We start from the raw sequence: 72,089 nt of genomic DNA, 5'->3' as shown, positions 1-72,089 counted from the left end.
CCAGGGTCACACAGCTAGTGTCTGAGGTCAAATTTGAATTCAGATCTTTATGACTCCAGGCCTGGCAGGCTATCTACTATCACAGCAATTAGTTCTGGATGAAATAAAAGGATATTTGTTTGGGCTTAAAAAAAAGTATTTGGTTGTATCTATATACATGCCTCTTTAGCCTCCCTAGGACCTACCTCACACAAGATCTAACTTTATAGTAGATTAATCTGTTCTTTCAACTCAGGTTCAGCCCAGGTGCTCTGGGACCCCTACTTTAGTTATTTCTATCCTTTCCCACACTAGGCCCAGTCTATGATTTTACTGGGTTGACTATACCAGCACCCCTAAAGTGGTTCCATATGTCAACCCTGGCAGGACCATCTCCTACCACTGATCCTTTTACTGAGGGTTCCAAGTCTTTTCTGAATTTTAATTTGGGTTCCTGCGGCTTTCCCCCCTTGGCTGCTTGTGGCCTAATAGCCTTTCTTCCCCCGCAGTTTTGTTTCATAGCCCTGCTTTCAAGCAGATGCTCTGGCTTCCTACACGATGAATACTGCCAGCTCCATGGTATTTTCTTGCTGCTTTTGGCTGTAACTCTCAACTTTCCAAGGCCCAATTGTAAGGCACAATGTGAGACAGACCCAAGAGCGGGGGATAGAAAGGGAAGAAGAAAAATGAGTAAAGAACATTTGAAATGGGGTTGGATCCATTCTCTAAGCATAAGTGATGTTTTCTATCAATGTGTTTTTCATGATCACTCAAATTTGTTGGGAATTGTAAAAAAAAAAAATTCTTAATTTTTCTTTCACAGTGCCTAAAATAGAGCCTAGGAGAGAGGATATGTTTAAGTTCAATGAAGGTTTGTTCCTTTAATGAAGGAGAGTGGAAACGTATAGTTTGGTAAGCATTTTGTCCTGTTTGCTGATCTATGTCCTCTCCTTACTGTCCAGCTACTATTTCTCTCTGTACCCCTCTTCTAGAAGGTCCAGCTGCCATTTGCAACGCTACAGTATTGTATACTTTGTTTTATAGATTAGAACATGGGGCATTTTATGACTTGTGGATGATGTCTATTTAACATGCTCCCTACCTTTGGTGAGAGGCCATATGGCTGATGTTATGGGTAGGAAGCCTTTGAAAAGTGGCCTGCCAAGTGGCCATGCCAGCTCTGAGGGGTGATTGTGACTGCCTGCTGACTCTTGCAATGGGGGTGCCAGTAGGCAGCAATAGAAATAATAATCTGCTTTCATGCCATGGGGAATCAGTCCACCTGTCACATTTACCACATGTGCTGTGATTTGCTAACTCCTGACCTAAGTAATAATCAATTCTAGGATCCAAAAACTCATGTGCTAATTTTATCCCTATCATCTTGCCCATTCAATTAGTCAGAGAAGCTATAAATATTACTGAGATAATACCTTTAAAAATACTTTGAATTATGGAGAAGAATACTGTACAAAACCAAGATATTTCACAAATAATCCTTATCACAACTTCTACAATCACTGGGAGTTTTTTTTTTTTTTTCTAAATATTTCGTACCAATGGTAATGACTGTTAACTAAGATGGCGATATACTGGAAAGAACACTGGATTCAGACCCAGAAGATCTTGGTTCCAGTCCTGACTGATATTGACTAGTCATTGGTCAAGTCACATCATCTAGTTTGGGGTTCAGTTTCTCTTTTGAAAAATGAGGAGGTTGGGCTAGATGACCTGTAAGATTCCTTCCCATTCCAATATTCTGTGTTTTTGTGGACAATCAAAATGCCTAATAATCTACCTCACTGGCTGAGAGAGCTAATTGAAAAGTTGGCAGCTTGAGCAGGGATGCACACTTACACATTTGTTCACTGGTTAATAAATATTTATTAAGCACCTGGGTGCTGTCCATTTTGGGAGCCTTTAGACTAGTGCTGGGCAGAACACCACTCCCAGTGGAAGAGTGGCAAATTTCACTATTATGGAAACAGCTGTAGCTAAACCTTTTTGCCCATATTTTATGCATATTCTTCTATTCAGAAAGAGATAATTTCGAAGAATCCTATATGACATAAACTGATGAAAAATGAAGCGATTAGAACTATAAGAATGATTTACACTAGGACAGCGACATTGTAGAGAAAAGCAACCTTCAAAGACTTAAGAACTCTGATCAATTCAATGGCCAACTATGTCTCCTGAGGACCTATGATAAACCATATTACCTATGTGCCAAAGGAAAGATGATGGATTCAAGATAGAGACTGAATATTTTTGAACATGACTACTGTGGGGAATTTGTTTTGCTTGATTATACTTATTTGCTACAAAGGGTTTTCCCCCTTTTCTTTTTCTTCTTTAATTGAGGGAAGTGCACCAGGGAGAGGGAGATTAGCAATAATGATGCCAAAAAAGGACTATTGAAACATTTTTGGGCAGCTATGTGGTTGTGGATAGAGTGCTGGGCTTGGAGTCAGGAAGACTCCTCTTCTTGAGTTCAAATCCAGCCTCAGACATTTAACTAGCTGTGTGAGACTCTGGGCAAGTTACTTAATCTTGTTTGCCTCCTTTTTCATCTGTAAAATGAGCTGGATAAGAAAATGATAAAATACTCCAGTATCTTTGCCAACAAAATCCCAAAAGGGGTCATGAAGAATCAGACACGATTGAAGAACAAATAAACAACAAACAACATCGAAACATTTAAAAATATATATGGCAGAGAACACAAGGAAGTTCAGAAGGAATCAAGATAAGCAAGTCATTTTTGAAAGTAATGAGTGGAATTTATTGTATTTTTTTTTTAAAAAAAGGAATTAGAAATGGAGATTCATAGTTTCATATAGAACCATCTTTCTGCGTTCTATTATATATGTAGGGAAATGTTCTTTTTTGGGGGGATTTAGTTAAGAATATAAAAAGGAAAAAATAGCTCCACCCAGGGGTATGTATCCATTATTATATAATTATCAATGATGATGATCACACACACACATCACATATGTGCCTTATTCCTATATAAAATTTTTTAATGAAAGACTTGGAGAAGCAAATATAGGGAAATGGGGAAGGACTAATCTAATAGAAAGGGGGTGTTTTAGGGAAGTCTGTTCATTGGGGCAATTTCCCTATTCCTCAGCTACTGAATTCCCATTTGAGCTTGGCTAACACCTTATTCCATGTAGTCACATAGACTTATGAAATATGAATGATACATCATATGTATATATGTATATATGCGTGCGTGCGTGCGTGCGTGCGTGCGTGTGTGTGTGTGTGTGTGTGTGTGTATGTTCCATGTGTGGGTAACTGGGGCTTATCTTTATTGCTTAAGTTAAACTCAGCTCTATTGACCAAAAAAAAATCTTCTGGTAGTATGAAAAGATAGAGCTAGTGCCTTGGATCGAGTAAAACCTGGGTTTAAATCCTAGCTCTGACACTTACTAATCATGTGACCATGGGGAAGTCATTTAACCTCTCTAAGCCTCAGTTTCCTGAGCTACAAAATGGGGATAAATGCAAAACCAACCTCATAGGACTATTGTGAATAAAGTACTTTGAAAATCTTAAAATGTTACATAAGTGTGTTATCATTCATGAAAAATAAATAACAACAATACGGAAACACTAGAATAGAAAAATAGCAGATCTAGATTTTAGTCTTGCCAGTAACTAGGCATATGACTTTACAAAAATACAAGTAATTTATTGTGATAATTTCATTAGAAGTGATAGTTATAGAAGCAGCAGCTGCTGCTGCTGTAGTAGTAGTAGCATTGGTGGTAGTAGTTGCCTTGAAGTTGGGAAGACCTGGGTTCAAATACTGCCTACCACATATATTACCTATATGACTGTGGTTGTCATTACACCTCTGAATGGTCTAAGTAGTATTCTAGAATTGTCATTCTATACTGGTCAAGAAAATTTCCACATCAGGTGCTTAACATGTTGATGAAACCATATGCCCTGAAATCATCATCATCATCACCACCACCATCACCACCACCACCATCATCATCATTATTTTAGAGTACTTGTGGAATGCTTCTTCTCTAGCATTTTCCTGGGAAGAGCCCCTTCTCTAACCATATTTCCTTATGGAGTTGTGAAATTCCCAGGACCAAGAAATCAGTTTAAGGAAATGTGAGGTGTCTTACTCTTTGTTCTGTCATTGGTGATACGGACCAGGGCTGTTCAAAATACAGCCCATGGGCCTCATGTGGCCCACAGTGTGATTTTATGCGGCCAGCCTGTGGGTTTTAATTTTCATGAGTGAAGAAATAAAATAATAATTTGCATGGAATACGTATTAGATTTTTAATTCTATCACTAATAAATAATCTTGTTGATGTTAATTTTCTTTGGTGTTTTTAAGCAGTGTTACGGACAGAACATATCGCACAGAATCTTCAATTGATCTGTGGAATGCGTTCTGTCTGTAGGATGCAGACTAGTCAGTATGCACCGCACCTATCTTTATACTGTTGTGTTGTTGCTTTGTTTTGTGTTTGCTTTTGCGCTTCGAGCCTTTGCCTGTCTTACTGATGACTCATGTTCCCCCACTTTCTATTAGTGTACAGTATTTTTTATTCTGGGTGCAGCCCTCGAATGATTATTTTATTTTAGTGCGGCCCTACAATAACCTAAGGTTGAACAGCCCTGATATAGACTAATGATATATGAATTTACTTTGTCATGGATATTTATTGACCCCTTAATGCCATATTGATACTGCTTCATAGACCAGGACTTCCTATTACCCTTTTTAAAGGGGACTACTGGAGAATTTTTGAAGCTAAAGAGTTATGGAGAGAAAGGGTGCACAGAGACACAGAGTTGCTACTCTGGAGATGGGTCTTAACCATATACCCCAGGGATGGCAGCAGACAGAGCTAAGAAAGATCTTATTCAAGTCTGGAGGTGTAGGAAGTGGAAATGAGGAACAAAGCTCACCCAAAGCATAGAACGACAATAATGATGAACAAATCCAGTTCTTCATTTCATGTCCCTTTCAGCTCAAGATCTATGAACTTCCTTGAAGAAAGTTCACTAGTTTTTCCCTAGTTCTGTGAGCGTGTGGATTGTTGAGGTCCAACTCAATGCTCTAATGTCCCTCAGTTCTTTATTCACTTGGGGGGTAGAGTGTGTGGAATGGCTTAAATTCTAGTGTGAAACAACTGTTTAGATCCTTGGGGGAAGCTGGTATTCTTCAGAAGAAGAGCTGTTTGATTCTCTAGCAATCCTGCGTGCTTTCTCCTTTTGGGACCCACCCATGGTTATACTGTAAATCCCAAGTATTATATGTGTCTGTGAGGAGGATAGTGGTGCACCATGGAGGAAAAAGGAAATGTTTATAGGCTTAAGGATCAGTGGGGTTTTTTGGTAGGGTTAGATAAAACCAATCCTATATCCTTTGTCTTTTTAGTAGTATAGGAAGGTTCTTTATGGGCTAGAGACCTATGGTGCATCTCAACTACTCAGTGCTGATGGAGCCACTTTGATTAGTGATAAGGGCATGATCCTGGAGAGATGAACTAAATACTCCCATAGTATTCTCTACAGACTGCCATCAATCAATGCTGAAGCCATTGACCACGTACCCCAGCTTGAAGTCAATTCCTCTGTAGCCAACTTCCAACTGAAGAAGAGGTTTTGAATGCCATTAGGCTCCTTTTATGTGGTAAAATGCCTGGTGCTGACTCTATTCCAGCTGAGATTTACAAAGCAGGGAGTACACTGCTCACACAAAAGCTGACTGAAATTTCCCAGGTTGTACGGCAAAAAAAGTTACCCCCCAGGATTTCAAGGATGTAAAGGAGATAGATTGTCCTGTGACAATCACGGGAGGGTCTCTCTCTTAGTCATTGCTGGCAAGATTCTTGCCAGTGTCCTCCTTAATAGGCTGATCATTCACCTGGAAGATGGTTGTCTACCTGAGAGGCAGTCTGGCTTCAGAAATGGCTGAGGAATGGTTGATATAGTGTTTGCTGCCCAACAGCTCCAGGAGAAATCCCAGGAGCAGAACAGAGGTTTGTATACAATCTTTGTAGATCTGAATAAGGCCTTTGATACAGTCATTTGTGAAGGCTTATGGAAAATTGTGGCAAAATTTGAGTCCTGGAGAAATTTTCAGTATTGTACATTTATGATGGCATGCTTGGAGGAGTTCTAGATAAAGGATGATGCTCTCAGGCTTTCCCAGTCGCCAATGGAGTGAAGCAAGTCTGTGTACTTGCTCCTATGCTTTTTAGTATGATATTTTTAGCAATGTTGTTAGCTGCCTTTGATAAGAATGAAAATGACATCAAGGTCAGCCACTGCACTGATGGTATATTATTTAACTTGAAAAGGCTGCAAGCCAAGACTAAAGTACAGAATTGGTGCATGAGTTTTTGGTTGCAGATGATTGTGTGCTCATTGCAGTCTCTCAGACCGAGATGCACCAAAGTATGAACTGATTCTCTCCACCAGCCACTACCACACCATGTATACGTATAACCATCAGTTACAACAAATGGAGAAATATTGAATGCTGTGGATAAGTTCACTTATCTTGGTGGTATACTTTCCAGGGACTTGCACGTAGATGATGAAGTTGATGCACACATTGCCAAAGCTAGCTCAGTGTTTGGGAGGCTCTGAAGGAAAATGTGGGAGAGAAGAGGTGTTAGACCATCTTACCAAAATGAAGGTCTTTAGAGACATTGTGCTGACCTCATTGTTGTATGCCTGTGAAACCTAGACAGTATACCGGCTCCATGCCATGAAACTGAATCGCTTCTATCTGAGTTGTCTTGAAAAAATTCTGAAGATCACCTGGCAAGATAATGTATTGGACACAGAGGTCCTTTCTTGAGCCAAACTGCCAAACATTCAAACTCTATTGCAGAGAACACAAATCGATTGGCTGGCCACATTGTTTGAATGTCAAATGTATATCTGCCTAAAACTACATTTCATGGAGTACTCACACAAAGCAAGCACTGACATGGAGGTCAGAAGAAGCAATAATAGGCCACTCTGAAGGTGTTTCTGAAGGACTTTGGAATTGATTGGATGGCCTGGGAGACACTGGCAAAGGACCACCCACCATGGTGTGCCTGTATCAAAGAAGGTGCTATGCTCTATGAGAGAAGCAGAATTGTGGTAGCTCAAAAGAAACATGAGATATTCAAATTCAGAGACATCTCCTCTACAAATGTTCATGTGGACTATTTGTGACTGACCTGTGGAAGAGACTTCCAAGCTTGTATTTGTCTAATCAGCCACAGTCGGACACACTACAACTTGACTCTAACATAGTGATGTCATTTTGGTCCTTTTCAAGAACGAAGAACAATAACCAATCAATCAACTAACCTACCAGTAATATATTTGTATGAGAGGTGAGAGCCTTTTTCACTTTTTCTTTTTTTTTTCAGTGGGGGAAAGCCTACATATAATCCCGGTTCAGATGTTCATAGAGTGACTATCTGGGTAGGGGCACAATCCAAAGAGTTTCTCATTGAGAAGGCTCCCAGATTGAACTCTTGTTTGTGTAACCTCTAAACTTCAGTTCTGAACCATAGTTTATACATAAACTAAGAAAGTTGGATTAGATGGCCCCTCAAATCCTTTCTGACTCCAAATTGTTTACAATTCTAATCTATTGTTGCAATAGAAACATCCTGGTAATTTGACAATTATTCACAATTATCACCTTCAAAGAGGATGCTAAGACATAATGGCTCCCCTATTCCCTGAGGAGGTCAAATAGTAGATGAGAAAAATCCCATTCACTGAGATCAATGGATTTATTTTGATGTTCCTCAATTTCTACATTTTTGTTACTTCCTCTGCCAAAAACAATCTCCTCTGAAAAATGAACTAAGATGGTCTCTTTGATTTTCCAACTCCAAGATTTTATTGCGATTATTACCTATTTTTGAGATACTTGATGTATGTTAACAAATTAAAAAAAAAAACGAAGATGTTTTCCAGAGTTGACCTTACCATGATTTGTACAAATAAATGACAACTGAAGAAAGAAATGAATGTGGATTTTTTAAAATTGCTTGAGCAACTTCAAAGTTGAATGCAGGAAGAAGGCAGGATGTGGTTCTATTTGTTTAAAATTGTTTAACTGTTCAGGTCCAAAGGGTAATATGAATACCAAAAGCAATGGCTTCCAGGAGGAAAAGAAACTTTTGATGGTTGGCCTAATAAAATTAAACTACACATGAGCGAAACTAAGTTCTAATATGGTTCCAACATTGCTCTGCACAGATGAGCCCACTAGATGGATGATCTCCAGGGCTCAGGGCTATATGCAACGTAAGTGCCATGTGTCATCTGCAAACCAGATAGTTGCTGTGTGGGAAAGATACATTAGCCTGTTTGGATCGGTTACTACCACAAGATGCACTAGTGATTCATTTCCCTCCAAATGGATACTTTTATTTTGAGGCACTGGGCTTCAAATGCTTGGTTTCAAATGGGCCAGGGAGGTATTAAAGATGACTGGGTGATGAATGCTTTACTCTAAACAGGTCACATTTTATCAGGTTGTTTGTGTCACTGAAAATCACTGTTCTCCTAAATGGACTCTATTTTTACTTTGAAATCCTTTTAAGCCAAAAGGAAGTGGCAAGCACAGCTAAAGCCCCTTGGGATTGAACACTATCTGGCCTTTCACACTCAAATACATGGGGTCTTCTTTTGATATGGCCTATGAAAGGTAAAGGCATCCTGGATTTTCCACAAAAATGTGAAACCTCAACATCAGAGGTCTGTCTCTTTGCACTCAGGCAGATGTTTCAGCCTTGTATTCTGCATCTTTGGATTTAGGGCCTCACAAAGAGTTAATACAGCTTGTTTGGCATCAGATATCTGTATAATGAGCTTTTACTGAAGTAATTAAAATTTGTTTATAATTAATACAGATGAATTGGTTTCTGCACAATAATAGTTAGGAGATTAACAAAGGCCACATTTTGGCAACAGGACTACATTCTTTTCCAAGTGCTGTGGGACTTTATCCAATGAATGTCTGTCCAATCCGGCTGACTCTTCAGAGATGCCATATGGCAGAGCTATGCATTACGGTGTTTTTTTTTTTTTCTAAAAGGCAGCCATATGACATAACTGATCTTCAAAACGTTGTCAGAAGGCATTACCTAGGTAGGCTGTGAGCTGCTTTCCAAAAACTTAGCAAGCACAGGGGCTATTAATTATGAGCAAAAGGAATGTGCGGGCACACGCTGGAAACTTGGCATTCTTTCCTCTCTAGTCACAGCTGATCATTTCTCAAGCCATCCTTGCTTGGAAAGCAAGTTTTTTCCCTCCTCTTCTTAATATGAAATGAAAAAAACTTAACAAATTCTCTCTAAAACATTGATGCATCCATTCCATTGTCAAAATGACCAATCAATTGGCTCCCAACTAGCTTTTGTTGTTGTTGTTGTGTGTTGTTTAAATTTTATGGGTCATTCTCTCACCACACTCAATGTTTTTCTAAGAATAAAAAATAAACTGAGATTATATAAGGAAAGACTTACATTTCAAGTCTTCTAAATGATTTGGGGACTAGGAGGCAGCATGGAACAATGGCAAAACAAAATGGCTTTGCAGTCAGAGGATCTGTGTTCAAAACTACCTGGGTAACCTTGGGCCAGGCTCTTAACATCCCTATGTCTACGTATCCTCATCTATAAAATCATATCCGAGGTCCCTTTCATCTTCGGTTCTGTGATGCTGCTGAGGGTGCAAGAGAGTCTGGTTATTGTGCTGGCAGGTTGATCTGAATCTGACTTCTGGGCCCTTTGTAGGAATGGCCATAGTTTAATTCAATTCACTGAGCATTGATTTATTAGGTGCCTACTCTATGCAAGGTGCTGGGGCTAAGCCCCAGGGTTACAAGCTGATCACAGATATGAGGCAGTAGTTGGGAGGAAAAGAATGTAATGATTGTTTTTTGTATTTCACAGAAAATCAGAATGCATAGGGAACAATGCCTAATTTTTTTTTTAAACCTGCCGTTAGCATTTTTGTAGGTGCCACCACTTGGCTGAAGTAGGTTTTATTTTTACGCATACTGTATTGAAATTTGCAAGACTCCCTGGGATCACAGACAGAGCAAATAACATCACCAATTCCTTCTCTTATCACTTGAAATTTTAATGTATTAAGTGTCACCAGTTCCAAGACCTAGGTGAATCATGTCAAGGGCTCAACCCTCATTTGAATTCTGTTGCCTGGCTTCCCTTGCTTCTCTGTTTCTATTGGGGCATTCTAGGAATTTGCTTAACTAGTGACAGCCTTCTCTACTCTATGGTGTTGTGACTTCAGAGATGTGGGGAAGGCCCGATGCCCAAGAAACATTTTATCCCAGCAGATGGAGGGTGCTGGAAAGACCACTGGTAGAGTATTATTTTTTAAGGCTTTGATCATTGTTAAAATGAAAAAAACCTTGGGAAAATAGCTCTCTCTAGTCATTCAATTTTTAACATACAACAAGCCTTTAAATTAGAGGTTTTTAAGCTTTTTTGTGTCATGACAGTCAAATCCTATGAACCCTTTCTCAGAATAATATTTTTAAATACATAAAATAAAACATATAGGATTACAAAGGAAACCGTTGTATTGAAATATAGTTTTCAAAAATTAAAAAAGAAAAACACATGTTCAGAGACCTAGGCATTAAATGCGTTCTCTGAGTAAGGCTTGTTTATAATTCTATGAGCAGAAGAAGCAGTCTTCAAGACTTAAAACATCTTTCTGTTTAAGTTTGTTTAATTGGCTAGGTCATCAATTAATCCATATGAAGCTCGGTAACTACAAAGACAAAAAAAAAGTGTCTTGTCTTCAAGGTGCTCACCCTCTACTAGAGGAGGGGGAGCACAATTGGAATGCAAATATTTATAGCTTGTCCTGAACCAAGAATATGAGTTCAGGATTAGATAGTGGGGTGAAGAAGAATCAGCAGTAGTGTGTGGAGGCAAGTAGAGGAAAGAAGTCATTCAGTCAATAAATATTTAGTAATTGCCTACTGTGTACTAGACACTCTTCTAAGTGCTGAGGATATAAAAAGAGGCACGGGACCATCCTGATCTCAAAGAGCTTACAATAGAATGGGAGAGACAACAAACAAATATACTCAGAGCAAGCTAATTACAGGATGAATAGGAAATAATTAACAAAGGGAAGACACTGGAATTAAGAGGGGTTATTGAAGGCTTCCAGCAAAAGATGAGATTTTGGTTGGAACTTGAAGACAGGGAGGTCAGTAGTCAGGAGCAAGGGAGCGAGAGCATTCCAGGTAAAGGGAACAGTCAGAGAAAATGCCTAGAGCCTAGAGATGGAATGTCTTGTTTGTGCAACAGCCAGGACATCATTGTCATTGGCTCGAAGAGAACTTGATGGGGAGAGGAGGGAGGTGAAAGATGGCTGGAAAGGTAGAAGAGAGGGGTTGAGATATGAAGGGCTTTAAATGGCAAAATTTTGCATTTGACTCTAAGTGATATGGAGTCACTAGAGTTTCCTGAATAAGGAAGTGACATGATAGGATCTTTGTTTTAGGACAATCACTTCAGTGGCTGAATGGCTGATTGGAATGAAGAGAGACTTGAGGCAGTCAGGCCTACCAGCAGGCTATTGCCGTAGTCCATGTTTGAAGTTGGGGTTGGGGGAGAGGCACGCACCAGGGTGATGACAGTGTTAGAAGAGAGAAGGGGGTGAATTTAAGAGATGCTGTAAAGGTAAAACAGACAGGTCTTGGCAACAGATTGGATGTGGAGGATGAGAGGTAATGAGGAGTCCAGGATGACTTCTAGGTTGTGAGCCAGAGAGACTGGGAGGATGTTATTGCCTTCTACAGTAATAGGGAAGGCAGGAAGGGGGTGAGGGTGTATGTGTGTGTGATGGTTTCTGGGGGAAAAGATAATGAATTCTCTTTTGGACATATTAGTTTAATATGTCTAGTGGGCATCTAGTTTAAGACGTCCGAAAGGGAATTGGAGATGCAAGATTGGAGGTCAGTGGAGAGACTGGGATAGGATAGCTAGATTTGAACATAGAAATAGTAATTAAATCCCTGGGAGCTGATGAGATCATCAAGTGAAGTAGTATAGAGGGAAAAGAGAGAAAGATCCAAAAAAGAACCCAGGCAGTTGGCAGCAGAGAAAGACCATTTCCCCATCTTGACATTTTAGCTGAGGACAACCCCAGGCCTTGATAGTTAAGACATACTTACCACCACTTAATCTAGTCTATCTGAATGATTCTTTTCTTCCACATTTTTCCAAAGTTCTATCCTGGCCATGTATTTTGAGACCTGCTCAAGTCTTGCCAGTTTGGGTGAGAAATTCTCAACAGCTTCTTGCTATGTGTGAACATTTTTGTGTCTCTGTATGGAAGTTTGGTGGGCAGAGAGGAAGTTATGAACCAGGCAAATTGGACAGAAAAGCAGCAGAGAAGGAGGCTAGGTGGTGGTGTATTGGAAAGAGCACCATTTCTGGGACTGGAGGAACTGCATTAAAATCCTTCTTCTGATACTCTCTGAAGGTATGACTTTGGGCAAGACATTTTATTTATTTAGGCATCAGTTTCCTCATCTGTAAAACCAGGGGTTGGTTCAGATGACCTTTGGGGTCCCTTCAAGTTCTATATCTATTATTCTAAGATTTATAAAGATGAACTTTAGGTAGACTTTGACATCTGGTACTTGGTGGATACATGATATTAGTATCCCAAACTATAAGAGATATCTTCAAATGGAAGCTTTCAGCAGCAACTGACAGGTCTTCTTGATTGCAAACCCACCTCTCTATCCACCTAGCTGCCTCCCTGTTTCTTTATCTGTAAAACATGCCAAAGGCAAAATTGTAAAGTAAGCATTGTTTGTTTTTGTCCTTCCAATTTCCTTTCTATAATCTTTCCCACCTCTTGCATCCTTTCTTTCTCTCTATCTAAAGTTCTCACTTGTTCTAGAGGTTTGCACTTCCTCAAAATGCCTCATATTCCAAACTATCCCTCAACTTCTCCTTCCCCTAACCCTAATAAATCCAATCAAAAATCCTGTATTCTCATTTCTGCATTTCATAGGAACTCAATCTGATTAAAATAATATACTCTTATTTATGAATGACAGATAGACTTGCACCTTTCAGGTTGTATTTGCTACAAAGTGGAACTTCTCAATCAGGAAAAATTACATATTTATTTCAATATAATTAGTTTCCTTTGTAACCCTATGTATTTTTATTAATGCATTAGAAACATTATTCTGAAAAGGAGTCCATAGGTTTCAACAGAATCCAAAGGGAAATCTTTGACACAAAAACATTCAAGAACCCGCTCCTCAATTGGACAATGGCTGAACAAGTTGTGGTGTGTGATCACGATGAAATACTATTGTGCTATAAAAAACGATGAGCTTGATGGTTTTAGGAAAAAATGTGGGTAGACTTGCACAAAATAGTGAAGAGTGAAATGAGCCTAAGAGAACATTGTGTACAGTAACAACAGTATTGTTTTAAGAACAATTTTGAGTGCTTAAGTCAATTATGACTATTCTAAATAACCGAATTAACTACAAAGGGCATATGAAGGAAGATGCTATCTGCATCCAGAGAAAGAACTGATAAGTAGAGGTATGTCTAGAATGGTTTTACATATATATGTGTACACACACACACACACACACACACACACACACACATACATACGTATTTGTGTCTAATAGTAGCCATCTGGGGGAGGAAGTGTAAGAAATGGGAGGAGGAGTTTTGTTTCCACAGAACTAAACGTGTACTCCCCTCCCCCCCCACCCCCCCCACCCCAGCTTTAGCAGAAACCAGGCCTCAAGGTCGGTCAGGTGAAAAGTCAGAGGCTTGTACCCATGTGCATGCTTTTTGAGAAGGCAGTCAGGGGAACTAGAGAGCCCAAACCGGGTTGAACCAGTTCAAGCTTATCTAGGGTCTGGTCTTGGTCAAAAGGCCAGGCCTACTAATTTGCATACGTTAAAGAGGGAAGGTAGGGGAAATAAAAAATGTGGATTAATCCTAAACTCAGACAAGGAAAATCTAATTAACTTCACTTTTGCTTCTGTATCCTTATTATCCTACCTATATACACTGTATAACCTAGGAAAACTATGTAAAAAGTAAAGAATGTAAACTAACCATAACTCTAGCAGGAGTGGAGGGAATGGTTACACCGAGCCCCCCCACCCCCCCCCCACCCCTGCCCCCCGCAGCTGTATCAGTGTGAGTGTTCCCAGTGAGCACTACACCCGCTCAAGGAGCGTAATTAATAAATGCCTTCCTCTGCCCACTCTGGTCCTGAGTTCTTTGGGTGAGAATGGGCAAATCACATGGATCTTCCCAAGGTCATGCAACCAGGAAAGCAACGAGCAGCAGAAGCTCATCTGGGGCTTACTTCCTGACCCTGCCTTGGGGAGTCCTGTGATCCCCACTGCGGTGTTAAGAGGGCTGCCACTCAGGATTCCCCTGGAGAACCCTGTGGTCTGCACAGCCTTCTCAAGGGGACATCACTTGGGTCTTCTGGTCCTGTCTCAGGAGCCTTGTGATCTTACCGCCGTCCTAAGGGGCCATCACTTGGGTCCTCCTTAGGGTCTGACCCCTAGGAGCCCTGTGATCCCCACCGATTAAAGGGGCTACCACTTGGTCTTCCTCTGGGAGTCCTGTGGTCTGCACAGCCTTCCTTAAGGGTTGTTAACGTGGCTCTTTCCTGGGGTCCAACCCTAGGAGTTCCTGTGATTTCTCCACAACCGTTCTAAGGGGCCATCACCTGGGTCCGCCTTAGGGTCTGACCCCTAGGGGGCCCTGTGATCCCCACAGATTAAGGTGGCGCTACCACTTGGTCTTCCTCTGGAAGTCCTGTGGTCTGCACAGCCTTCCCTAGGGATTATCACAGGGTTCTTCCTCAGGACTTTGGCCCTGTCTAGGAAGTCCAGTGATCCCCAAAACTGCATTTCTCACAATTTGGGGAAGTCCAGTGATCCCCAAAACCATGTTTTTCACAGGAAGGAAGAAAAAAAGGAAAATAAAAGAAATTTACATGATAACTTTATTATATATTTAAAAAGAATAGCAATTTGTATATAATGGGTTTGCAGTTTCATGTACAATCATCTCCCCCTCCCATCCATTCTACTATGTTATGGAAATGCTTGTTTTATTTCTTAAGTTCAGAATAAAATATATTTTTTAAAAAAGAACCCTTGCTTTTAATAAATCTCTAATCTTTGTCCCATTTACCTACTCTAGGTAGCAATCAATAGCCCTCCCCAAATCACCCTAACCTACCAAAGTAGATTAGTATATAGCATTTATAAATTTCTTTATAATTTTCTAAGTGTTTTCAAATAAATTATCTGTTTATAATTTTCAATTAACAGATTATTTTATTTAATCTTCACAACATATCAGTGATGTGACATTGAGTGAGTCACTTAATTTCCCTTGGCTTCAGCTTCCTCATCTGTAAATAAGGGGAATGGACTGGATGTCCTCTGAGGCCACTGATCTTGAGACCCTATGAAGAAAGCTGGACAGGGATTATTATCCCATTTCACAGATAAAGAAACAGGATCTGAAAAGCTAAGTGATTTGTCCAACTTCATAGGGATAAATCTGTCATTTACAATTTAGTACAAGTTACTTTTCTATCAGCTTGAGCTCAGAACTGATGGAGGAGGTGGAACCAGGATTAGCTACCAGGTGTTCTTGATTCTAGACAATGTTTTTTCAAAGTACCACACTGATTTTCTGAGGAAGACTCAGCTACCTGTTACTCCCTTTCAAAACAGTTGCCTGGTGCTGCTTCTGTATTTAGCAAGAGAAAAAAAGTGAAAAGTGGAATCAAAATTGCAGTATAAGCTAATGTGCTTTGTTTTGTTCAGGTTTATCCAGTATTTGTGCATGTTGAAATCTTTATTCTTGATAGGATTTTTAGTGAGACAATAGGATTTCCCTACCATGATGGGAAATTTATGATTACACATTCACAAATGCTTGCTAGACCTGTTTTTTTTTTTATTAAAAAACAAACATGTTAAGCTTTTTATGCTGATTGATGCAGGTGGTCCCAGTATGCCCTCAGAGGTTGTATGAGATGGAGGTTGAGGCATGGACAAAGGGATTCAGAAAATTGCATGCATTCTTTAATTATAGAGCTCTTTGCACCTGCATTTTTTGGGGTGGAGATCAAGAAATATTGAAAATGTGCATATGTTGCTGGGGTTCTGAGAAAATGAAAAATAAGAAAATCGTAAAGGGAGAAAAGAAAAGCCATTTTATCCCACCATTATACTACATGTGAATCTTCCCTGAAATGAATGAGGCATTTAGCATGGAAAGATGTTCATGTACAAATAGAATAGGTGGATTAATTATAGCACATTTACTACCAATTCATTTTTTTTAATACTGACTACAGTGATTTAAGCATTCAAAAAACTAAGCGCTCACACAAATCGTGTCTCCTGAGACCATGTGCTTTGTGCTGATCAATAATTATTCTGTTAATTATGGAGATATAGGGGAAAATTAGGCCATTTATAATTCTGTGAGCACAAGGAGCACTCTTCAAGGCTTAAAATGTCTTTCTGTTTGGGTTTGTTTAATGCTCTGAAAGGTGATTAGACCACATCATCAATTAATCTTTTGATAAATGTGGCTTTTTCAAGCCAAGCAAATTTGAATTTCTAGAAGAATTTTTTTAAATGAAATTATTCAACATCATTATTGAGGTAAACATGGCTTCTGTCTGAGTTCCAAACATTGCTTAAGCATTTTCTTTAAAGGACTCATCCAATAAACATCCTGAGCACCTCTGATATGACACTGTAGAAGAAGAGGTAATACTGTAGAAAGTACATTGGCTCTGGATTCAAAGCACTGAGGTTCAAATTCTCCCACTGATGCCCACTGTCTGTGTGAACAGTCTTCCTGACTCTCAGTTTGTTTTCAATCCCCTCCTTTTTAAAATGAGGGAGGTTAGCCTCTGATGTCTCTTCTAGCCCTTAATCTGTGATCCTACAAATGCAGGTTCTGAGCTGGAAGGACCTTGGATGCCATATAGTCCAACCCTCTCATTTTACAACTGAGGAAACTGAGGCTTTGAGAGGTAAGTAATTTGTCCAAGGTAAGTAAATGTCAGAGGCAGGACTTGTACCTGGGTCTACCTGAATCTAAGGCTCATACTCAATCTACTACCCCCAGTACCTACAGAGGTACTGATCTATTCTTGTCATTATTCTCCTTTGGATAGATACATGTACAACAGTGTGCTTACAGATGCATGTATATATCAATTTTGAGTGATTTCAGTTTGAAAGAAGTAAAAATGAAAAGGAAAACATTGGCAGTCCTAGGACCTTTCGGATTCTTCAGGCCTGCATTAAAGAGTGTCATGTGTTTAGATACATGACTTCTATTAACAGCTAAACCTCTTCACAGCTCAGAAAATTAAAAGGTCAGTGTGTTTGTTGAAACTGGCAGCTCTAACCCTGCCCGATGAATGCCCAGCACTTTTATTCTGCTCACAGTTTATTTTAAGTCAAAATTTGCCAGTAAATAGAATTCTTTTTTTTTTAAAGACTTCAGCTTTCTTTAATTCTGCCTGAGCAATAACTTCTATAAAGTCTCCACTCTAGAACTACTGAATGGCTTAGGATAAAACAGAGGGGAAAATGTGCTTCTCTGCATTGAAACTGCCAGCTTCTGTAAGAATATTTAAAACCTCATTTAAAATACATAAGCATCAAAACATTTGAAAAACAAGCTCGTACTCTATTTCCTCCAGTATGCCAGTTGCTTTATGAAGGAAACATTAAACGTGAATACATCTACATATCTGAAAGTATACAGCAACTTCATTTTAGGCATAACCAACATGGCCATTGTTTGCTCTGACCCCTCAGCAGCCTGACTGACCAGGGTGGTTTGCAGATGGCAAAACATGTCATGACACTCATATGGCTTCCTTTTGAGCATTTTGCCCTCACTGTTTCCTTTCAGAAAATGATTTTCAATTTCAGTTTCCCAACAAAACTTTGCATGTTAAGCGATATGTTACTCATGCAATCTTTTATTGTTGGGTACTAAAATGAAGCTTACTCCAGCATGGGGAATCACCATTTTCTATGCCCCGGGCCTTCAAAGTCAAACTGGTCTTGACTTCTAAGGTCCCTCTCCCTGACAAATCCGACAAACATCTGGAAATAGAATCTTACATTATTTTATGTTAAATCTCCTGTTATGTTATGTTAAATCTCCTGCCTTTGTACAAACGTCTAAACAATCTGGAACGTACTCCCTCCCTTCTCAAATCAGCTCCTTAGATGTGAGAGCCCAGAATCAGAAATCTAGAGCTATAAGAGAACCTTATATGATCTCTGGATCATCTAGTCCAACTCCCTTATTTCACCAGTAAGGAATCTGAGGAAATTACTTCATACTATTGTGTACATGCTTTATATTTTTTTCCTATATATAGATAGATACGGATAAAGTTATAGATATATACATAGGTATAGACATGGATATAGATATAGTTAGATATATAGGTATGGACATAGGTGTATGGATATAGGTATAGGTATAGGTACAGATGGGCAGCTAGATGGTACAGGGGATAGAGTGCTGGGCTGGGAGTCAGGAACTCATTTTTTGGGTTCATAGCCAGCCCCAGACACTTACTAGCTGTGTGACTCTGAGCAAGTCACCTGTTTGCCTCAGTTTCTTCATCTGTAAAATGGGCTAGAAAAGGAAATGGCAAACCATTCCATTATTTTTGCCAAGAAAGCCCCAAATGAGGTCATGAAGAGTCAGACAGACTGAAAAATGACTAAAAAAAACAACATAGACATAGGTTTAGACATCTATATATGAATGTATATGTGTATGTATAGATGTGGACATAGACATTGATGTAGATATAGGTATAGGCATAGAGATAGTTGTAGATATAGGTGTAGATAAAGGTACAGATATAGACATAGACACAAGTATAGATATAAGTGTAGGTATAGAGTGTAGACATAGACATAGACATGGGCGTAGACATAGATATAGATATAGGTATAGACATGGACATAGACATAGGTATAGACATAGACATATAGGTATAAGTGTAGGCATAGACATAGGCATAGATATAGATATAGATATAGGTATAGGCATAGACATAGACATAGATATAGGTATAGACATAGACATAATCATAGTCATAGACATAGACATAGATATAGGCATAGGCATAGATATAGGTATAGACATAGACAATCATAGTCATAGACATAGACGTAATCATAGTCATAGACGTAGACATAGACATGGGCATAGACACAGATATAGATATAGGTCTAGACATAGACATAATCATAGTCATAGACATAGACATAGATATAGGCATAGGCATAGATATAGGTATAGACATAGACAATCATAGTCATAGACATAAATGTAATCATAGTCATAGACATAGACATGGGCGTAGATATAGGTATAGACATAGACATAGATATAGATATAGGTATAGACATAGACATAGATATAGGTATAGACATAGACATAATCATAGTCATAGACATAGACATAGATATAGGCATAGGCATAGATATAGGTATAGACATAGACAATCATAGTCATAGACATAGACGTAGTCATAGTCATAGACGTAGACAGAGACACAGGCATAGACACAGATATAGATACAGGTCTAGACAGACATAATCATAGTCATAGACATAGACATAGATGTAGATATAGGCATAGATATAGATATAGGTATAGACATGATCATAGTCATAGGCATAGACATAGACATAGATATAGATATAGATACCCCTAGTAGATTTAGGGCACTGTGGTATAGTGGCTAGGGTACTGGATTTGGAGGTATGAAGTGATGGGGACAGGGATAAGGATAAAGATAGAGATAGGGATCAGGACTAGATCTTTGCTTTCATTGATATAGAGCCCTCTCAGATGAAAAATTTCCTTCTATTAGCTAGGTGGTATAGTGGATAGAGTGCTAAGCCTGCAGTCAGGGAGACCTAAGTTCAAATTTAGCCTTACTCACTGGCTGGGCAAGTCACTTAACCTCTGTCTGTTTCAGTTGCCTTATCTGTGAAATGGGGATAATAATAGTGCCTGCTCCTAGGATTGTTGTGAGGCTAAAATGAGATAATATTTATAGAGTAATTTGCAAACCTTAAAGTGCTATGTAAATGCTGGCTATTATGATTATTACCAATGCAGGTAAGCATCTTCTCTGCAATTTAAAGTTTTATAGAGCATCAAGAAGTTCAGTGTTTCCTGTAGGGTCCCAGAACCAGGAGATGTGATACTTGAACCCAAATCACTTCTTAGCTATGTCACCACAGACATATCACTTAACTTGTCTAATCCTTTTCTGTAAAATGGAGGTAATAATATCTGTGGCCAATGATCCTACTGTGTTGTTGTAAGGAATAACGGATATGTAAAGTGCTTTGCAAACTTTAAAGGAATATATAAATGTCAATTATTATTATTAAGATATACTTCCTTGAGAGAAGGGACTGTTCAGCTTTTGTCTTTGCAGCTTTAGTGCTTAGCATAGTTCCTGGAGCACAGTATAACAAATGTTTGTGGAATTGGATTGAATTATGTGACACAACACCACTCAGAGATGCTACCTCTTCAGACAGTCAAAACAGGCTCCTATGATCTCTTTAGGAACAAGGAAGGCTTTTAGTGAAAGTTCTCATTGAAAATCTTAGAGAGGTTTTCTCTAAACAAACATGATGACAAGCCACTGCTAAAAGGTTGCTACTGTGAAGTGTTGGTGGGATAAATAAACACTTATTTTAGTTGCTTTCATCCCAAGGTTCCCAGTGTGCTTTTCAGTCTCAGAGATCATTTCATCCTCCACTGAAACACAGCTATATCTAGGGTGAAATGTTTAACAGTTCACAGCAAGTGAGGAACACCATAACCCAGTGACATTTCAGAAGATGGGGAGAGTAAAGAGGCTGAGCAAGAACAGAAATATGACCTGAATAGGGACAGTATGCCTCTATAGAAACTTCCATAGGATATTTATAAAACTGACTCTAGGACAGTTTCTACCAAAGCCATGGATCTGGATTCAAATAGAAAATTTTGTACAGATGATAGTGTCATAGAGTGTCATCTCCAGGAGAGGTCTTTCAGATTGTCTAATACAATTCTTTTATTTTCACAGTTGAGGCAACTGAATATCAAGGAGGGCATGTGACTTTCCTAATGTACCACAGCTAGATAATGGCAGAGCAGAGATGATGACAAAAGAGGAAAATGACAAATGATGACAAAAAAGAGGAAAACAAGTATGTTAGTGCACTGTGGGTAGGGTTGCTTCAGCCATTCTGAAGAACAATTTGAAACTAGTCTGAGAGAGGTATTAACCTGTGCATATACCCTTTTATTTCACTATACTGCTATTAGACCTACATTATTAAAAAAATCAGAGAAGAAAAGGACCTAAATGTGCCATCCTATTCATAGCAGTTCTTTTCACGAGAGCAAGAAACTGGAAACTAAGAGGATGTCCTCCTATTGGGGAATGGCTAAACAAATTGTAGTGTAAGAATGCGGTGGGATATTACTGTGCCATTAGAAATGATGAAAAAGACAATTTCAGAAGAAACTAGCAAGATCCTTATGAATAGTTGAAGAGTGAAGTGATCAGAGGTACAAGAGCAATGTATATAATGATAACAATATAGAGAAAAATAATTTTAAAAGACTTCAGAACTCATCAACATAATGATAAACCACTCTGACAGGGAGGTGATTAAATTAAAATAAAGAAAGAGACATATGTTTTCAGACATGACTAATGTGGGAATTTGTTTTGCTAGACTATGTAGATATATATATTGAGGGGTTTGTTTTTCAATTTTTAAAAATGTGCTCAATTGTAGGGGGTTAGAACAGATTAATAAAAAATACCTGTTACTTGAAAAATTATAAAGAAAAAAAACAAATACTTGAAGTGATCTGAGTTATTGATGGTCAAAGAAAGGCAAAATAACAGAAAGATTTTAGCTAAGTTTTTCATTTGTATGAAGTCCTGTGGTTTAATAGAGGTTTAAGGGGACCTTTTAGGATAATATTAGTTCAAAAGATTGTAGATTTAAATCTGGAACCTTTCTTTGAAGTATACTAGTCTAATCTCTTTTTGATTAATTTTTTATTCACAAAAATCTATTTTCTCTCCTACCTACCTTTTCTTCCACCCTCCAACATCGAAAAAAGAAAAACAAAAAAATTCTTATAACAATATGCATAATAAGGGAAAACAAATTCCTACATTGGCTGTGGCCAAACTATATGTCTGACTCTGTACCATGAGTCCATCACCTCTCTGTCAGGAGGTAAATAGAATGATTCATCATCTGGAATAATGGTTGGTCATTGCATTCATTGATCAGCTCTGAAGTCTTTCAAAGTTGTTTGTCTTTATAATCTAACCTCCTCTTTTCAAATACAAAGAAACAAAAACCCAGAGTAGTTAAATGTCTTGCCCAAGGTCACCTAGGCAGTAAATGGAAGAGTAAGAATTCAAATTAGAACCTCTGATACCAAATTCAATGCTTTTCCCTCTCCACTGTCTTTCTGTTACCACCCTGACAAGGGCACATTTAGAAAATGTGAATCATTACTGAGAACTCACACAATGACAGAAAGTGGAAGCATGATACCTTTTCATGAGCTTAAAATTCAACCCAACTGTGCAAATGAAGGATGGGTTTAATACTTATTACCATATCTTTAGCATCAGTATATACTGTACCAAAATACTATGCATTTTACAACAATTAGCAATCATAATCAGCAGCTGTACCTAGGTACAATTCTTATCTTTCCTACCTGAAAAACCATAGAGATAGATATATATGATTTACAGACAACCAATTAAAGATAGACTAGGACAAGAACAGTTACAAAGTTAATTACCTATGATTATCTTACAAAAGGAGGTGATTACATACCTGAATGACAAAAGGAAAGTATTCAACCAAGACAAAAAAGCACAGTACTATAAACTGATAAAAACAGGGTCACCCTTTGTTAAATTAGAAATAGCACACTGTAGTCTATGTTTTTACAGTAACATTAAAATAATACATTTTCCACTTTCTTCAGCATAAACGCTTCTGCTCAAAAGAAATGGAGTCTTCATTAAACCTTGTCTTTTTCCTCTTTTAATCCCCTTCTCCTCTACCCAGAAAGACCACCAAACAACAACATCTCTAAACTTACACACGTGTTTTTGATATTTAAAGGAAGCCCTTTAGAATTCCATATAAATGATACACAATTAAAACTAAGACATCAAGCAAGTTAAAAAAAATTAGGTTTTTTACATCCCTTTTTCTCTTTCCTCTTCTTCAGCTTGAGCCTCCTCCTACCCCGCTCCACTCCATCACTTCTAATGCTCCTTGGAGAGTTTTGGCCAGGCGAGCCAATAACCATACGTAAGTTGGCAGATGTTTTATATTCTTTTTATTTGGGTACATATTATTTCCTCCAAAAGATTGTCAGATACTACAGGGCAGGGATGGTTTGCTTCTTGCCTTTGTATCTCCTGCACCTAGTATGATGCCTTTCATATAGGTGTTAAATGATCAGTGTTTCTGGAATCTAGTTAAACTTTAAGAAAGTTGGTATTTTTCCCCATTGTGGCTAGTTGTGCAGACTTGAGTCTATTATTTGCATGTATTACTTCTGAAATAACAGTAATTCTTTATTTCAGAGAGAGCCCATTTCAAATGCCATCTGAAGAAGCATGCCAAGATGTTAACTCATGCCTAGTCATATGGTACAGATAGAGCAAGGATGATGGAAGCAAGATTGTATTCATATGTCTATTTTGCAGAAATTTCTGGGGAGCTCCCTTATTTTCTGGCCTTACTGTAGTGTCCTCCAGTATGTCGGTGGCAATGCTGAATGCATCAACCATGACAAAGCATATCATTTTGAAGGAACTTGATCCATTATAACTGTTGTATAAACACAGATATAATTACTTATTTTGAATGAATATGCATCTGCTTAAAATGATTTATTTCAAATTACTTGCACAAGTACTGTCTTCCTCCTCAAATTAAACTGTCATCTACAAAATGCTTTTTCCTTTGCCATCATGCCCCAGCTAAGATAATGGATGCGAATTTCTTATTAAAAAACATGGACTTCTACAGACTGATTCCTGGCTTTACAAATTTGATTCAGGTATTTGCGAGCAAGCTGATTTAAAAAAAAAAATCCATACATACATACATAATGTGTATATATATATATTTTTATATATATAATATACATATATATGTGTTGTATCAACATGTAATCAATTCAGTTTCATTCAGTTCACTTAATATTTAGTGAATACATACTCACAGCCTTGGTACAAATCCTGCCTCTGATACACAGTCCTTGTGTAACCCTGGGCAAATCACTTTACTTTCCAGTGATTCAGGCCTCTCTGTCACACTATAAATTGTAAAATGGAGACCATCTTCATTATCAGAGGGAGTTTTCTCATTTGCAGTTCCTTATACCAATGAAGTTATAGATCCACTCTCATTCCCACCTCAATCTCACCATTAGCACAGCACCATGCTAGACATTGGAGGAGATCTCAAGTAAGACATCATGAGGCATGTTCCTGACCTGACTTGAAAATATTAGGGATGAAGGAGGTATCTTTAAATCTGGCCTTTAAAGGATGGGTAGTAATTGATAAATAAAAAGTACTTTATAGATGCTGGAAACAGCATGAGTAAAGGTGTAGAAGAAGGAAAAATCAAAGCATTGTTAGGTGATAAGTAATCTAATTTGCGTGAAACATAGAGTAAATGGAAGAGAATAATATAAATTAAGGCAAGAAAAGGAAGGTAATATATAATTGTGAATGACCTTGGCCATTTGAACAGGCAACAGAGTACTACTCAAAGTTTTTTGAGAAGATATAGGCCATGAATAGATCTCTGCAGAAATTTAAGAGTGATATGAAGGATTGAAGGAAGAGGAGAATGAATGAAGTAGGACTAGGGGAAAGTATTAGCTTAATTTTGGACATAGTAAGTTGGAAATGTTTATGGGACAACCAGGTAGATATTGAGAGTTAGAAATGTCTAGCAGTTAGAAATTCAGATCTGGCAATTAAAAGAGAGGTAAGGGCTAGACATGAATAGTTGGGAGTTAATTACATAAAAATGATATCAGGGAGAAACAATAGAAAGAGAGAAAAAGATAGGTCAAGAACAGAACTTTGGCAAATCTCTGCTTTGATGAGTTAGAAAGAAGATGAGGCCCACAAAGGAAGACAAAATGAATAGAGAGATAGAAGAGGATCCTTGAGAATGTGGCATTTCTGAGGCCGAGAGAAGAGAGTATATCAGATGAAGGGACTGGTTGCAAAGATAAGAATAAGGACCGAAAAAAAAAAGGCCTTCATATTTGTTGATGTGTGGCTCATTGGTGACTTTTGAAAAAATGCTTTAAGCAATATGGTGGGGGCAAAAGTTGCAAGGAGTTGGGGGAACAACCAGAGACTGAGGAAGTGAAGGACAAAGATATAAAAAAACATTTTTGAGAAGCATGATGGTGAATGGATGGTATGAAATGGATAGAAATATCAAGGGAAACTAATTTTTTTCTTCTTTTACTTTTTTTTTTTTTAAGGATCAGAAAGACAAGCATTATTTATAGACGAATGGAAAAGAACCAGTGGGAAAGGAGATTGAAGATCCTTGAAAAAGAGGGGGATGTTTGCTTAAGCAAGACCCTGGATCAGGCAGGAGGGCATAGAATCGAGAATGTAGATAGAAGGATTCTCTATTGAAGAACAGGGACTGATCAGAGCCAGTGATGGTAAATTTTGAGGACTGAAATAGAGAAGTTGAATGACCTTTCTTGTGACCTCAAAATACAAACCTTGTGTGTATTCAGCAGAAATGAATATGGAGATGTAAAAGTCACATAATTAATTTGAATTATGTAGAATTTAGGCTGGATAATTCAGTCCCTAAAATAGCATTCATACTCATAAACCTACTCTGTGATAGCACATTTCCATAGATTTTTGTAGAGCCTATAAGAAAAACAAATGCTGACGGTAATAGAAATGACCAAGGTAACTTTAGATAGGTCCATAAGTGGTAGAAACAATATTTTGTAGAGGGGTAGATCAGTGGAATAGGTTAGGTACACAAGACACAGAAGTCAATGACTATAGTAATCTACTGTTTGATAAACCTGAAGATCCCAGCTTCTGGGATAAGAACTCACTATTTGACAAAAACTGCCAGGAAAATTGGAAAATAGTATGGTAGAAACTGGGCATAGATCAATGTCTGACACCATATATCAAAATAAAATCCAAATAGGTACATGATTTAGATATAAAGGCAGATACTATAAACAGATTAGGGGAGTAAGTAATAGTTTATCTGTCAGATTTATAGAGAATGGAGGAATTTATAACCAAACAAGAGTCAGAGAATATTATGAAATGCAAAATGGATAATTTTGATTACATTAAATTGAGAAGCTTTTACACAAAAAAGCCAATGCAGCCAAGATTAGGAGGGAAGCAGAAAACTGGGAAAGACTTTTTACAACTAGAGTCTCTGATAAAGGCCTTATATCTAAAATATATAGAGAGATGAGTCAAATTTACAAGAATACAAGTCATTCCCCAATTGATAAATGGTCAAAGAATATGAACAGGTAGTTTACAGAGGAAGAAATTAAAGCTATCTATAATCATGTGAAAATTCTCTAAATCACTATTGATTAGAGAAATGCAAATCAAAACAACTCTGAGGTACCACATCACACCTATCAGATTACTTAACATGATAAAACAGGAAAATGATAAATGTTAGAGAAGATTTGGGATAATTGGAACACTAATGAATTGGTGGAGTTGTGAACTGATCCAACCATTCTAGAGAGTGATTTTGAACTATGCCCAAAGGGCTATGCAACTGTGTATACCCGTTGATCCAGCCATAACCACTTCTAGAGCTGTATCCCAAAGAGATCATAAAAATGGGAAAAGGACCCAAATATACAAAAATATTTATAGCAGCTCTTTTTGGGGTGGCCAAGACCTGGAAATTGAGGGGACGCCCACCAATTGGGAAATGGCTGAACAAGTTGTGGTATACGAATGTAATGCAATACTATAAGAAATGATAAGTAGGCAGACTTCATCAAAACCTGGAAAGACTTATATGAACTGATGCTGAGTGAAGTGAGTAGAACCAGGAGAACACTGTACACAGTAACAGCCAAAGTGTGCAATGACTGACTTCAATAAACTTAGCTCTTCTTAGCAATGCAAGGACCTAAAACAACTCCAAATGACTCATGATGGAAAATGCCATACATATCTAGAAAAGGAAATATGGAATCTGAATGCAGATCGAAGCAGATTATTTTTTTTGTTTTATGTTTTTCTTTCTCATGGTTACTCCCATTCATTCTAATTCTTCTATACAGAATGTCTAATGTGAAAATACGTTTAGTAGGAATGTTTATGTAAAGCCCATATCAGATTGCATGCCATCTTGGGGAGGGGGAGAAAATTTAAAACTTATAGAAGTGAATGTTGAAAACTAAAAATAAATTAACTTATTAAAAACAGTATTTTGACAGTTATTCATTAAAATTATTTGTTTACTTATTTATCCATTCATCAATAAATCTTCCATCGAATTTAATAAGATGAATTTCATATGGTTTGTCTGTCAACAATTGTGACCAAATTGATAACAGATCAAGGAAGATTCTACTCCAACTCTGGTTGTTTATTCTGTAGGAGACTATGGGGAAGCTGAAAGCTCTCTTAAATATCTGCAGGGTTGTTATAGGCAAGCGAGACTAAGCTTTGTTCTATATTTGGTCCTGGAGGGCAGAAATGGGAGCAATGGATTGAAGTTGGAGAGACAAATGTGGAAAAACTTCCTAAGAATTAAAGTTGGCCAAAAATGGAATGAGGAGTGAGTTCCCAATCACTGGAGAATGTCAAGCAGAGTCTGGATGACTACTTGCCAGGGATATTGTAGACAGGGGTTCATAATTCAGCTCTGTGATTCTATTATTCTAACCCAATAATTGCCTCATTCCCCCCTTCTCTTCGTGCTATTGTATGTAGACTCGAGTAGTCCTGTTGGTCGAGTTAACACAAATTTTATAATGTATGCATTAAAACAGCATTTTCTTGGAATAAAAAGCTGATTTCACAGACCCTAAAACACACCAGGAACTAAATACTGCTTATCCATTCAAATCAAAGGCATTTCTGATGCATTAAAAAAAGGAAAGAATAGACAAATAGCATGGTCTAGTGCACCTGGTAAATAACAAAACTAATCAAATCTTAACCCAGTGAACAAGTAAAACCAAATCCCAATTCTGCTCAAGTTCAGGGTTATTCTCTTTTTTTATGGAAGGGGAAGGACCATGGGTAGGAGAGGAAATATATCTTAAAAAGCCACTGGGAACTGAAGAAAATAATCCAAACACAAGAACATGTTAGGAATAGAGCATTTTGGTTAGCTTTTTCAATATAGTCTGTTGAGAAAGAAATTTGGATGGGCTCACACAAGTTATGTGTAAGCCTTGGAACTTCTGATTGCCTATCTGAACTCCTAAACCGCTGGCAGCATGCCCATCTCCAGGGCAGACTCCATTATCTTTTGCACGGAACAGAATGAGGTGATCTAAACCTAGGAGTCTATTTCTCCCCTAGATGTGTATGTACAATTCCTATTAATTTTAATGAGAATTATGTTTGCACATTGAGGCAGGATAAATCCCCTAGGGAGGAATTTTGTCCTTGGATGCATATGTGTAACTTCCATTAAAAGGACCAAACCCAGGGGGACCCGTATGTGGGCATCTGAGGGCAAGACCTACACCCTCTCTATAAAAACATTATTTGAATCATAGGTCATTGAAGATTTTTGGCCAGGGGGAAGGACCAAAATAAGAGGCAAGTGTGCATTTATTTAGGTCTGGATTCTGTATTCAAATGGCATCCAGGGCTGCAGTTGAAGCCAGTGGGAGCTCAGAGATAGAGAAATGCATTCATTTACACTATGGTCTTTCTAAACCAAATAACAAATTCAATCCTGGTAATTAAGAAGGTGTCTCTCCTAAAAAACAAAAACAAACAAACAAACGAACAACAACCTAGATGAGGGGAGATCCCAAAGTATGGAGTTCTTTAAAAATCATATGATTTCATTTCTCTCTTTATAAAGAGATAAATTATGTTCACATTATATTAATGAGTAAAAGCTCAAATGCCACTGCCTTCCTCAGGATTCACCAAGGATTATTGCCCAACTTAAGGCTTTTCATCAGTGAATCCTGTGTGATAACTTTTTAAGTGGCCCTAATATATAATGAATAATCTCAGGGCAAAGATCTGTTTGAAGGAGATATGATTGATGGTCTATCATTCCTAATTCACTGTTTATACTGGTAGCAAGCCTATTGGGAAAATACCTCATTCATCAGGGTATTAGTGAATTCAACCAACGTATGGCACCTTCATTTTAACAAACTAAAGGAGAAAAGCTAAATGGGGAAAATTGACAACCATCTCTGATTCTATGATAATGCAATTAGGCTGCTCCTCTCCAGAGCTTTTGCTAATTCACAAAACAGCTTCAGTCGGCAGGTCATAAATATATGATCATTTTTCACACTTTGAAAAGTAATGATGCCTTGACATGAATCAATAAATCTTGGTGAAGCCATTTATACTTTTATGTTAGGCATGCAAGTCAGTTAAAAAAAAAAGCTAGCATGTATTAAATCCAACTTGCTATCAGCCTGTGTTTACATAATCTAATTTAACCAATTCTCAAATAAAAAAAAGCATATGTGAAGCATTTCTAGTAAGCTTAAGTAAAAGTTCCCTTACCCATTAAGAAAGTAAGATGTGGTGCATTAAAAACAGTTTTAATATGCATCCATTGATACCTAATATTTGCAAAGGTGCCATGGAGAGAGCTAGTTACTCTGTCTAAAATTGGATGGTTTCTATGTCAATTTTCGCATCCTTTTGTGAGAATTAAATGTATAAAAAATTCCCTGGGCATGGACCTCACTATATAGCATATCACCAATCTAAGAAGTATTTTGCTACAAAATGACCAAAAAATATTAAACAAATACCTGTTTGTTAGGCCTCAGAAATCCAGTTTTCTCTTCTTTACAGGCCAATCAGAGAGAATGATGTTACTAGACCCTGAACATATGCTAAAATCACGTGCACTTGATAACAAAACAGTTTCCTAACAATCTCAGTTTTGCATGTTCTATAGGGAATAGGGATATGGGCATGCTGATAAATATGGCAGGTAGCTAGGCAGTGGATGTTTGCTTAAGTCTGAATTATCAAATGTCTACAAATTGCCAATTTAAAGGGGTTATGTTGTACAGTTCATGGCATTTTATTTTTTATTCCTGAAAAGCCTGACAATTTTCCTGGATGAAAAGTGAAATGACACTAAGTCATAAAGATACCTGCTGTGCTATCATTCCCATTAAAACCGCCCTTTTGTTTTGTTTATTCACTACCAGTGGTTGCAAAAAATGACTCGTTTTATAATGAGAGTGGACATGAATCACATTTTCGTCAAAGCACCAAGAAAAAAATGTATCTTTAAATTATAAAAACACAGCAACAATAACCAAAAAAACCCGCAATAGCAATCTGTGTATGGTTCATGAGTTTTCACAACCATTTGGAATTACTGATGAAAATAAATATTGCACAGAAAATTGATTTTGAAGTGTCCCTGCCTTGTACCCCATCTCTATTATTTGATATTTGCTATGGTAAGTAACTGACATGATACATTGTGTCTATACAGGCCATGACTATACAATGCAAAAGCAAGAGGACATTGGGCAACTGTTTCATTAATTTAAATCTACAATTCGTTTTGGGCTGTGAACAATCTATGCCTTGAGTTCATTTCAATATAACAAACATTTATTAAACACTTCTCAGGTGGTAACATTAAAGTAGGCACTAAGGAACCCAAGAAAAAAAGATAAATAGTCACTGCCCTCAAGCAGCGTACATTCTACTGGTGAAAATACATAGAATATGTCCACTAGTAATAAAACTCAAAGTAAGTATTCACAGTGCATATTACCTAAGGTACCATATTTTGTGGAAATTTGGACATTGCCTGATATACCAAGATTCTTAGTCAGTCTAACGTTCTGAAGCCTGGTCTCTGAAATGTCTAAGTATTTAAGTCAGCAGGCTTGTATATGTTAATGATTGTAGCAGAACATGATAAGTAGGCCACCTCTGGTAAGGAAAGGAATAGCCATGCAGCCCCATTTGCCAAAGACCTATACAGGATACGGTGAACAATTTTGAACTCCCCAGACCCATTTGTTATAGTTATTCCTGGTTTGAGTTCCAAGCAAGAGATGACATTCCTACCCAAATGACCACATCCATTTCAAAGCAGACCATGAGAAAGTGACACAAACGGACTCCTGAAGTTACTGGACTGCATTATCTGCCCCATTCCTCTAATACTGATCATGGGGCTGGTGGATGCCTGGCATTTATTTTATAAAGGTTCTTGCAAGGAAAATATTTGGATTAATGATATAATTTAGTGGCAATTTAGTGACAGTAGGTCTAATCTCAGCAGAGTGACAATAGAATTGAAAGAGTAAACCAGTGGGATGTACTTGATTGTGGGCTGTTGGGCCAGCAGCAGGGAAGCTGCAGGGGTCACGCTGATTGGCATTGTCACTTTCCCCATTCATCAAGCAAGGCCAGACTTCCCGAATCATTTACCAGATGGGGCAGCTCGTCAGTTTAAACACCTGATATGAAGCCATCCGTCATCTGATAACATGATCGTTGGGCTGCAGCTGGCTTGGTGCTCTGCAGTCTGAGTGCCCATGTGATGGACTGGAGCCAGGGAAGCAGGCTTAGCCGGGTTGCACTCCCTTGATAGGATTTGCAGTCCTCCACTGGACCATGGAACAGGTGGAGGCTGAGAGAGAATGAAAAAATTACCATGTGTTGCAGGGATTAGAGAGCACACACTCACCACTCCACTTGAATACCAATCAAAACCAGACAACCTTGAGCCAGACCAAGTTAAGGCCATGCTATAATGTTATATAGCATTAAAAGGTAAACCTAAAAGGTGGAAAGCCCTGATTTCCTGGAGAAAGACCAATTTGATATATATATTATATGTATATTATGTGTATATATATATCATACACATATATGTATACATATTCAACCTGTATTATCTAACCAAAAGGGAAGAAAATTATTCAAAGCACAATTTTTTAAAATAAGCATCTTAAAATGAACATTTATTTTTCTTTTTTATGAAGGAAAAAAATCTAATCTCCAGGAAATCATCACAGATCCTGTTATTTTATGCTCACCGTGAAGAAAAACTGGTGCAACAAAGAGACGCAGACAAAGAGACAAATTATGCTCACGCTAAATGAAAGTGCTTAGTGTCATAGTGTGAAGTATAATTATGCTGATTAAAAATGGTAGCCGTTAAGAGAGCCTAGCAAGCTTACCTGAGCAAGGGTTGACCTTGCAAAAGGGTACTGGACTTTAACTGCATTCTCTGAAGTCACTTTAAATAGTGGGGGTAGGGGGGAGAGCAAAAAACAAGGATCTCATTTTTCTGTTCTCTTTGGTGGACCACACCATCAAATTACATCTAATCCCCCCCACCCCTTATTAGAAGAAATTGAAATCTCTGAATAGGAGAGCTCATAACTAAGACAGCAAGCTAACTAGTAAAGACATAATCCTCTTATGTCCTAAACAGTGCAATACAAAGAAGTTTATTCTTCTTAGCATATGACACTGATCAATTATCATTGCTCTTGCCCACTCTTTCTCTGGTCTAGGTGATTTGCTGCTCTGTCCAAATACTGAGTGATCTATTCCTGAGGGTCCATTCAGCGTCTCTACCCCAGTCCCAAAAGACTATTGAGGTGTTCCCAAGGAATGGCATAACATGATGGACAGGGTATTGATTGTGTCTGGGTTGAAACAAGGAGGGTCATTCCCTTTTTAAGACCAGAACACACTCATATTTTATCCCATGCTCTTATGCATTGTTAAAGACACTGGAGCATCTTAATTCTGCTTTGGGCCAGGTTTCTCTTTCATCAAGAACTTTTTTTTTCTTCCAGAAATGAACAAAGAATTGCTTAGTGAAGAGAATTAATATTAAACAAACCTAGAGGCAATGAGGTACAATGGATAGATTCTAGAATAGACTCTAGAAGAGCTGGGTTCAAATGCCACTTCTGATCCCTACTAGCTGCATGATCCTGAGCAAGTAACTTGAGCTCTTTGTACTTCAGGTGACTTTCTTAGATTTGCCTATTAAGTCACAGACAGGTTGAATCTCTGCTGGTAGAAAGAAGAACTTCCCATTCTGGGAGTTTTCCAGGTTATTGAAATCATAGATCTTTTGATTATGAAGTACCTGGATGAATAAAATGGAAATTCTTTTTTTATTTTTTTTCTCTTTTGCTGCACCTTTCTTTTTTAAAAAAACATTTATTTAATTTATTTAATATATTTAGTTTTCAGCATTGAATTCCACAATAGTTTGAATTACGAATTTTCTCCCCATTTCTACCCTTCCCCCCACTCCAAGATGGCGTATATTCTGGTTGCCCCATTCCCCCGTCAGCCCTCCCTTCTGTTACCCCACTCCCCTCCCATCCCCTTTTCCCTTCCTTTCTTGTAGGGCAAGATAAATTTCTATGCCCCATTGCCTGTGTATCTTATTTTCTAGTTGCATGCAAAAACTTTGTTTTTGTTTTTGAATATCTGTTTTTAAAACTTTGAGTTCCAAATTCTCTCCCCTCTTCCCTCCCTACCCACCCTCCCTAAGAAGGTAAGCAAATTCAACACAGGCCATATCCATATCATTATGTAAAACCCTTTCACAATACTCATGTTGTGAAAGACTAACTATATTTTGCTCCTTCCTAACCTATCCCCCTTCATTGAATTTTCTCCCTTGGCCCTGTCCCTTTTCGAAAGCGTTTGTTTTTGATTACCTCCTCCCCCATCTGCCCTCCCTTCTATCATCCTCACTTTTTTATCTTCATCCTCCTTCTTTCCTGGGGGTAAGATACCCAATTGAGTGTGTGTGGTATTCCCTCCTCAGGTCAAATCCTATGAGAGCAAGATTCACTCATTCCCCCTCACCTGCCTCCTCTTCCCTTCCTACAGAACTGCTTTTTCTTGCCACTTTTATGTGAGATAATTTACCCCATTCTATCTCTCCCTTTCTCCCTGTCTCAATATATTCCTCTCTCATCCCTTAATTTGATTTTATTATTTTTTAGATATCATCCCTTCGTATTCAGGGCACAGGGTGAGTTGAATATATGTATGTGTATGTATATATATATATACACACATACACACACGTATATATATGCATATATATATATATATATATATATATATATATATATATATATATCTGCATATTCCCTTCAGCTACCCTAATATTGAGGTTTCATGAATCATACACATCATCTTTCCATGTAGGAATGTAAACAAAACAGTTCAACTTTAGTAAGTCCCTTGCAATTTCTTTTTCTTGTTTACCTTTTCATGCTTCTCTTTATTCTTGTGTTTGAAAGTCAAATTTTCTATTCGGCTCTGGTCTTTTCACTGAGAAAGCTTGAAAGTCCTCTATTTTATTGAAAATCCACATTTTGCCTTAGAGCATGATACTCAGTTTTGCTGGGTAGGTGACTCTTGGTTTTAATCCTAGCTCCATTGACCTCTGGAATATTGTATTCCAAGCCCTTCGATCCCTTAATGTAAAAGCTGCTAAATCTTGTGTTATTCTGATTGTGTTTCCACAATATTCAAATTGTTTCTTTCTGGCTGCTTGCAGTATTTTCTCCTTGTTCTGGGAACTCTGGAATTTGGTGACAACATTCCTAGGAGTTTTCTTTTTGGGATCTTTTTTAGGAGGCAATCTGTAGATTCTTTCAATTTCTATTTTACCCTCTGGTTCTAGAATATCAGGGAAGTTTTCCTTCATAATTTCTTGAAAGATGATGTCTAGGCTCTTTTTTGATCATGGCTTTCAGGTAGTCCAATAATTTTTAAATTATCTCTCCTGGATCTATTCTCCAGGTCAGTGGTTTTTCCAATGAGATATTTCACATTATCTTCCATTTTTTCATTCCTTTGGTTCTGTTTTACAATACCTTGGTTTCTCATCAAGTCACTAGCTTCCACTTGCTCCAATCTAATTTTTAAGGTGGTATTTTCTTCAGTGGTCTTTTGGACCTCCTTTTCCATTTGGCTAATTCTGCCTTTCAAGGCATTCTTCTCCTCATTGGCTTTTTGGAGCTCTTTTGCCATTTGAGTTAGTATCTTGTTTAAGGTGTTATTTTCTTCAATTTTTGGGGGGGTCTCCTTTAGCAAGTTGTTGACTTGTTTTTCATGATTTTCTTGCATCACTCTCATTTCTCTTCCCAATTTTTCCTCTACTTCTCTTACTTGCTTTTCCAAATGCTTTTTGAGCTCTTCCATGGCCTGAGACCAATTCATATCTTTCTTGGAGGCTTTTGATGTAGGCTGTTTGACTTTGTTGACTTCTTCTGGCTGTATGATTTGACCTTCTTTGTCACCAAAAAAGGAATCTAGAGTTTGAGTTTGAGTCTGAGTTTGAGTCTGAGTTCATTTTTGCTGCCTGTTCATGTTCCCAGCCAACTACTTGACCCTTGATCTTTTTGTCAGAATATGACTGCTTGTAGAGTAGAGAGTACTTTGTCCCAAGCTTTAGGGTCCAAGCACTGCTGTTTTCAGAGGTACTTCTACTCTACTGTCACCCCAGGCTCTGTCCCAGCAGTGCTCCTCCTCCCCCAAGGACCGCCAAGCAGGACTGCAATTCAGATCTAAGCAGGGCACAGCAAGAGAATCTCCCTTTGTTCCCATAAAGCGCTCCTTGCATTCCCGCTCTGATCTGCTGCTAGATTCCTCCCACTGTGTGAGCCAGGGACTTGGGAAGGTGCTGACACTGGTACTCTGGAAGCAGCCTGAGGAGCTTCTTGCTGCTGCTACCACCACTGCTGCATGACCTCCTCCACTCACAGAGCTGGTGGCCAGACCACTCTGAACTCGATCCCACGGTTTCCCTTTAACCTGCTCTTTGGCATTTGTGGGTTGAGAAATCTGGTAACTTCCATAGCTCACTGTTTCATGGCCCCACGGCCTCTTCTGGCTGTCTGATTCCAGGTCTGGTCTGTCCTGTCATGGCCCACGGTGAGCTGCCCTCCACTTTCAGCACCATGCGATAGACCCTTCCCAGAGACCATCCAGGCTCTCCTGGGCTGGAAATCTGTTTTCCTCTGCTGTTTCATGGGTTCCACAGCTCTAGAATTTGTTCAGAGCCATTTTTTACAGGTGTTTGGAGGGATTTGGCGGGGAGCTTTAGCAAGTCCCTGCTTTCCTGCTGCCATCTTGGCTCTGCCCCCTTCGTATTGTCATTTTTATTATGTTGGCATGGCCCAGACATGATTACTGAATATTTCGCCAATTGTTCTCTTAAGCTGTTCTTCATTTCTTTAGGAAATAAATGAATCTATAAAAGTCTTTCATATGCTTTGTTAGATCAATATAACCAGATACTTTACATATTTGTAGTCATTTCTATTATTGGTTCTTGGATTTTGTTGTTATAGAGAAATGCAGTTGATTTTTAAGGGTTCATTTTGTAGACTGCAACTCTGCTGAAGTTAATAATTGTCTCAATTAGTAACTGCTGATTCCTTAGGAATTTTGAAGTATATCATCATACCATTAAGAAATAGGGATAGTTTTATTTCCTTTTTACCTATCTTTATACCTTTAATTTAGCTTTCTTGTCTTATTGATGTTTTTAGAATTTCTAGAACTATATATTAAAAAATAGTTGGGAGAGTGGGCATCCTTGCTTTATTATTGCCTTCATTAGAAAAGATTCTAGTCTGTCCCCATTGCATGTGGTGCTCACTCCTGCTTTTCTTTATAATGTTTGTTATTGCTCCTGGTTCTGCTCACTTTACTTCATCAGTTTATAAAATGGAAATTCACAATTCAAACATGAAAATATAATCCCATCAAAATAACTTCTATAAATCGAGAATAAAATCCTTAACAACTCTAAATATATGAGATCTGCCAGTATTCCTAAAAGGGCATGGACATTCATTATCAATCCAAAGCCTGACCAAGGAGGGCCAACCATGTAGCCACTAGAACATGTTAGAAGTACCAAGGAGGTTATCCTTTGCCCATAAATAGAAGAGAGAGCTTGAAAGGAGAGCAGGGGAAATGCCTAACAAGAAGGAGAGGGACAGTTCACAAAGGCAAGACTTCACAGATCTGAGTCTTTAATCTCTTTTCCCCTTTACCTTTTACCTCTCCCCCTCCCAGCCCCACTCCCTACTCCTCAGATATGTTCTTCTACATTCCATATTCTAAGGGCTAATTCTAAAGGTCAATTAAGGTGTTCCTTTCTAAGGGAAGAGTTATTTTGAAGGAAGGAAGCTCACGTCCTGTTAATTACAGAAAGGATACATACCCCTCTATAAAGTCATATGACTAAGTGGAGCCTATTGGTCTGCCTGGGGTTGAGTGGAATGGGGCTGGATTATTTATGCCTCCACTTCAAATGGCTAGAAAGTAACTGGGTGTCAAGAGATAATTGTTCTATTGACAAAGATGGTAGATTCCTGACTTAGCAGAATCTATACTCCTGTGCTACTGCAAAACTAGGGAGCAGCAAGGTGGGACAGTAGATAGAGGGCCAGGAAGACTCATCTTCCTGAGTTCAAATCCGACATCAGACACACTAGCTGTGTGACCCTGGGCAAGTCACTTAACCCTATTTGCCTCAGTTTCTTCATCTTTAAAGTGATTTGAAGAAGGAAATGATAAACCATTCCAGTATCTTTTTCCAGAAAAACCCCCAATGGGGTCACAAAGAATTAGACACGACTGAACAACAACTACAAAATTGACTAATAATTAAAGAATCACTTGCTCTTCTTTTGCCCCATGAAGACTTGGAAAGCTAGATTTTAAAATTTATGAAACAAATTGGGCATTTGATCTTTTTAAAAGTTGGAGAGCAACTTTTTGATGATTTAATATTCCATTGCTAATTATTATGTGCTGGAATATGGGCATAGAAGAAATAAAGGCATAATAATGAGATTTTTGGGTGCAAATGGGGCATGTTCCAATGGAACAAAAGCAATCATTGTCACCTATAGCATGATTAAAAATATTTTATGTAGATGGTTATTGGTATCTGTAAATTTCGTTATTGAATTAAGCAAAATATAATGAGGATCATCCTATTTCCACAGAGTAGACTGCTTCCATGAATCCAGGTTACAGGACAGCTTTAATGGGGTGAGGCATAGAAAAGGCTTATATCATTACATACAGATTGAGTATACTTTAAAGCAAGATGTTCTCTTGCCCTTGAGAAAGAACGGTTGTCGATACAGGGCTTGGGTTCTTAATCTGGAATCCATTAACTTTTCCTTCGTGGTCCTACATATTTTATGCATTTAAAAACATTAACCTGAGAAGAGGTTCCTTTGGCTTCACCAGTTTGTCACAGGGGAGTCTATTCAGCCAGTCAGTTGATAAACATTTATTAAGTACCTACTATGTGCTAGGCACATGACATACACACAAAAACTTAAGGATCAATGCTCTGGGGCTTTAAATGCTTTCAACATTTTCTTTCCTTTGTAATCTTCTTTCCCAGTTAACTTGTTCAAAACCTTGAAAGATAGTGTAAGATGTTTCTTTGGAGTAAAATATAGCCTTTATGAGAAATCATATTAAAATCTCTCTGACATTTCCCTCTGAACCTCAGTTTCCTCATCTGCAAAATGAAGGGGTTAGACTAAGGTCTAAGGTTTCTAAGGTTCCTTCTAGCACTAAATCCTATTAGAATAGTATGATACTAATCTTGTAAAGTGACTGGTTTAGTGGAATCCTAGCTGAGACTTGGACGTCCAACCTCTTTGACATGATATGTACGCTCTAGTCTAAGGTACAAACACACAGCTACAAAAATGCAAAGTTCACACTTCATTTATACAGTGTTGGAGAATCTGCATCAATCATGATCAAATTTATGGCACAAAAGCTTCCCAGCTCCAGAATCTGTAGCAAGATGTGAATGTGTTTTAAATTAATCAATGAGGTGTTGAACAATTGCGTTCATTAAAACATTTTGGACTTTGATGCTGAGTTTTTTCTCTAATGTCATGGGCCACCATGATTTTCAACTCTCTCCTTTCTTCCTTTTTCCTCTCGAGTCATTTGCACTATTTATTTAAAACATATTCACGTCTCGATGCAAGTATTGGAGCTGGGAAACTTTTGTCCTTTAACAGGAGAAGTAGCATAGTATAGTGTATAGCAAGCTGATAACCTTCTGTATAACCTGGGATCACTTAACTTCTCAGTACCCCAGGCAAAATTCTGAGACTTAAAGTTGTAGAGTAGGTGCTGTTTTGCATTGTTAGGAGTCCCTTATTTGGAGCCCCCAAACTCATGAAATCGCAGATCTGAAGCCTCTCACTAAAAACAAAAATATTGGCATGTTTCAAGTAGGGGATATTGGAAAAGAACATCAACATCCTTGGCAATAGTATTTCTTTTTCTCTGAGAAGTAAAAGCTTATTTTCTTTGAAGAGTATCTGCAAAAAGGGTTTCACTTTTAGCAATGTCTTTATAATTTCTAAAATCATTCTCTAAGCCGACGATACATCCAGATCACTTGCTTGCTACTGTTTTGAAGTCAAGCATATAAACATTGTCAGAGACTTGCTCTTGATTTGTCACCCTGATTGGACCATCATCTATGTCTTATCCCCTAAGTATAGATGTCCATAAATCTCCAGTTTTTCATCACCAACTGCCTGCTGGACATCACTACATGGATGTTCCATTGGAACATCAAACTCAACATGTCCCAAATAGAACTGATCATCTTTGCCCTTAAACCTGCACCTCTTTTCAAATCTTTGATGAATTCATTCCAATCTTCCTAGTCACTAAGATTCTTAACTTCAGAATCATCCTTGAACCTTTCCTCTTCCCAATTCCTTACGATCAAAAAGTTGCTAATTTTTGTCTATTTTACAGCTGCAACATCTCTTGTGTCTGTTAACTCTTGAGTCAAATAGCCCACTCCCTAGTTCAGGTTCTCATAATTTTTTTCCAACTTCTGAATTGTTTCTCCCTGTTTCCAATCTTTTCCCCCTTTAAAATCATCCTACATATAAATGCTAGAATAATATTTGTAAGGCACTATTAGCATGATTGTCCTCTGCTCTTTGGCCCACTATTTCTTGTCAAATAAAGTAGAAACTTAGCCTGGTCTTTATTACACCCTTTCATACATTCTTTGTTTCATTTAAACTAGACAGCTAACTGCTCCCCAAACCTAAAATTTATTTCTTGCCTCTGTAGTTTTTCACAAGCTTTCCCTCATTCCTAGAATTAACTCTGTAGTCATCTCCACCTCTGTATCCTACCCTCTTTTAAAACTCAGCTCAGGTGCCACTTCCCCACCCCCACCCCCAGGCCCTTTAAGCCTTTCCAGATCCTCCCAGCTACTGTGCATTCCCTTCTGAAACTATCTTGTATCTATTCATTTGTGCACTGTGTCCCCCTACCTCCAAAAGGGTAGGGATTATTCGATCCACCCCAACCTTTTCTTCTTCCTGTGCCTAGGACAATGCCTTGCACTTAGTGGGTGCTTAAGAAATATTTGTCGAATTATGTTGAATTTTATTGCTCAGATAGATTGTTGACTTCATTCCCATCTGTAGTCCCTGACCACCTGACTTGCCTTTGCTTCTTTACTCAGATTTCATAGTCTTGACCCCTGGCTAACTTGACCAAGTATTTCCTCTGTTCCTACTCTAGTTAGCAAGAATAACGTGCTCTCTTAGGCGTGATCCTGACTATTCATTTGCAACACCTTTCCCTTTCCCTCCCCCTCTCCCCCTTCCCCTTCCCCCACCCCCTGCTCCCCTTCCCCCTCCGCCTCCCTCTCTCTGTCTCTCTCCATCTCTCTGTCCCTCTCTGTCTCTGTCTCTGTCTCTCTCTGTCTCTGTCTCTGTCTCTCTCTCTCTCTCCCTCTCCCTCTCTCCCTCTCTCCCCCTCCTCCCTCTCCTTTTCATTATTTCTATTTTTAAAAGCACTTCGAGATGATTGTCTGCTATGTCCTCAGCACATAGCTAGGTACTATGAGGGAGAACCAAAGAACTGTATGTACCATAGTCACTGACTTCAAATAGTTATAACAAAAGAAAATGTTTGTACATATAGAATAATCTAAGACAGTAATCTCAATATAATCGAATATCAAATATATGATAGAAACAATAAGTAAAAAATATAACTGATACTTATGTAAGTAGTTCTTTATTTAGCAATGGTCCAAATGAATTTGATGCTCTATAACTTTTCACGAGAAAAGCTCTTTATTTGCATTAGCCTGGATCTCATTCTCCTTTGTACTTGACCTCAAGTTTCCCATAGCTATCAGATCTCTCTTCTTTCATGGATTCTGTGACATATCCTAGTATCACTGAGGAATCAGCTCTGATACTTATCCTTAAGTAATGACAATCTCTTTCAAAAATGTGAACATCTTTTCCCATCAACCTTAACAGACATTTTAATGAAACTGCCAGTGCTGTCAATAATAACATTCATGGTTGTTTTTAGAAATGTGAGTTATGTGCATAAATGCACATTTGTTTCAGCGTTGCTTTGCTTTTCCAGGTTTAGGGACATTTCTGTGCAGATATCAGCGTTCACCTCCTGCAAGCTGTAGCTATTTCTTTGTTCATAAGTGGCTTTAGATAATTTCTCTAGGAGTACTGTCTTTAAAGGGGCTTCATTAGTTCTCTCAAGTAGCACTGTCATCAGGATTTGTCCTATTCTTAAATGGAGCTCGGCCTTCTGAGATACTTTAAGGTAGAAGAAGTAGGAGGCAGGGCAATATATTTGCAAAGGATTACAGACCGAGAGAGCTGGAAGGGACTTCCAAGGTCATCTAGTCTCTCTCTCTCTCTCTCTCTCTTTCTCTCTCTCTCTCTGTCTCTGCCTTTCTCTCTCTGTGTCTGTATATCTCTGTCTCTGTCTGTCTTTGTCTCTGTCTCTCTATCTGTTTCTTTCTCTCTCTCTTTTCCTCCTCCTTTCTCTCCCCCCCTTCCTCCCCTCCCTCTTCTCTGCCCACGCCCCTTAGACAGCACAGTGGTTTTTGGATCCCAAAGGCTCTCCATAATGGTGCTGAGATTTAGTGCAGCTACTCAATCAGCTTTAGCCCTACCCCAACTCAGACCTCCTGAATTCAAACAACCCACCAGCCTCAGTCTCCCTTGCTAGCCTCAGTTACAGACATTTTCTGTTTGCCTTCTCTCTTCCTCACACTCCTTCCATTTTACAGATGAGAAAATTGAGATCTAGGGATTAAGTGATTTGCCCAAAGTGTCATAGGTGGGATTTGAACTAAGGTTCTGTGACTCCCAGCATCAGGGCTCTTTTCACAGAACCATTAGACATCTTAGAAAATAAAATTTGCTGGATATATATAACTTACATCTGATTGATTGTCATCTCAAAGAATGGGGAAGGGAGGAGGAATAAAATTTGGAACTAAAACATTAAAAAAAATGTTAAAAATTGTTTTAATATGTAATTGGGGAAAAACAAACAAAAAAGAAAATACATTTTGTCTACTATTCAATGCAACAAACGTTTATTAAGGACCTGCTATAATTTGTCAAACTCTGTGCTAAGTGTTAGGTGTCTACAGACCAAACCCCACAGCTCAATCCCTCAACGACCATGCTTCCTACCACAGTAATCACTGCTAGATTCATCTGCCAGGGTGGAGTGGCTTAGTTCCAATCCCAATGCCAAGTAATCAACTTATCAGGGCTTCCATGGATCGTCCTTTAAGGCTGGACTCCATGGCCTCTGATGACTCTTCTAGCTTTAAGTCTATGCTATTGTGACCCAGCACCTCTTCAGGTCTCAGCATAACATGTGGGAGGGAGTTTGGGACAAAGGAAAGGCTTTTCTCCCTGCAGACCTCCAGCCTAGTCATTAGTCTGAAGGTCTGGGAAACTGTAAACACCCACCCTCTCCAGACTGCCAGAAAGAACATATCGCTGGAGCCTTCCTGAACCATCGTCGTCATCATCATCATCTTCACCCTCAATTCTATAGTGCTTTAAAGTTTATAAAGTGCTTTCCTCACAACACCTCTTGAAATAAGTGGTATTGATGTTATCTTCTCCATATTGCAGGTGAAGGAACTTAAAGGACTTGCCTGTGGGTGAACAATAAATAGCAAAACTAAGATATGAACCTAGGTCTTTTGACTTAGCACAGTGTCTGGCACATAGTTGGTGCTTCATATTTATTGACTGACTGTCTGGCAGGCCCAGTGCTTTTTCACATTTTAGCTGCCTCTATATCCCTGCTGGTTCTTGGAAGCTGCCTATCTTTCTGCCCCTCTCTCCCCCCACCCACCCTCCCACTCCCCCATTATAGGTTGTTTCATAAATTCACAAGCCAGATCTTTCAAGTAGTTCAGGCATTATGGAGGCTCTAATATATCAGCTCAGGTCATGTGGTCTGGACCAATGGTGTAAAACACAAAGAGAAATGTGACCGCTAAAACATACAAAAGGCTTCCTTTGCACCACCTATTGGCTTAGAAAACCGCACATTAACATTGTCTATATTCTATCATATTTTTGTAATATGCAGCCTTTAGCACAGTGTCCAGTAATTAGTAGGTGCTTAATGAATGTTTACTGAATAGTGATATATGGTATATTTTATTAACTATTTCCCAATTACATTTTAATCTGGTTCCAGCAGCACTTTGGAGTGTTGGACCGCAATGCTGGCTGCATGACCGTTAGCCCGTGTCTATGACATATCTGGTCTGGACCCCCTATGTTCCCATAAGCCCACCCCTCTGTCATTACTATGGACTAGGCTAGGATAGGGAACCTGAGGCCTCGAGGCCACATGTGGCCCTCTTGGTCCCCAAGTGTGACCCTTTGACTAAATCCAAACTTCACAGAACAAATCCCCTTAATAAAAAGATTTGTTCTGTAAAACTTGGACTTGGTCAAACGGCCACGTCCAAGCACCTAGAAGGACACATGTGGCCTCAAGGCTGAGGGTTCCCCACTCTGGGCAATAGGTCAACTTGATACATACCCAAGGGCTGATAAATAGTGGGCACTTTTTCCTTGATCTCAGCTAGGGATTCACTCATTTTCCCATTCCAGCATTCAAATGACTTGCTGCAGACTAGACTCTAAGCAATAACCCAAATCAATCCTGACATCTACTTCTGCCTGTCTGACCAACTTGCCAAATAGTATGACCTTGTCTAGTGAGGTTCTGTAGCACCCCTACCTAAAGCATATTTTTGAATCTCCTTTTCATGGCTTGTTGCCCTGACCTCTAGCTGCCCACAACATGTTAATGATATCATCATTATTAGGGACAGGGATTAGCTCTTCTTTGTTGTAGGGAGCTTCAGGTTAAGAACTGCCTTCCTCCACCAAAACAGATTGTTCCCTTCTCTGCAACATTTATGAACTTAGAGGGCTGTCTGAAACACTGAATGGTTGAGTTGAGCAATTTTTTCTGTTCTGAACAGAAGCCCTGAGGGTCTTCCTCTCCCAGACTGATTCTTTGGAGAAAGCGAATTAGGACATCTTTTGCCTCAATTCTTTCCTTGTCCTTAATCACTGAATGGGTGTTGTCTCGGACAAATTGAGACCTGAGATAGACCTTAGCTTAAAAAGGCCAAAGTCTCTGAGTGCATCTGGGGCCATGGCTAATTGTCCTGACCTATGCCTGTCTTCCCACTAGACTCTAATGACTCTGGAGGAGAGAATGAGGCTGATGATTTTGCACAGCTCTGCCTCACTTAAATGCAAGCCACTTGTGAATAAAAACATCACCCTCTTAATGTCATTGGTTCTCTTTGAGAAGGAAGGATGAAGAACAACAATCTGACTGGTTGAGTTATTTGTTAAGATCCTCCAGGCAGAATATGTCAGAGATAGGATCTGAACCTAGGTCTTTCTGGCTTTGAGGTCAGCTCTCTACCTACCATATTAGAGGTGTCAAGCACACGGCCCACAACACTTCTGAGTGTAGGTGAACCAGATTAAAATGTAATTGAGAAATAGTTAACAAAAGAAAGAAAAATACAAGAAAATCAGATAATATTAATATATGGTTTTCCAAGTCAATATGTAGCCCTCATTTTCTTGGCGTTAATTGTTAGGCCAAAATTAGCACAAGCAGCAGAGAATAGATGCATACTTTGTTGCAACTCAGCTTCAGAAGCAGCATTGAGTGCACAGTCATCTGCGAACAGAAAATCATGCACCAACATTCCCTCCACTTGGGTCTTGGCTTGTAGCCTTTTCAAGTCCAATGGACTGGCCACATTGTTTGCATACAAAACGTATGCTTGCCAAAAAGACCATTTTATGAGAACTTGCACAGGGCAGGTGTTCACATGGTGGTCAGGAGAAGTAATACAGAGACACTCTCAACTTCTCTCTTAAGAACTTTGGAATTGATTTGTGACATGAGAGATACTAGCATCAGACCGCTCAGTATGGTATGCCCACATCACAGAAGGTGCTGTGCTCTATGAGCAAAGCAGAATTAAAAGAGCTCAAAAGAAATGCAAGATGTGTAAATTTAGAGAATCTACCTCAAATGTTGACGTGGACTATTTGTGCCTGACCTGTGGTAGAATATTCTGAGATCGTATTGGTCTGGTCAGCCACACTGAACACTTGACTCTAGCATAGTGATGTCATTTTGGTCCTCTTTGAGAATGAGGGAGAACAACCAACTCTGCAGACCTCAGTGATCCTCATGTACAATTTAGTGGCCCTTGGTTTCTCTTTGAGTTTGACACCCCTGGACCACAGTCTGCTGCCCTTTTATCACAGTTAAACAACAGTATGAGGTAGGCAGCTAGAGATAGCTGGAACAATGGCATCAATCCTTCCTGCATTTAATTTATGTGATATGTCTGTCTACCTCACTTCATGGAAGATAAATATACGAAAATTGGAATTTAAACATATAAAAATGAGAACTGAGTCATTTTGTTCTACAAATGGATTCACATTTGGATTCCTTTAAATAAATGCTCAGCTCCTATGCATCTAAAATAGGATTCAATTAACAAAAGCTTATTTATGTGCAACTTTTCAGGAATGTAACCACTGGATTATTAGTAAGGTAAAAAATTATCCTTCTTCATTGCTAAGAAACAATAGTTTACTGATGTCACCTCTGAAAGTTTTAATTATGAGGCATCTGAACTCCACTTTCCATACACTTCCATCTGTGCCTATGAAGGTATGATCTTTCAAGCCCACAATGCATTTGTTAAAATATATATCTTTAGTGTATGTGAAAGAAACAGCACAAAACAGAGCCTGCTTTTCCGTGGAGCATAACAGCCAAGGATGTTATGTCCTGTTATTTTGCTATGAAATGCAGATTTCTCATACAAAAAGAAAATCCATCATTTTAAAAGAGTGAATAGGATATGGCTTAAAAAAATTCCAACTTGTTAAATTTGGGTGCTGAGAAAAATCCACTACAAAATAGTCTCTGGGTTCCTGGTAGCTTTTATTCGATTGTACATTGGGTACTTTTTCATTCACTGTAAGCCCTTGCCTTTGTTCTCTAAGAGTCAAACAAGTGTCTATAGAGTAACAACCATAGATCTTTTCTCATCTGTTTTGCCTCTTCATCCATCAGCCAGGCCTTCTTTTCTCATCTTCTTACAGCTCTGCCTTTCTCCTTCTTTGAAGTCATTTACAAAAGAAAGTCAAACAGTGTTCTCCTTCCTTGATTATACCTTATGATTTTTGAAGGCTGACCTGCCTTGGTATTGGCTTTATCTAGGAAACAGAATAAGCAGCTGCCTAAATGCTTTGACCCTGACTCTTGTCCTCTGACCCTGCCATGGGGTCTAGAATTCCTATATCATATTGAATTTGTACATTATTTCTGCTAGTTAAGAAATACAACCATGATGGATTTCATTCTTATAACTAGTAATATTTCATTAAGTTTACTCATCCTCAGTTTCCCTGTCCCACTGGAAACACACTCCATCCTGGATTCCCTGGCTTTATGTGAGCTTTATTTATTTATTTTCCGCCTTGCCTTGTCTCAGCCCAGGCCCCTTTGACACTTTTGTAGCTATCCTTCTTTCTCCCTTCCCCTCCTTCCAGCTCTTCTTTAGATGCTGTCTCCTTCCATTAGAAAGTGAGCTCCTTGAGGGAAACGACTATTTTGCTTGTACTATATGTCTCCAGTATTTAGCACAGTTTCTGGCACATAGCAAGCACTTAATAAATGTTCTTCCTTCCTTCCTTCCTTCCTTCCTTCCTTCCTTCCTTCCTCCCTCCATTCTTTCTCTTTCTTTCTTTTCTTTGTTTCTTCCTTCCTTCCTATCTATTTATCTTTTAAATGAGGATATTTGACTAAATGGCCTTACATGTCCCTTCCAGTTATAGCACTATGATTTCATGGTGAAGGACCTATGATTTCATCATTATGGGTATATCCTTTACAGATGCAGATTGCTACACATCTATAAAATGGATGATTTTTAAGAATGTCAGTGGATGAAAGTTTTAACTCTCTGTAGTCAGCCTGGTGATGGGCATCTACAAACTTTTTTGTTGCTAGGCTATTCCTCGGACAGTTCCTGGGTTGTTGTAACCAGAATGGCCTTTGTTTTCTTTAAGTGACTCAATTTATCTCAGTGAGCTTTACTAGGTGCTAAGCCCCAGGCCCAAACCCCATTAGGTATTAATGTAATCCATGTGGATGTGAACCTCCCAGGGCCCTAAGGGGAGGGGCCAACTCAAGAACCTGAGCTCTGGTGATTCAGATGAAGTTTGATGATGTCTGAAGCCCTATAAGAAGGGAGGACAGAGCCATTTGTGCGGGGCTCTGGACATGGTGTTGATGAGTAGACTCTGGGCAGCTGTAGCTAAGGAGCCTTCCAGCTTGTAAACCTGGATGTTGAAACTTTGTTGAACTCTGGTAACTATGTGTTGGGATTGAATCAGACAAAATCTGTTGATGTTTGTAATTTGTTTGCATTTTATTCTGAAGTTCAGGGTGCTGGCTTTTTCCCCTGAACTAACTGAATAATATTTGAATGATATTGGTATTTGAATTAAAAGTAAGCTTGTCAACCCCTTCACCTTGCTTCCCTTAATTAAGCAGATCAGAAGAACCTGTGCTGTTGGCAGCTTTCTGGGTGCTGGCTGTGGGTGAATCTTATACCCCCACAGAAGCTGCTAGCTGGATTGTTGAAACAGTTGTATGAAATCCTTTCCAGCTTGGTAGGATGTTCCAGAGCTTGTACTCCATTATTGTAGCTTTGGAGAATCCCAGGCCATCTCCAGTACACTATAAAGGATTTAAAGAGGCCTTTAGTCAAGGTTCTAATGATAATAATGATGGCTACCATTCATATATCACTTTAAGATTTACAAAGCTCTTATAAATAATATCTCTTTGGATTGGCAAAATAACCCTAGGACAAAGGTGCTATTTTTATCCCCATTTTACAGGTGAGGAAACAGAAGACAGAGATCATATGACTTGCCCAGGGTCACACATTTAATAAGTGTCTGAGGCTGAATTTTCCTGATTCTAGCCCCTGTGTCCTACCTGCGGTGCTACCTATCTGCTCAATCCTAGCAAAGGTACTACTGATAGCCCACACATAAGAGGCAAAAGAAAAGTTCATTAAAACTAGTCTGAATTTTGTAAAGGAAAATGATATTTTGAAATCTGTTCTAGAACCTCTGAATTGAAAGCGATCTTAGAGAACAGAAAGACCACAATAGACAATTGAGATCAACTCATGTCTAAATAGAAAGCACCCCAACTGCCTCCCAAGATTGCCCATTCCACTTTGGGAGTAATATTTTCCCCAAGATTACTCCTCCTACTGCTTCTTTTTAACTTCTACCCATTGTTCCTCTTTTTGCCCACTGTACAGAATGCTCTCTTTGGAGGCAGAAGGACTTAAATTTGTTTTTAAATTCAATTGTTTTTTCAACGAAAAAAGGATTCTTTTATCTTCTCGCTTCTCCTATTGGGAAAAGAAAGAAAACAGAAGAACAAAACCTTTGTAACAAATATGTATAGTCAAGCAAACAAATTGCCACATTGGTCATGTACAAAGAGCATAGATTTTAATATGTACCTGAAGTCCATAACCAGTAATCAGTTGGCCATTGCTTTGACCAGAATTCTTAAGTCTTTCAAAGCTATTTTCTGTAAAATGTTGTCATGCAAATTATTCTCCTCAGTCTGCTCACTTTACTATGTATCAGTTCATATTAAACTTCCCAGATTTTTCTGAAAGTTTCCTTTTCATCATTTTTATAGGATAATACCATTTCATTACACTCGTATACAATAATTTGTTTAACCATTCCTCAATTAATGGAGAGTCCTTAATTTTCCAATTCTTTGCCACCATAAAAGGGCTGTTATATATATTTTTTGTGCTTGTGTAGGTCCTTTTCCTCTTTCATCTTTTTTTGAGGGGGACTGTGGTACAGGCCTACCAGGAAGACCCAAGTTTTAACGTCGCCTCAGATACTTACTAACTTTGTGATTCCTCAGCAACTTACTTAACCTCAACTAGACTCAGTTTTCTCATCTGTAAAAATGAGGGGGTTGGACCTGATCACCTCTCAGAGCTTTTCCAGCTCTAAGTCATTGATCCTGTGAAGAACAAGATGGAACTTTTTCTTTTTGTTTTTAAATTTCCAGAGCCTAGCCCTGTACCTTACACAAGAAGGCACTTGATAGATGTTTATTAAACTGAATTTGCTATTGAATTCCACATGAAAACCCTTCAAACAGTTACTCAATATTTTATAAGAATAGTCTATACAGAAATAAGCACAGCCTATATCCTTCTTCTCCCACCAATTCAGTGAATGAACTAAGCATTTGTGCCTGGAGTTGCCAAATTTAAATAAATCCATAGATCAGTTAATAGATGAGACAATTTAACTGAGAGAGTTAGTGGAAGGTAGAGTTTCAAAGCTGTGAACAGAAAGATGGAACCAGAAGACAGGGAAAGGATCATGGCAACAAAGAAGGTCAAAGGCCATTCAACCCAGATATAGGTTTGTAGTTCAGAACACTGAGGGGGAAAGCCAATTGTACTCCTAATCCTATAGTGCCTCAGAAAGACAATTTCCCCCTTTATTCATTGAAATGATGATTCCTCCTCCCTCCCTCCCTCACAGTTAGTGGTTCCAAACTAAATGGAATGATTCTCTAAAATGTTTCAAAATTTATTGAGGGGTTTCCCTATATATCAGTGATGATTTAAGATATTTCTATGACAGTTATCAGCAATGATTTCTTTATATTGTTCAGTAAATGGACCAGAGTTGATTTAAAAAAAAAGTGGTATACTTATGAATGAAATTCAGGAGAAGCATCTCTATTCTAGTTTTATTTCCCCTTGTATTGGAATTAAATTTTATTCTTTTTCAATTAGTGAGCACTTATTTTCTCTCATTAATACTACCTGCTTTACAATGAAAAAAAAAGGAAAAGCAAAACAAAATCTTTGTAACATATATGAATAGTTAAGAAAACCAAATTTTCACCTTGACTGTACAAAATTGTATTCTCATTCTGCATATTTAGTCTATCTTCTTTCTGTCAGGAGGTGGGTGGTATTTCAGCTTTAGTCTATTGGAAGTCACGATTGAGCATTGTGTTGATTGTCTTTCAAAACTGGTATCCTGTCAGACCTGTAGGCCCTGCTACTGGGGATACTGAGGCTGGTAGATCTCTTGTGTGTACTGAGAAGTACTGAGCTGTAGTAGGGGTAACATCAGTTGGCAGTCGGCCTATATCTGGCGTGAGTATGGTGAGCCTCTGGGAACAAGGAAGCACTAGGATTCCTAAGGAGAAATAGACTGACCCAGGTTAGAAATGGAGTACACCAAAGTTTCCATGATGATCAGCAGCAGGATCAGGTCTGTAAGTGGTCACTGAATTTTAACCTGAGTGAGATAGGGACACCCAGTCTTAACCCCTCCTCCCCTCCAATGACAACAACAACAAATAACCTGTATCTTATATAAAATGTAATGTAAATTAGAAAATTTGTATGAGCTGATACAGAGCTAGGAAAGCAGAAGGAAAGGAACAACATTATTTTTTACAACTATATTTTTAATATTGTTTAAATATTTTAAAAATAGTATTAGTATTTTATTTTTTTTTCCAATTACATGTAAAGATAGTTTTCAACATTCATTTTTGTAAAATTTTGAGAACAACATTCTTTATGGCTACAATAATATAGGGTCACACGAAAAGACAAGACTAAATAAAGGACGACAGAATCCATGTCAAATATAACGGCCAATGTTAATTCCAGATGGCTGATGTTAAAATGTAGATTCTTCTTTGCTTTGAGAAATATTAGACTATAAGAGTGGAAAGTTGCACGTCAATTGCAATTACTAGACTAAATGGTTTTACTTAACTTTTTTTTTAATGAGGTCTTATGTGGTGGTTGTTTATTGGGAAATGATTGATGTGTCAAAACAAAAAGCATCAGTAAAAGAAAAAAAATGTAATATAAGAATGTTATCTAAACCCTAGGAATGGAAAGAGAACCAGAGAACAGAAGGACTGCAACAGAATGCAGGAATACAGAAACAGGTTTTATGATGTTGCTTCAAAATAGCACACATGGGGAACAAAAGACACAGATAGCATTTTCACTTGACAAGAGACTTATAAATTATAAAAAGTAAGACAAGCCTATATCTCTAGTATAGAAATAGAATATTTTCAATCATTGGCACTGTTATTATTAATATACCAAAGAATAGAGAAGACAAGAAATCCCTTGACTCAAAGACACTCAGAATCATAGCTATTACTAGGATGGAATAGTCAGGGCTTTTCCTCAGGGCACTCAGAATTTAGAACATAATAAATTTAAAATACTGGTTTTTAAAGATTGGAAAATTTTCTTTCTTTTGAGAATATTTTCATGTTGTTTCCCCCATGAGGCCTCTTTCTGATCAGCACACCCAGCTCTAGGGCTTGATTACTGGACAATAAGAAATTCTTCCTTGCATATAAGAGAATGCTACAGATAACAGTACCATAAATCTGGATAGTGTTTCACAGTTTAAAAAGCACCTTTAGCATTTGAGCCTTATAGTAAACCTGTGAAGGAAGCAGAGCAGGCATTATTCCACCTAACTAGTGTCAAAACTAGAGAGTTTGGGGGCTTAAATGGGTTTTTTGATTCCAAATACAAGTTTCTGGGACCATCAGATTCACATTGGCCTACTTAGGAGGTAAGTCAAGTCAACAAGTATTTATTAAGTACTTACTATATTCTGGGAGTTGTGCTAAGCATGGGGGATACAAAAACAAGCAAAAAGAAAGAGTCCTTACCTACAAAGAGTTTGATTTATAATAGGGGAAGACAATATATAAAAGCTAGAAAACAAAAACAAAAACAAAAACCCACCAAAATTCTTATGTAGGAACAAGTTAGTCAAGAAACTCAAATGTAATAGTGAAAAAATTGAGAAGGTGGGCTATCAGCACTACATCTCAAGCTGTAGAACAAAGTACTGATTACTAAAATGATTAGGTATTAGTTTAAGAGAAAGATGCTGATAAATAGAATAGACAATAATAACATAGCAAACAAATCAAGTCGATAAGCATTTATTAAGTGCTTAATATGTGCTAGACACTTTCCTAACCACCGGGGACATAAATACAAGGGAAAAGAAAGACGGGGTTTTAAAAAATATTTTATTTTTTTCCCCAATTACATGTGAAAATAACTTTTAACTTTTTAAAAAATTTTGAGTTCAAAATTCTCTCCTTTCCTCACTCCTCTCCTCCTCTCCTTGAAATGGTAAGCATTTTGATATAGGTTATACATGAGCTATTATGTAAAACATTTCCATATTAGTGAAAGAAAACAGATCAAGAAACACACACACACACACACACACACACACAGTGAAGAATAGTATCCTTTGATATACATAAGACTCCATCAGTTCTTTCTGTGGAGGTGGAAAGCATTTTTCATCATAAGTCCTTCAAAATTGTCTTGGATCTTTGTATTTCAGAGAATAGCGAAGTTGTTCATAGTTGAACATCATACATACAATGTTGCTGTTACTTTGTACAATGTTTTCCTAGTTCTGCTTACTTCACTTTGTATCAGATTATGTAAGTCTAAGAAAGACAGTTCTTGCCTTCAAGGAGCTTACATTCTAATGGGGCATATCTTTCTATGAAAAAAGCTTAATTCATTTAGATCTGCCAAATTAAATCAAAACAATTTGACTCATAAGTTCAGTCAAAATGATGCCCCTAGTAGCCACATAGAAGATCAACTCTGTTTACAGCCATTCAAGTGTATTTCTTCTTGTTCTCTTCCCATAATGAATTTATTTAGGGATGGAATTATTTTATCCCTTCAGTCCAAACTCTGAACAGTTTCCTATTATGCATTCATACTAAGGCAAATAATCATACTCTTTGGGCTAAAAGGCTGGTTGCCCAACACCCAGTGTTATGAGGAGCTCACATTTTACACAGTGTTATTGCCTCTACACGGTACCTAGCTCTACACTTGGCTCTGCTATCTATTCCTCCCTCCTCCTGCAGATCAGTGTAGAGCTAAAGAGAAAAAAAAAAGGTCACCCCTCTTGTTGAATATGTCCATCATTTCTTAAAACTGATATTCTTATCCTAGGGTATGTAAGCTTGGTTTAAAAAATATTTTGAGAGCTCTATTTCAATATAATTGAGTTCCTTTGTAATCCTAGATATTTGATTTTATGCATTTAAAAACATTCTGACAAGGGGTCCTCAGGCTTCACCAGACTATTAAAGGAGTCCATGACACAAAAAAGATTAAGAACCGCTGACTTAAAGAGTGATTCTGGTTTACATTGCCTTTTTGCCATCTTCACAGCAAGGTGGAGGCTGGGTGGGGAGAAACAGTGGGAGGGAGGGAGTTTATGGGAAGGAGTAAGGAAGAATCAGCCCATTATTATATTCATTTTCCCCTTTTTTGCTTTGTTTAATTTAAATCCTCTCTAAGTCACAGCAGACATAGGAGTCTTTTGAGAAACTTAACAGCGATTTCTGCCTGGTCTCAGAGGGGGGAAAATGCTCTCAACTCAGCATGAAAAAGACAGATGGTATGAAATTGTTTAAAATATGAATGAAGTAATACTTCTATGGGGCGTGGGTGTGATTGGGTAGTGAGGAAAGGAGCTCCATCCAACTAGAAATGATGAAAGAAAGTAGAACCTGATTCTTACGGTTAAAGATCTTCAGTGTGAATAAAAATTAGAGCAGCTTTTCAAAGGGCAGGCCAGAGTCATGCCTTCCACAGAGTAGAATTAGTTGTTATACTGTTAAAACAAAGCAGAAACACCTTTAATAGATGGTGGCTTCTGACTTTATACAAATAATACATCATTGTGGAAAGAATAATGATCTTATAGTCAGATGGTCTGGGATGAAGTTCTAGTTCCAACATGTCACTCACTACCTGTTTGACCCTTGGACCAGTCACACGACCTTTCTACAGGCAGTTAGGTGGCACAGTAGATAGAACCTTGGACATGGAGTCAAGAAAATCTGATTTCATATCTTGCCTATGTGACCCTAGGAATGTCATTTAACCTCTCTCAGCCTCAGTTAACTCATCTGTAAAATAGGGATGATAATAGCACCTACCTCCCAGAGTTGTGAAGATCAAATGAGACAATATTTACAAAATGTTTTTCAAACCTTCAAGTGCTATATAAATGCTAGTTTCAGCTATTATTTCTGAACGTTTATTTCCACATCTGCAAAACTGGGACCTGTATTATCTCCCTCACAGGGTTGTTATAGTAAAAGTATCTTGTCATAAAACATGAACTTTTAGCTGTTATTAGGAATTCAGCTGGAGAGAGTAAAAATGATGCACTATATTGTTTATTGTCTTTCTGGTGATACCAGAAATCATTTGTTCAACTAGTCCAATCCAATAAACATTTATTAAGTGCTTACTGTGTGCCAGGCACTGTGTAAAGTGCTAGGAATACAATTAATGAAGACAATCCCTGCCCTCAAAGAGCTTACAATCTAAAGGGGGAGATAACACACAAAAGGAGGTGGTGGGATGGTCTGGGCACAGGGCATTTTGTTCTGTGGAATTGAAACCAGGTAAGGCAGCACATGCAAAGTTGTGTGAGTCCAGTTTCTGCCTTCTATAAAGGAAGCCACTGGGAGGAGACTGGTACTTCATTCTCTAGCCTTTTAATCAAAGAGGAGAGGAAGCTGAGGGAGGTGGTATCAGTGAACACACTAGCTAGTAATCTGGTGATGAGATTAGAGATGATGAGCTTAACCTGTAAGTGGCATCTTGGGAAGGGCAGCAATAGCAAAGTGGAATAAGATAAATGATATTGCCTTCCATATAACCACTTTAAGATTTTAGACACTTATTCCAATGATGCTGCCATTGCTGACAATATTCTTGGAACATTTCAGCTCTCTCATTTAAAAAATGGGGATAATAATGATCATTTCTATCATATTTGCCTCCTAGGCTTTTTGTAAGTCTCAAATAAATATAAATAAAGCACTTTGCTTCTCTATAAGTGTTAGCTGTGGCTCCTGGCACACAGTAGGTGCTTAACAAGTGCTCATTCATTGATAATTGTTATTATTATCTCTCCTAAAGTTGACTTTTGAACCTGCAGCACATTCTTTTGAATATGGTAGCAGACTCTAATAATCTGAGAATAGATTTAATTTTTGGAAACAACCCAATACCATTTAGACTAAGACAGATAAATAAACATTCCTCTGAGTGTTTTCTTTAAAGCAGTCATGTTGGAAAAACCAACCTTTGTGTTCAAACCTTGTTGCCAACGTTCACAATTTTGGAAACAATTCCTCTGGAAATGCTTTTTATAGCTAGGTCAGCAACCACACGGGGAAGTCAGATTATAAGATAATAAAGCCTTCAATTTTCTAGAGATAGATGAGACCTCAGAGGGAATTTAGATGAACCCCCTAATTATACAGATAAGGAAACTGAGGCGCTGGGATATTAAGTGACCTGCCCAAGGTGACATCAGAAAACCAACCTTGTGTGCCTAAAGTCCTTAGGATATACGAGAACAATAACTGGGAAAGTAAACAGAAACAGAAAATTTGTTGAAGGGAGAGATGGAAGATGATGGACCTTCCAGGAAACCAAGAAGATGAGAGACTTACAAAGTGGAAAAAAAGAAAAAATAAAGGAAGAAATGCAACAAACAGAAAAAAAAAATACCAGTGAAAGAAGGAGAAACCAAGAGAATAAATATCTTCCTTCTCCAAGAAGAGAAAGGGGGTGTGTTTACGAAGTTCAGGAATGTATGCAATGTATGCTGCAACCAAATCTAGAATTGTAGAATTGCAAAGACTTCACATGCATTTTAGTTTTTTTTTTCCTACTCTCTACTAGTTTAAAACAAGCATTTGAGTCGATACAATAGGTTGAACTGATGAATAAATTGGGGTTACAAATACCTGCTCTTAGTCACTCCATGCCTTACCTTATTCAGAGTTCTTCCTTTTGTTAGTGTAGATTTTGCTTTTGCTTCTTAAAGAATTTGCCTTCTGTTCTGACCCTAATTTGTTTTCTTGCTTCTTTGAATAAATACTCTGTTGTGGGAGTGAATGAAGCCATTTGTGGGCAGAAGAAAAAGGCTTCAAGAAACATAGGAACATGTGTGGAAAAAGATGGTTTTGATTTTTCAATTTTAATATAATAGCATCTATTAAAACCTCATGAGGTCAGATTCTCATTTTGTTTAATGCTGAGAAATTCCCATAATGTTATACAATCACAGAATACCACAGAGCATAGAAAATATGAGACTCTTACAGAGGAACTCAAAATAAATATCCAGGTTGGATGCAGTGTTACAGAGAGCTGCAATTCCTTAACCACGTAAAATGAGTTCAGGCACATTTTGCAAATTAATCCCCCCCCCCCAGCCAAAAATAATCTTGCGTAAATACAGAAGGGGGAAAATGGGTTACTTAGAAGAAATGATTCAGTCTTTTATATTTGGGCACAACTTCTTCTATGGATATAACAGTTTAAGTATGTATAGAATTTATTTGAAATGCCTGCTTTTATTATTATTTTTGTTATAAATGACAAAGAAAGAATGAAACAAGCATTTATTAAGTGCTTACTATGTGCTAGGCAATATGGTATTATAGAGGAAGCACAAGGTATCATCAAATTGACTAAAATTAAGGTACAATAAGAATAATTTCTAATTAAATTTATAATTATGGACATAACTTTAATGCTTCAATACTGTATGAATATAATTTTTTTAAAAAATTCAGGTTATAGAAAACTATGGGAAGTTACTGCAAGAGTTATATAAAAAAAATTAACAGTAAGATGTTCAACATGAATCAACAGTGTGACATGGCAGCCAAAAAGGCTATTTTCTTAGGTTGCATTGATGAGCATATTGTCTAGAACCAGGCAGATGATAATTTTTACTAGTCTGTGACCTTGTCAGGCCACATCCAGGGCATTGTGTTCAAATTTGGATATTTTCTTTTCAGTTATCTCAATCACAACTTGCACATGCAGGCTGGGAGCCCATTGGAGAGATTGTAGAGGGAATGCAGACAGCCCAGGCAATTTGTATCTCTGTCACTGCAGGAGTCTGACCTTTATTCTCTGCCCATAATGTCCTCATGTTGTGCCTTGGGCACAGCATCTCTAATAGGTGCTGTGGTCCTGGTCATTGTTGTAGTTTGACTATAGTATACAGCTCACTTTCTAGTAGTTCTGTTACAAGGTACCATTGGTGATGGGAGAAGAGGAAGAGAAATCCTTTCCCACACCTACTTCACTCTTGAAGAAGCATAAGAGAAAAGGCAAGAACAATTCTTTCTTAAGAAGTGGGTTCTTCCAAGATGGTGGCTGAAAAGCAGGGACTAGCATGAGCTCCCCGCTGAGTCCCTCCAAAAACCTATAAAAAATGGCTCTGAACCAATTCTAGAACTGCAGAACCCACAAAAGAGCAGAGGGCTCCATCCCAGGACAGCCTGGATGGCCTCTGGGTGAGGTCTATCCCGCACGGAGCTGGGAGCGGAGCAGAGCCCAGCGTGGGCAGTGCGGACCAACCAGACCAGGAGCCGGGTGGAGTGTGCCCTAGTGCCCTGAATCAGTGAGCTGCAGCAGTTACCAGACTTCTCAACCCACAAACACCAAAGACAACAGAGAAGGTTAGTGGGAAAAGCTGCGGGAGTGGAAGGAGTTCCGGTTGGGCTACCGGTTATACATAATGATATGCATGTGGCCTATGTTGAATTGCTTGACTTCTTAGGGAGAGTGCATGGGAAGGGAAAAGGGGAGAGCATTTGGAACTCAAAGTTTTAAAAACATGTTCAAAAACAAAAAAAAAAGTTTTTGCATGCAACTAGAAAATAAGATACACAGGCAATGGGGCATAGAAATTTATCTTGCCCTCCAAGAAAGGAAGGGAAAAGGGGATGGGAGGGGAGTGGGGTGACAGAAGGGAGGGCTGACTGGGGAACAAGGCAACCAGAATATACACCATCTTGGAGTGGAGGGGAGGGTAGAAATGGGGAGAAAATTTGTAATTCAAATTCTTGTGAAAATCAATGAAGAAAACTAAATATATTAAATAAAAAAAAGTGAAAATAAAAAAAAAAGTGGGTTCTTTCTCCTCAATGGTTCTCTTTTCAACTTCTAGGAATGGCCCTCTTAATTGACAGAATTCATGTAGTCCTAGTAGATCTGCTTCTTTGGTTCCAAGTCACTTGCAGAGATCTGCCAGTAACAAGACTCAATATAACACAAACTCCTACATTTGGTTTTTAATAACTAGTTCATATGGTGAAAACCAGCTCATGCCTTATGGTTTTGATCCTATTAACAACAGAGCTGTAAGGAGAACATAAAATTAGGACTCTATAATTTATCTGAAACTTCAGAGAATTTCAGTTTTTACATACTACTTGCTGCTTCTATCTTTACCTAAACCCAGCCTGAAGGAAGAATCTTCAATGAATCCATGGGGGCCTGCCTTGAAAAATGCACCCTTTGGTCTCATAACATTTTCAGGCAGATACTTCAAAATAGGAAAATAATTTCACTTTCTTTACAATTATCAATACAATTTTATATGTAAAATCTTTAATCTAATTTTGAGAATTTATTACTAAACATACTCAAGGCCCATTAGAAACATTTGGAAACCAATCATGTACAAACACATACACACACAAACACATGCACACACACACCCCTTAGTTCTTAGAGAAAATAATCTGATCCTTTCTCAAAATTGATTATTCCATTTAATTAGAAAATTTTCATATCTTTGTCTTATTTCCCCATATGAGGAAGTCGTCCCCTATACATCCTGAAAGAATGAAATATTTCAAGGACCTAATCTTACACATGAATATATAACTATTAGCAAGTAGATGGCAATCACAAGAATTCATTTGCTTAGTTGCGTAGGATATGGAATTGATTACAAATTTTGATTGTAGACAGTAAAATCTTTTATACTTTCATCCTATTGGAGCAACTTAGAGATGTTTTAATATTTCAATGCCAAAACTTCCACTGTTCACTTGCCCTGATCATAGAAATTTGCTATGGAAGGAAAATGGAGGGATGTGGTTCTGATGATATCAAAACTGTTCACTCAGGGGTACAGACTTACCTCACATAAGTCATAGTAAGGGAAAAACTCCCTTAGCTGTGTTTGATTTTAGGTCTGTGTCACAGTTAACAGCCAATCACACAGCAAAAAGTTCCACATTATTCACAGGGTGTCATAGCCAGGCTCCAAGGCAAAATATGGATTTTCAATAAAATAGAAGACTTTCAAGTTTTCTCAGTGAAAAGACCAGGGCTGAATAGAAAATTTGACTTTCAAACACAAGAATCAAGAGAAGCATGAAAAGGTAAACAAGAAAGAGAAATCATAAGGGACTTACTAAAGTTGAACTGTTTTGTTTACATTCCTACATGGAAAGATGATGTGTATAATTCATGAGACCTCAGTATTAGGGTAGCTGAAGGGAATATACATATACAGCCATACATACATACATATATATATATATGTAGACAGAGGGCACAGGGTGAGTTAAATATGAAGGGATGATACTGTTTCAACAATCCAGCTAGCAGCTTCTGTGGGGGTGTAAGATCCACCCATAGCCAGCACCCAGAAAGCTGCCAACAGCACAGGTTCTTTTGATCTGCCTTAATAAGGAAAGCAAGGTGAAGGGGTTGACAAGTTAACTTTAATCCAGCATACAGACAGCATTCACTTAGTTCAGGGGAAAAAGCCAGCACCCTGAACTTCAGAGCAAATTACAAACAAAGTACAAATCAACAGACAGACCTAATACAGATTCATAGTTACCAACATCTAGGTTCAGCCTGGGAGCTCAGAACAAGAGCTGGCCCAGAGTCACGCACCACCACTGCTGTGATAGAGAACTCCAAAAAACAAACAGCCAACCCCTGGTTTTTATATCTTTTTCAGTGTCAGGGGTGAGTCACACATGTGACTCACCCACGTGACCTAGAATCATCACAGAGAGGCGGTCTTAAACCCACGTGGTCTAAAAGCCTCTGCTGTCCCAGACATGTAAACTAGGCCCTCCCTGGAGTTAGCCCCACCTTAGTTGCCAATCCATACCCACTAAGGTTTTACACCTAATAGGGGTTTGGGCCTGGGGCTTAGCACCCAGCAAGACTCAATCAAAGACACTGAATTAATCAAAGGAAACAAAGGCCAAACTCTTCAAGGGTACTTGTTGAACTAAGTGCTAAGGAGCCCATTTTGATTACCAACACAGATACCTAAAAAAAATCAAATTAAGGGATGAGAGAGGAATATATTGAGAGAGGGAGAAAGGGAGAGATAGAATGGGGTAAATTATCTCGCATAAAAGTGGCAAGAAAAAGCAGTTCTGCTGGAAGGGAAGAGGGGGCAGGTAAGGGGGAACGAGTGAATCTTGCTCTCATCGGATTTGACCTGAAGAGGGAATAACATATGCACTCAATTGGGTATCTTACCACACAGGAAAGAAGGACGAAGGAGATAAAAAAGGGGGGACAATATAAGGGAGGGAAGATAGGGGGAGGGGGTAATCAAAAGCAAATATGTTCTAAAAGGGACAGGATCAAGGGAGAAAATTGAATAAAGGGGGATAGGATAGGAAGGAGCAAAATATAGTTACTCTTTCATAACATGAGTATTGTGGAAGGGTTTTACATAATGATACACATGTGGCCTATGATGAATTGCTTGCCTTCTTAGGGAGGGTGGGCGGGGAGGGAAGAGGGGAGAGAATTTGGAACTCAAAGTTTTAAAAGCAGATGTTAAAAAAAAGTTTTTGCATGCAACTAGGAAATAAGATATACAGGCAGTGGGGCATAGAAATTTATCTTGCCCTACAAGAAAGTAAGGGAAAAGGGGATGAGGGGGAAGAGCGGGGTGACAAAAGGGAGGGCTGACTGGGGAATGGGGCAACCAGAATATATGCCATCATGGAGTGGGGGGAGGGTGGAAATGGGGAGAAAATTTTTAATTCAAACTATTAAAAAAAAAGAAAAAAAAGAATTAACCAGGGGCAAAATTTCCAGATTAGAAAGGAAGATAACACAATGGAAAACTGAGTGAAGAGGATTCTACCTTCACCTATGCCAAGGTAGTCCCCTCAACTTTTCCCAGGGACAGACATCCATCTGTAGCAGTTCTCAGACTGCACTCTCTTTGGACAGCACATAGCATTCCTCTTGAATGGTGGACTATTGGTTTTATGACAATTCAGACAATCATACTGAAATTAAAATAACAGAATTTTACCAATCACAGTTTATGTCTAGCTTGTTCTTCTCATATTGTGGTATCTATAGTTGACAGTAAGCACATATAAGGACATCTTATTTGTCCTTCATTTATAAATTAAGAATAGCCACATTCTAGAGTTTTACACATAAAACTAACACATGATACTTGACTCAAAGATGTAATTTCAATACAGACTATTAACATGTACAATTTAATAATTTTCATAAGTGATAGCCAAATAATTTACCACATAAAACTCACTCCTCACTGCAAAGCAAACATTTAAGTTTTCCCACTCTGCCAGGAGTCCTAGCTTCTCAAACTTCTCAACGCATGGTTAACAGGCAGGGCTGATAAGATCTTACAACCTAGGCCAAGTAGAAAGTCCCAGGTAACCTCACAGGTAAGGATAATTTAAGAGGACTTTGTTACTTTTTCTCCCAATAGTAAATTATTATTATTAACATTATCCACTTTAAAGCAAATATTCCTCATTAAATATTTAACAGTTTTCAAACATTTTGACCATTTTAACATGTCAAATTGTAATCTAATAGGATTTCAGATAAAATGATTCCCCAAATTTCAGAATATAAGAAAAAAAATTACAAACACAATAATAACATATACAATATCATGTATTTAAAACATGAAACAAAACTTATTACCAGTCAAGTGACATCAATTCAGTTGAATGCATTTCCAAATTTTCTTACGGAGAAAATAATTCATTCTATTGCTTTTGGCATTTTATACTTTTTAACACAAGGCCAATATAGAGTGCTTTTATATGCTAACATTTATATAGTTCTTGCCATGTGATAGGCACTGTGCTAAGCACTTTATAATCATGTGATTCTCACAACAACTCTGGGAGTTAGGTGCTATTATTGTTGCATTTAACATATAATTAAACTGAGTCAGACAGGTAAAATGGGTTGCTGAAGATCACACAGCTCATACATTTTTAAGACTAGATTTTAACTCAGGTTTTCTGATCCATGCAGTTTCTGAGCATATATCCTCACTGACAATATCAAATGTATATTGCATTAAATTCTAATTTACCACAGTTATCCTGGTAGGAGAACACATCTTAGTGTAAATGAGACCACATTATGATTAAATTTCAGAACAAATTTTGACCAAACAAAATCTGGATTTATAATTTTTAAAAAAATTTGAATTATTTTTATTAATTAATTTATTTTGAGTTTTCAACATTCAATTCCACAAGATTTTGAGTTCCAAATTTTCTCTACATATCTCCCCTCCCCCCACCTCAAGATGGCATGCATTCTGGTTACCCCTTTCCTCAATCTGCCCTCCCTTTTATCACCCCCTCCTCCCTTTTCTTATTCCCTTCCTTTCTATTCTCCTGTGGGGAAAGATAGATTTCTACACTCCATGGTCTGTATGTCTTATTTCCCAGTTGTACATAAAAACAATTTTTAACATACTTTTTCAAAAATTCCACATTCTCTCTCCTCCTCCCTCCCAACCCACCCTCATTGAGAGAGCAAGCAATTCAATATAGGTTATACAGGTGTAGTCATGAAAAACACTTCCATAATAGTCATATTGTGAAAGACTAACTATATTTCCCTCCATCCTATTGCACCCCTCATTTATTCTATTCTCTCCTTTGACGCTGTCCCTACTCAAAAGTGTTTGCTTTTGATTACCCCCTCCCCCAATCTGCCCTCTCTTCTATCATTCCTCCCTCTCTTATCTCCTTCCCTCCTACTTTCCTGTAGGGCAAGATAAATTTCCATACCCAATTGAGTGTGTATGTTATTCCTTCCTTAAGCCAAATCCAATGAGAGGAAGGTTCAAGCCAAATCCAATGAGAGGAAGGTTCACTCATTCTCTCTCACCTCCCATCTCTTCCCCTCTCCTGTAGAAGCTTTTTCTTGTCTCTTTTATTGAGCTACTTTACCCCATTCTATTTCTCCCTTTCTCCTTCTACCAATATATTCCTCTCTCACTCTTTAATTTTATTTTTTAGATATCATCACTTCATATTCAACTCAACCTGTGCCCTCTGTCTATATCTATATATCTATATCTATATCTATATCTATATCTATATCTATATCTATATCTATATATCTTCCCTTCAACTACCCTAATACTGAGAAAGGTCTCTTGAGTCACAAATATCATCTTCCCATGTAGGAATGTAAATAGTTCAACTTTAATAAGCCACCTATGATTTCTCTTTCCTGTTTACCTTTTCATGCTTCTCTTGAGTCTTGTATTTGAAAGTCAAATTTTCTATTCAACTCTGGTCTTTTCATCAAGAATGCTTGAAAGTCCTCTATTTCATTAAATGCCCATTTTGTCCCAGAAGTATTATACTCAGTTTTGCTGGGTAAGTGATTCTTGGTTTTAATCCTAACTCCTTTGACCTCCAGAATATCATATTCCAAGCCCTTTGATCCCTTAATGTAGAAGCTGCTAGATCTTGTATTATCCTGATTGTGTTTCCACAATATTTGAATTATTTCTTTCTAGCTGCTTGTAGTATTTTCTCTTTGAGCTGGAACTCTGGAATTTGGCTATAGTATTCCTAGGAGTTTTCCTTTTGGGATCTTTTTCAGGAGGTGGTCGGTACATTCTTTCAATTTCTATTTCCTGCTCTGGTTCTAGAATATCAGGGCAGTTTTTCTTGATAATTTCTTGAAAGATGGTATCTAGGTTCTTTTTTTTTTATCATGGTTTTCAGGTAGTCCAGTAATTTTAAATTTATCTCTCCTGGATCTATTTTCCAGGTCAGTTGTTTTTCCAATGACATATTTCACATTGTTTTCTGTTTTTTCCATTCTTTTAGCTTTATTATAATTTTCTTGACTTCTCAAAGAGTCCTTAGCTTCCATTTGCTCCATTCTAATTTTTAAGGAATTATTTTCTCCGGTGAGCTTTTGGACCATTTGACCAACTGTGCTTTGGAGGCATTCTTCTCCTCATTGGCTTTTTGGACCACTATTGCCAATTGGGTTAGTCTATTTTTTAAGGTGTTATTTTCTTGAGCATTTTTCGGGATCTCCTTTAGCAAGCTTTTGGCTCACTTTTCATGATTTTCTTGCATCACTCTCATTTTTTTCCCATTTTCTCTTCTACTTGTTGTACTTGATTTTTGAAATCTTTTTTGAGGTCTTCCATGTCCTGTGACCATTTGTATTTTTCTTGGAGGCTTTGGATGTAGGAGCTTTGACTTTGTTTTTATCTTCTGGTTGTATGTTTTGATTTTGTCATCAGAGTAAGATTCTATAATCTGATTTTTTCCTGCTGTTTGCTCATTGTCCCAGCCAATTACTTGACTTTTAAACTTTTTGTTAAGGTTGGACTCTGCTTCCAGTGTGGAGGGTATATTGTCCCAAGCTTCAGGTTTTGTGTAGCTGTTTTTAGAAATACTTCTAGGGACTTGTAAATTTTCAGTTCTTCCAAGGTGGTATGCTCAAAGGAGAGGTGTTTACGCCTCTCCTGGTGTGTGCTCTGGTCTGTGAGTAATCACAAGCACTTTTTTCTACCTTCGAATTGTGAGGAGGATTCCCTCTCCACTGCTGCTATAAGTTTTGCCATGCTAGAGCTCCTCCTCACCTCAGGACTGCCATCCGGGAATGTGACCATGACCCAGGCTTGGGCCAAGGAAGAGAATCCCTTCTCAGTGCCAGCAAAGAGATCCCTTCAATCTCCCTCTGATCATCTGCTCGATCCCCCCACTGTCTGTGGGTTGAGAGCTCCAGAAGCATCCATAGCCACTGCAGCCCTGGGGCTGGGGCCAGACCATGCTGTTCTCTCACCCAGCTCCAACAGACCTTTCCTATGGACCTTCTAAGTTGTCTTTGGCATTTATGGGTTGGGAAGTCTGGAAACCATCACAATTGCCAGTGATTCAGTCTCCTGAGGCCTGCTCCAGGGTTACCAGGGGCCAGTCTGTGCCAGCACTGTCTTCTCTCTCAGACTGGTGCAACAGACCTTTTCTGTCCACTTTCTAAGTTGTCTTGGGTTGGAAATTTGTTTCACTCTGTCATTTTGTGGATCCTGCTGCTCTAGAATTTGTTTAGAATAATTTTTTTTGCAGGTATTTGGAGGGGTTTGGGGGAGACCTCAAGCAAGTCCCTGCTTTTACTCCACCATCTTCTCTATGCCTCAGATTTATAATTACTAATGATAACATTTAAAATTTCAATTTTCCAAAAGGCCTAATGTTTCCAGTTAGCTTGTTTAAAAAAAAATGTCATAGTGGCACTCCCAGTTCTTCATAACTTTTTTTTCTTTTAAATCATCAAAATCAATTCCATTTATTTTCTCACCTACCCCTCCTAGATACTTTGAAAGGGTGGCCTCACCACCCTAGGGGTTGAGACACACCCTCTGAATGTTCCTCCAAGGACAGAGTGTCATCATGCCACTTAATTTCATGCCACAAACATATTCCTATATTTTCCATATCATAAAGAATAACCAAATAAAGTTTCTCACATCCCTCTTATCTGAATGAGATTAAAGCCTTCCTCAAACCTCTCTTTCCAAAATCTCTAAACTATTTACTTTTAAGCCTATCAATGCAAAAAGATTAAAACTTTATTAACTTATTAAAAATTAATTATTATTATTAATTTATTAATAAACTTTAATCAATTTCCTCTTATTCATACTTGCTTAAACTTTCTCTCTTCCATTCTTTGTTAAAGCACTTAAAACTGCCTCTTTCCTTTTTCTTTCTGTATTCTAATCTAACATTTCACTTACTTTATTCTATTTGGTTAATTCCTCTAGCCTTTATTTACCAATCATATCCCAGACTATCTATAGAACTAATCTTAACTCCACTGAATTTCTCCTTTATAGTTTAGCACACATTTTAATTACATAAAACCAATTAATTGTATTGCCTTTGGAGTTCTTAAAAACTTACAAACACATGGTCAGTACCTTTTGGTGACTTTGCTTCTAGTTTTCCTAAACAATTAAATTATTTTGTTATGTCATTCATAGAAGAAATACAGTTGTAACACAAACAGTCTTCCAGATTAAATTTGACTCCCTGATGTAAACAAGCTTCCCTTTTTTCATGGTCAAGAAAGAGTTAATAGTAGGCAGTTCTTAAATTTAAACTGTAAACTGCAAAACCATTTTCTCCCTCTTTTCTCTAACCAGGGAAATCATCTTCCTTCTTTGCACTAAAACAATAAATCTGTCACTCTCCAGGAAACAAATGATAAAAGGTTAAAGTGCTTTTTCCATGGAACTTTAACAAAGTTTTAATTTTTTATTTTTCCTCAAAACAAATTCTACTAAGTGGTACCCCAAAACTCACTAAGATATTTTCAATTTGCAAATTCACAGTAGAGAACTTATATTTCAGTCACAAATTTAGTCTCTATTTTATAATGCCATACATTTCTGCGGACTGGAGGGAAAAGATTACCTTCCCTCTTATCTCTCTTTATCTCTGTAATTTTAACTTGGCTTAGGTTAGAAATGCAGAGAGGAAGAGAGAGAGAGAGAGAGGCAGACAGACAGACAGATAGACAGGGACACTATCTCAGAAAAGTTTTCGTTCTTTTTCCTTTGGCCGATCAGACCACAGGAAGAAGTTAGTTTGATTTACCAAGACAAAACACAGACAACATGATAGGACAGACAGATTAAAAAAGTCAATGGATACAGTTTTCTAAGAGCAATCTTAAAACCTTTAATTTGCGGTAATTAAAAGTATCTTCTTCAGGCCAAATTGAGATCCATTGAGTTTCTTATATATTTTAGACCAATTTTTGTATAATTTGAGATCTGTATTCTTAGTCATCCCCTTATGAATACCTGGACTCAACTAAAAGCTATCTTCTTCCATTTAGAACTGTCTTGAGTGAAAATTTTTCTAATGGTTCCCTGTATCATATGGGTGGAGGGAGGAGGGGGACAGGAACCTGTGGCCTGAAGGCCACATGTTCTCCACCCTTGGGCATCCCAACTTGAAAGAGAACTCATTCCTCACTAATACAAGCAGTCTAACTTAGAAAGAAGTCACATAAACTGAGAAAATCTCCAAATATATGTGGACCCATTAAAAAAAGGATTGATTAATCAGGGATTCAAGGACATGAGGCACAATTTGTTATAAACCTGTCTTTTATAAGTATCTCTGACAAGCTGCCTAAGTATAAGCTATAAACAATCATCTATAACTGTTCAAAGGGGAAAAAATTAACATGGAAGAACTTTCCAAATGGGTTCTAGATGAATGGCCAACCACTGATACTCTAAGGCTTCAACATCCATATTTCTCATACCAGCTTCCACATGCATAATGAATGCATAGGTAATCAGTACTTATCAGCAACCATCCAAATGTTTTCTCAAGGACTCGGGTTTTATTGTAAAGGAAACATATCAGAAAACTGACTATCTAATAAAAATCTAAAAAGAAAATTAAAAAAAAATAATAGTTTTTCTGCAGTGTGTCGCTGCCTGAAAAGGTATGGTACGTGGTGGATAGAGTGTTGGATTTGGAATCAGGAAGACCTGCTTTCAAATACTGCCCATGACATTGAATAGTTGTGTGACAAGTTATTTAACACCTCCAGGCCATAGTTTACTTATCTGAAAAAAAATAGGGAGTTGGACTAGATGATTTCTGAAGGCCTCCTAGCTCTAAACCTATGATCCTATGAACCATACAATATGGTGTCCCCTTAGGCCATCTCCTTTTCTATCACTTATACCTACAGTTTCTGACAGAGATTCTCCCATCTTGTTTGACTCTAGAGTAGGCAGAATCACTTTTTTTAATAAGTTAATTTATTTTTAGTTTTCAACATTGTTTTCCATAAGTTTTAAATTTTTCTCCCCCTCCCTCTGCTCACTCCCTCCCCAAAGCCACATGCAATCTAATATAGGCTCTACATATATATTCCTATTAAATATATTTTTACATTAGTCATGTTGTATAGAAGAATTAGAGCATATGGGAGGAACCATGAGTAAGAAAAACATAAAACAAACAAAAAAAAAACAAAATAAGAAAATAGTCTGCTTCGATCTGCATTCAGACTCCATATTTCTTTTTCTGGATGTGGATGGCATTTTCCATCATGAATCTTTTGGAATTGTTTTAGGTCCTTCCATTGTTGGGAAGAGCTAAGTCTATCAAAGTCAGTCATCATACACTATGACTGTTACTGTGTGCAGTGCTCTCCTGGTTCTGCTCATTTCATTCAGCATCAGTTCATATAAGTCTTTTCAAATTTTTCTGAAGCCTCAGGCTTTTTTAAAGGCAAAAAAAGAGACATAGAGGATTCTTCAACCAGCCAGTAGATAGCTGAATAGATAGAAAGTTTGACTGAGGAAATTCTTCAGACCTCCTAAAGAATAGAGAAATGTAAATTTGTCTACTTATTTTCTACCTCCTTTACATTAGGAAGCATCACTGATAATCCAAAGCAAGGGTTCTTAGCCAGATATTATTTCAAGAACCATATTTAGATATAATTATAGTCCTATGTATTTTGTTTTATGCATGTAAATCATTATTCCATGTTCACCAGACTGCAAAGGAGTCCATGATTAAAAAAAAAGGTTAATAACTCTGGATCTAGAGGATGTCAAAGATTAGAAACTTCCCATCTAGTGGGTGTCAAAAGAAGGCAATCAAGATGGTGATGAAATTGGAGATAATGCTAGAGAGATAGTGTGACATGGTGAAAAGGGTACTTTCTTGGAGTAAGAGGAACTGGGTTTGAATCCTGGCTGTGATAAGAGCAATATCTAACCCCTGCCTCCATTTAAATTAGGCTATATTATTACCTTAACAGGTATTGAAACTATCCAGATTGGCTCAGGGGACAATACAGTGTTGACATCACTTTCTGCTCCCCTGAGTACAAAAAAGACAGAAGGAGCTCCTAGTTCTTTGTCTCTGATGCTTGGCTAGAAGAAAATGATAGAAAATTCATACAAGAAATCTTTGTTCAAGTGAATCAACTAAGAGTATCACTGATACTTCTTCTGGATAAATATCTTTCTCCTATTGTGGTAATCTCCTTTTATCAATTGTTGAACCACTTATTTGCGTCTCGTTTTGTCCTCCTATCAAACATAAGAGCTACCAGGGAACTGGCCTGAGTCAAGCCCAGACCAGAAAACTGCCTCTGATACTTACTACCTGGATAGCCTTGGTCAAGTTCTTCACTGTCCCTGAGCCTCAATTTCTTTTTCTTTAAAATAAATAGGATGTATGAGATGGCCTATGAGGTCCTTTCTCGCTCTATTTCTATGATCCTATGAACCGCATGAGGGTAATCCAAAGTCACTGAGGTTGTTTAATTTGGAAAAGAGAAGACTTAGGTTGAGGGATAATAACTTTTCCCCAGTGTCTGAAGGATTGTCTTATAGAAAAAGAGACCGAAATTGTTTTGATTGGCCCCAGAAGGCAGAACTAGTATCCATGGGTGAAAGTTGGAGAAAGGCAGATTCAGGCTTATTGTAAGATAAGTTTTCCTGGTAAAACTTTCCAAAATGGAATGATCAGCCTCTGGAGTAAGTGGGTTTCTTTTCTCTTCAAATAAAGTCTAGATGATCATTTGTCAGGTATATTGTAGAGTTGACTCCTTTTCCTATACAGATTAGACTAGGGGATCTTTGAGGTCTTTTCCAACTCTGAGATTTTGGGGTTCTACAAGAATAACCTAAAGTTGTATAGATGCTTTATAATTTTGAAATACCTTCCATCTCCATTACATTATTTGACTTAGGAAAAAACCCCAGTTTTTAAGCAGTTAGAGAAGGTACAATTATATTTCAATATTAAATGATCTGTACCCCCAACTGTATCTTTGCACAGGTAATTCTTCATATCTTGCTCCAGTTGTGCAACATTTTACAAGACATAGTCAGTAATTATAATTAATCTTTATGATTAACTATTTTAGTATTGTTATGATTTTAATATTGAAAAGAGAACTTATCTTTAATAGCATATAGATTTCTATTTCAGTTAACCATGGCCATTAGAAGCCTGGTTGTTTGGACCATCACACAATAACTAAGATGCCATTGTTCACATGGCACAGCATAGCTTAATGGTTGGCAATGTCTGTAGGAGAAAATAATTGGCCTATGCTAATCCTTCCATTAATGTAGACTTTGAGAACCCAGTGTTATATTTCCCACTATGAAAGTTATTTCAGGTTTCTGAGGTTCAGTTTCCTCATCTGTAAAATGGGGGGATAGTAAAGTCATGCTCAATTATCACAGTGGAGATGTAATACTGGGTTCTCAAAGTCTATATTAACTGAGCTGGAAAGACTTTGAGGATATTCTAGCTAAATTAGAAAGGTTTATTTCCAGATTGGCCACAAGGTGATGAAATTTTTAGCCAGAAGGATTGGCATAGGTGGAAATCACAGATCATTAAGTATCAAAATATAATTATACGTTCTCTACCACTTAATAGAAAATGTCAGTGGATAGGCTCCTAGATCAACAAGAGTTTTCTTTATGATTGTAAGATTGGGATCAGCTGTAAAGTTCCTTTTTAACCTCCCTCCTCCCCCTGTCTCCTTGTCTTTAACATCAACATGTTTCCATTAAGATCAAGTCGACATCCATCTATTTAGGCAGCCTTGTCCATTTCAGTGCTACATCTGATCAATAAAATGTGCCTTTATAACATTGGCCAGAAGTCAATGTGTTGTGTCAAAATTAAGAGAATTTTCTGGACAAACAGTTTTAATTATGGTCTTGTTAAAATGGTATAAATAGTTGGGTGGCCTAGGCTACCATCCCAGCTTTTTTAGCATCCTTTATCACCTGGGTCTTATTTACTGATAGCTGTTCATTGTTGATAGGTTTATAAGCATTCTCTTCCTATGCCTGGATTGTAAAATGCTCTTCTTATCTTCTAAGCCT

This window comes from Trichosurus vulpecula, chromosome 1, assembly GCF_011100635.1.
Source record: "Trichosurus vulpecula isolate mTriVul1 chromosome 1, mTriVul1.pri, whole genome shotgun sequence".
NCBI lineage: Eukaryota > Metazoa > Chordata > Mammalia > Diprotodontia > Phalangeridae > Trichosurus > Trichosurus vulpecula.
Note: the sequence above shows the minus strand (reverse complement) of the source record.